At 47.3% G+C, this 68,308-nt stretch overlaps 9 protein-coding genes and 2 long non-coding RNA genes across 23 annotated transcripts; 5 read left to right on the forward strand and 6 right to left on the reverse strand.

The window, feature by feature from the left end:
* The first annotated feature begins 13,708 nt into the window (after window positions 1–13,708).
* LOC101773021 (protein DMR6-LIKE OXYGENASE 1) lies at window positions 13,709–16,509 on the forward strand. Its single transcript, XM_004956186.4, has 3 exons — window positions 13,709–14,710; window positions 15,213–15,543; window positions 15,938–16,509. Exons 1-3 carry the CDS (start codon window positions 14,049–14,051, stop codon window positions 16,190–16,192), a joined length of 1,248 nt encoding a protein of 415 aa, XP_004956243.1. The 5' UTR covers window positions 13,709–14,048; the 3' UTR covers window positions 16,193–16,509.
* Window positions 16,510–20,261: 3,752 nt separating this feature from the next.
* On the reverse strand, window positions 20,262–21,442 carry LOC101778477 (histone H2B.9). The gene has a single exon (XM_022824696.1). The coding sequence runs from the start codon at window positions 21,379–21,381 to the stop codon at window positions 20,485–20,487; it is 897 nt and encodes a 298-aa protein (XP_022680431.1). The 5' UTR covers window positions 21,382–21,442; the 3' UTR covers window positions 20,262–20,484.
* A 2,658-nt stretch (window positions 21,443–24,100) lies between these two features.
* Window positions 24,101–27,127, reverse strand: LOC101773426 (ACT domain-containing protein ACR10). Its single transcript, XM_004956187.4, has 5 exons — window positions 26,271–27,127; window positions 25,695–25,800; window positions 25,076–25,412; window positions 24,696–24,980; window positions 24,101–24,565 (listed from the first exon to the last, which is right to left on the reverse strand). Exons 1-5 carry the CDS (start codon window positions 26,671–26,673, stop codon window positions 24,425–24,427), a joined length of 1,272 nt encoding a protein of 423 aa, XP_004956244.1. The 5' UTR covers window positions 26,674–27,127; the 3' UTR covers window positions 24,101–24,424.
* A 1,322-nt stretch (window positions 27,128–28,449) lies between these two features.
* Window positions 28,450–29,805, reverse strand: LOC105913898. Its single transcript, XR_002676237.1, has 3 exons — window positions 29,664–29,805; window positions 29,233–29,579; window positions 28,450–28,968 (listed from the first exon to the last, which is right to left on the reverse strand). It is a non-coding gene; the product is annotated as an uncharacterized LOC105913898 (long non-coding RNA).
* An 89-nt stretch (window positions 29,806–29,894) lies between these two features.
* On the forward strand, window positions 29,895–32,737 carry LOC101773847 (cell wall protein RBR3). Of its 2 annotated transcripts, XM_022823835.1 has the most exons (5): window positions 29,895–30,172; window positions 30,262–30,410; window positions 30,550–31,579; window positions 31,869–32,159; window positions 32,257–32,737. In XM_022823835.1, the coding sequence occupies exons 1-5, from the start codon at window positions 29,919–29,921 to the stop codon at window positions 32,333–32,335; spliced, it is 1,803 nt and encodes a 600-aa protein (XP_022679570.1). In that variant the 5' UTR covers window positions 29,895–29,918; the 3' UTR covers window positions 32,336–32,737. The 2 variants fall into 2 exon arrangements, with proteins under 2 accessions (XP_022679570.1, XP_022679571.1); XM_022823836.1 differs by lacking the exon at window positions 32,257–32,737 and having other exon boundaries at window positions 31,814–32,011.
* A 1,676-nt stretch (window positions 32,738–34,413) lies between these two features.
* On the reverse strand, window positions 34,414–36,202 carry LOC101775329. The gene has a single exon (XM_004956192.3). The coding sequence runs from the start codon at window positions 36,104–36,106 to the stop codon at window positions 34,733–34,735; it is 1,374 nt and encodes a 457-aa protein (XP_004956249.1). The 5' UTR covers window positions 36,107–36,202; the 3' UTR covers window positions 34,414–34,732.
* Window positions 36,203–41,074: 4,872 nt separating this feature from the next.
* Window positions 41,075–45,163, forward strand: LOC101775740 (malate dehydrogenase [NADP] 1, chloroplastic). Its single transcript, XM_004956193.4, has 14 exons — window positions 41,075–41,438; window positions 41,537–41,633; window positions 41,741–41,827; window positions 41,984–42,068; window positions 42,163–42,344; window positions 43,094–43,164; window positions 43,271–43,361; window positions 43,500–43,574; window positions 43,645–43,746; window positions 43,865–43,987; window positions 44,084–44,152; window positions 44,416–44,484; window positions 44,597–44,650; window positions 44,790–45,163. Exons 1-14 carry the CDS (start codon window positions 41,239–41,241, stop codon window positions 44,841–44,843), a joined length of 1,359 nt encoding a protein of 452 aa, XP_004956250.1. The 5' UTR covers window positions 41,075–41,238; the 3' UTR covers window positions 44,844–45,163.
* A 1,232-nt stretch (window positions 45,164–46,395) lies between these two features.
* LOC101778715 (probable pectinesterase 15) lies at window positions 46,396–48,700 on the forward strand. The gene has a single exon (XM_004956203.3). The coding sequence runs from the start codon at window positions 47,363–47,365 to the stop codon at window positions 48,593–48,595; it is 1,233 nt and encodes a 410-aa protein (XP_004956260.1). The 5' UTR covers window positions 46,396–47,362; the 3' UTR covers window positions 48,596–48,700.
* Window positions 48,591–53,693, reverse strand: LOC101776138 (uncharacterized protein At1g76660). 12 transcript variants are annotated; one of them, XM_022824197.1, is made up of 4 exons: window positions 52,123–53,693; window positions 50,211–51,680; window positions 49,683–49,830; window positions 48,591–49,544 (listed from the first exon to the last, which is right to left on the reverse strand). In XM_022824197.1, exons 3-4 carry the CDS (start codon window positions 49,809–49,811, stop codon window positions 48,651–48,653), a joined length of 1,023 nt encoding a protein of 340 aa, XP_022679932.1. In that variant the 5' UTR covers window positions 49,812–49,830; window positions 50,211–51,680; window positions 52,123–53,693; the 3' UTR covers window positions 48,591–48,650. The 12 variants fall into 12 exon arrangements, with proteins under 12 accessions (XP_022679932.1, XP_022679931.1, XP_022679941.1 ...); XM_022824196.1 differs by having other exon boundaries at window positions 50,020–51,680; XM_022824206.1 differs by having other exon boundaries at window positions 49,683–51,680; window positions 52,123–52,308; window positions 53,081–53,690.
* A 2,202-nt stretch (window positions 53,694–55,895) lies between these two features.
* LOC101779132 (protein SRC2 homolog) lies at window positions 55,896–57,200 on the reverse strand. Its single transcript, XM_004956204.4, has one exon. The coding sequence runs from the start codon at window positions 57,093–57,095 to the stop codon at window positions 56,115–56,117; it is 981 nt and encodes a 326-aa protein (XP_004956261.1). The 5' UTR covers window positions 57,096–57,200; the 3' UTR covers window positions 55,896–56,114.
* Window positions 57,201–62,376: 5,176 nt separating this feature from the next.
* LOC111256488 lies at window positions 62,377–65,611 on the forward strand. Its single transcript, XR_002676596.1, has 5 exons — window positions 62,377–62,514; window positions 62,634–62,687; window positions 63,065–63,159; window positions 63,304–63,423; window positions 65,109–65,611. It is a non-coding gene; the product is annotated as an uncharacterized LOC111256488 (long non-coding RNA).
* The last annotated feature ends 2,697 nt before the right edge of the window (window positions 65,612–68,308 follow it).

Here is a 68,308-nt window from a genome sequence, read left to right on the forward strand (position 1 = left end):
CAAGGTTGTTGGTGAACGGAATTTTAAAAGAGTAAATATCTCTTTTCATGTATGTTGGTATAATTAACGATTATGAATAAATCTGCAAGCACGCGGATATCGTTGTAGCTTTCACCTCAAAGTATTCCAAGGGTATCGAATCCAAGGGAATGTGTGTGTACTAATTCTTAGTTTAGTCGGTCCAAGGACACACCAAGAAAGGTGGCGAGGGTAGAGAGGATTCCTAAGGATAACACTATAGGTGACTTAAAGGTCGATCTCTCAGGTCAGAATACTCACTTCAGGCACTAGCTTACCTTGAATGAGTTAGGCACCTCCGGCCAACGGCTCTATGCTATATTTGAACGTGGAGGATTAAAAAGGACCAATAGCTCTATCACCACCTACGGCCTATCTCTAGGCTCGTGGGATATAAGGCAAACGAAGGATAATCCTTAGCCTAGACAGCACATCTACGCTACTAATTACTACTGCAGTCAAACTACGTCTGACACCCCATAGCAAACTATAGATCTCTGTATAAATACAGAGCAATGAACCTGCGAGTAAGAGAACTAATCTCACTCAGATATAGATACTACTAGTGTATACTGTATCATGGTCTAGAGACATACATGAGAGCATACAAGCCTATACTATCATAGCAAGGGTATTTGACTAGCATACGAGCATATAAGCCAAGCATATAAATATAGCAAGGATATAAGACTACTCATGCACATAAGAACCAAGTATAACTCTATAAGAAGGAATCATGAATACGAACTTACTTTACTCAAAGGAAGCCAGCATCCGTAGAGCTACAAGCTGAGAGGAGAGTGCCAACACCTCAGCACTCCTTCCAAACTACCCCTCACTCTCTCCCTATTCTAAGCACAAGCTAGGCAAGGCTCTGCCTTTGCAATGAAGCTCAAACTCTCTCTTGGATGGTGTGCTCTCAAGTGAGGCCCCCCTCTACTATTTATATAGTGGAGGTTCCTTAGGAGAGTGGAGATGCTCCAAGCATCTCAAGGGAATATTCTCCTCCAACTTCTCTCCTTGTGCCATCTAGCAGGATCCGAGGCTTTGAGGCGATAACTCGTAACTCCTGGCGAAACGGTCATAACCGCCTTTAGGAAGTCACCTGGAGCCACCACGTGGAAGCTGAGAACGACAGGGGTCACGGCCAGTTCGGGGTTCGGCCAAACCCTAGGCCCTACCTCTCGCGCCGCCTTTCATCTAGGACGCTGCCCGGTGGGCCCTCAAGTCGGTCCTGGGTGCACGTGCCAAGTTAAGGCGGTTTAGTCCCTGATGTGGGCCTATGGATCTATGTGCTCTCTCCTGATGGGCTGGAGTTGTGTTTCTTTGCCTCTTGGGTGTGTTTCCTCCTCCTTTCTAAGGATAAGTGACCTGCACTTGTGGAATTGGTTACTAATAAATCCCTACCACTAGGTTGATGTTCATGTTTTCGGTATTTATGCAGGAGTTGATAGTCAAGAATTGGTACTCAAGAGCCGTCAACAACAAGCTCGCACTTAGCCTTTGCTCGTCCTTGAGTGAAGGGCAAAGTCTAAGATGGAACATAACTTCTTATGGTAAGGAGCAAAACATGTAAGATATTCAAAGCCATACCTGTACTTGTGAACTTTTGGAGTGTCTATCATGTCACCTTGGGTGGTTGATGGTTGGAACGGTCTTGATTCAAATCCCCTCCACTCTCTCTATCTCAATAACTTGGGTTTTTGACAATGTTTTTTAAAAGAAAACCTTACCTAGCTCCTCAAATGATTCTCTCAAATCGCTCAATGTGTATAATCTTCACCAAGGCATTAACCTCCCTTTCTTCACCCTACTTCTAATAAGGCTTAAGTAGAGCTCAAGGTAGGGATAAAGATGAGGCCTACCTGCATCACATATGTTGCAAAGCCAAAGACTGGATACAAGTAGAATACAAGTCATACAATCTAATCAAGATGTGCAAGTGTGTGGATGGAATATGGTGGAAAGGTGTATGGACTCCTTTTGTATGATTCCATCTCTCTCCTTTTTCTCTTTCTTTTGGACATGGGCTATCTTTTTCTCTTTCTCTTTTTTTCTTTTTCTTCTTTTTTTCCATCACGCTTTGAGCATGGCTTTTATTTCTTTTTGCATAGCCCATGTCTCTTTTGCAAGGATACTTTTGGAGAGAGAGGTCACAACACATGTGGAGCTTTATTTGGTGGATGGATAGATTGGATGTTACTAGCTTCAATTGTAGAAGTATAGTATATGAAGGTGGAGTGTACGTGATCTTGATCATGAAAGTATGAAGAATATTCCACAAGAGTCACAACAATTTGGCAAAGCTCAATATGATAGCAAGCAACATATGTGTATAGGTTTTTCAATAAGATCAACATATGGCTTTGGTAGGATGGAGGCATATCATTGAGGAGCTAGCTAGGTCATTGCTTTTTAAGATAAATTTCCCAAGTACTTTGGACAGAAAAGAGCAAGGTTCATTTTATCATGCCATATCTCAAACATCAACAACCTAGGTAGCATGCTTTTCTAAAGATACAGGTTCACAAGCAAGAAGGTACAAGCGAGGAATATAGAACATGTATGCCAACCATAAGGAGCATATTTTCAGCCAAGGTTCATTTTAATTCTGAGTTTAATTTTTAATGATCAGAGATGAGATTCATTTAAACTCATGAACTAGGGAGTAGACAGGTGGAATGCGCATACCATCGTTCTTGAAGAAGATGGGGATCGAGGAGAACTAGTGGTGGTTCAGCCAAACCACGGGGGCGGCTGACTAATTCTGGTGCCCTCGCCTTGTCCCTTGTCATGCTTGCGTAGTCGATGTGCGACACCCTTGTGGGAGATCTCGAGTGTGTATGTTGATGATGAGTTTAAGAGATCTCCCCCACACTTGTGCTTGTACCTAGTGCTTTATTCAAACAAAAAGGTGGAAACGATCCGCGAGTTGCAACAGGCGAGGGCGTGGGAGGCACGGCAGATGTATTTCGCCAAAAGGTGTAAACCCTAGGGCGCCCCCACCCCTCTATTTATAGAGGTTCCTAACGGGCCTCTGGGTCCGAGGCCCATTAGTACTTCTAAACCTAATCCAACTCGGATCAGATCCGAATTGGGCTTCCAGCCCCTTAAGTGTGTGACCCTATGGGTTCGGATACGTATAGACATGGCCCGAGTACTCCTACTCGGCCCAATAGTCGGTAGCGGCCTCTAGCAAGACGTGCCAACTCCTATACGCACACGAAGATCATATCAGACGAACCATCACAACATAATATACATGCTATTCCCTTTGCCTCACGATATTTGGTCTAGCTTCAAGCCGACCGCTCTTTCTCGATCCTGTGATTCGGAATCCCTTTGTAGGTTAACTCTTAACCGTACGTAGCATGGCCATGCATTTTCGGATCCGATCACTCGAGGGGCCCAGAGATATCACTCTCAATCAGAGAGGGGCAAATCCCATCTTGATTGACCATGTCTCATAGCATGCTTCTTGACAAACCCGAAAGCTACCTTTATAACTACCTTGTTACGGCGTAGCATTTGATAGCCCCTAAGTAGGTCAATCCACATCTAGAATACATGCGACAATCTCAGGTCTAAGGACAAAGCGTATATGTTGTTTAAAGAGAGAACTACTTCTCGTGTTGGGTCAGTCCTAGCACATGTCTCCACATGTGTCCACATTATTAGTTCAACATCTCCATGTCCATGACTTGTGAAACATAGTCATCAACTAATACATGTGCTAGTCTAATATTCATGTGTGTCCTCACATGAACTCCGACTAGGGACAACTTTAGAATAACCATACAAGTAAAGAGTTTCACATACAATTCACATAATTGCAAATCAATTCAAGTAGCCTTTAATGGATATTCAATGAACACAATATACAAATCATGGAAACAAATGGAATATCATCATCTCTATTATTGCCTCTAGGGCATACCTCCAACATCGAGAACCAAGAAGCCTTACTTTATTCGAACTCAAATATTTTTGGAATTTTTTTATTTTCACCATGAGACCTAACTCAAAACAAGGCTTAATTAAAATTGCATCAATATAAGAAAACGAGGATATATTTACGGTGGACCCTTGAAGGGTGATAGGTACCTCCATTGTATGTTGTGCAACATGAATCCGATGCCTTGGTTTATCGTCCCATTTGAATCAAGCTTTACCCGTTCGGATTTGAAGATTTCCTGCAGGGTTTAGTCCACATGTACAACCAAGATGTATGAAAGTTTTAACTCCAAGGTTCATTAACCAAACTTTACACCATGTCTCATTTGGTTAAAGGAGACTTTTTAATCTAAGCACCGTGCTTAATTCAAAACAGCCTATGAACGTACGTCGATGAAACATACATTCAAACCAGAGCATAAGAGCATAGATAAATGAAGCATGAAAGCATGATCAAACTATTTTCAAAGGGAGATAAACATGAGTACAATGCTGATGAACCTCGGGCTACCTCCCTGAATGGCTTTGTTTAAAGTCAAAAGCAGGACATATCTGAAGGTACTTACCATGGCATTTGGGTGATGAAGATTTCTAAATCGTCACCATGGTAACTCTTTTTTTTAGTGGGGCAAGATGCATAGACCAACACCATCTTCAAACCAAGATAAGATTTGGCACGAAAGGAACTTACTCGGGATACTCGCATACCTCCCCCACACTTGGAGTTTGCATTGCTGGGCAACGCAACTCAAGTGTGTGGAGTTTAAGATTTCTTTCATAAATGTTCCCTTACCAAGACTTACTAAGGTGTTGTAGTCGGTGTAGCTCCCATGTTGTTAGTTGTCACCTATCCATCATTCTTTTTAATCTCCACCTGAAATGGTTAGCGACAAAAAATACCCGAAGGACAACTTCATCCTAGAAACATGCTCTTGCTTTTTATTCAAAGGGAAAAGTCTATGATAATCGGGCTATCTCTCGGTACTGCTTTGTTTATGGTCACAAGCTTGACCATGGGAACTTCCTCTTGCAGCTATCATTGGTGATGTCGTTCCCCTCTCACCACCAATTGTTGATGTGTTATTGAAGCTTTAGCTGCAAGGTCAGCACCATAGTGCATCCATGAAATTTGCAATGTTTATGATAAACATATGCATCTATAACCAACCTTCTAAACTTTTTGCAAGAGAGGACCTTAAGGTGGTTGTAGTCCTCGTGTGTGCGCATGGCACAAAGCGTGGCTGACTCTGTAAAGGCATTAAACGAGAATGGTTCTTGTGGTATTTCAAGAATGAAGCTCCTATGCTCATCTAAGGAATCCTTTCCTTCAGGCTCCAGAGTCGACGTCTCACAAAATTCCATGGCCCATGGATTCTCCATCTCAAGAGATTCATCGGGGAAGATATATCAATGTTGATTCTTCATCGTGGTTGAAAACAACATGATACGGGCCAACAGGAAGAGGTTCAAACTCGATTGAGGGTGATGGTGATCGTTCGTCTTCACAAAGGTGAAGAGTTTCATTCAAGTCGCACTCTTTGAGGGCGGCATATTCTATGAACTCAAAGAGAACGGGCTCGGATGAGACCAATAGAGATGCATGCATCACCGTCTTGAGCGAGTTTTGCTCAGGAAGAGGCTTTGCCATAGGATTTTCTAAACAAGAGGTAGTCGTGGTGGAAGCAGTTTCCCTAAGCTTTCCATCAAGGATCCATTGAGATGCACCATCTAGGTGGGGGTTTTCTAATGGGTAGCCTATGAGAAGATCAAAATCGAGGATATCAAAGATGTGGAAATCTAGGTTGACCTCGATTTTGTCTATTGTGAGCGGCACGGCACTTGCGACCCCCGACATTCAAGGATGCGTCCCAAGGACAACTTTTGAGGAGCTTGTCGGATGGTCTTAGCAGAATGTTGCCCAAAAGGGTGTACGCTATGTGCCATGGCATGATATTGGCCTCCATGATGGGGTTAAGATGGGTTTCTACGGTAATTCCCCTTATAGAACAAGGAATGATCATGGAGGGTGAACTAATCCAAATTGCTTCGGAAAAGTGTCTTGCTCCATCCGATCATTCCTCCTTCATGTCCTCCTCGAGAAAGGCTTCATTGGGAGGATTGGGAGGATTGGGAGGAGAATGGAGGTACCGTAGGCTTAGGGGAAGGTTATGTCAAGGGATTTTTTAATTGAGAGATATGGACAGAAGAAGGTTCCTTCCCTAATTGGACATCGAAGAAATTGTTGAAGCAAAATCTGGACTTCAGGCTTCTGCGTTGAACAACACGGAGGACTTGGGAGATCTACTTAACTCCAGTGCAGGCTCCAAATCAGCTCGCGAGTGGTGCAACGCGTGCCAATCAATTTGACCTTAAATGTAATCATGTGGTGTAAATAAATAAAGCATTAATGGCATGTGCCATCGACTATATGAGCCAACGGGCCAAGATAAAGCATTATAAAACAACGGCTATAAAAGGAGTCCTTCCTAACCATGCGCACACCAAATAGACTAACAGATCTAGTCAATATCTTGATAAGTGTAATTGAACTTAGATAAGGTAACACGAATGAGAGGGCATTGACATCAATCTATTAACCTAAGAGATTAGAACATAGTAGCAAGGACCTCTTACCTACCGCTTACGAGCTAATTAAGCTAATGGAATCCTAATCAATGTCATGACTATGTAATTGGACTTAGACAAGGTAACATGGTGAGAGGGTATTAACTTTGGCCCACTAACTTAATCAGACAAGCTCACGGCAGCAAGGCCTCGTACATGCCGCTATCGGTTCAATGACATCATCATGCTTCCATGAGATATGGATGATACCTAGCCGAAGCATCGGCTCTCAACAGTAGTGTGCTGACATAAAAGGCCTAACGGTTAGCAACACAAGGTGCAAGGGTAAAAATCTACCTGATCTAGCATATACAAAGTAGTAAAAGCATGCAAGATCTAACCAGTCAATACAATCTGATAACTATGAATGTTTAAACAAGGCAAGGGAGCCAATAAAGACAACCTAACAAGATCTAAGCCGTTCGATAACCGTGAGCAACCGTCGAAGACAAGCAAAATATTGGACAAAGTCTAGAAAGTTCTACTTGCAATCTAAGATAACTCGATAACTAGCCACACAACTGAATATCAGAATATAAGACTTAACTTAGAAAGTTCTGATAGAGGCCGTCGTAATGACCAAGTGACGGTACTTACAAGCTCGCCTGAGATCGAAGCCGATGCAGCCGTGCGCGTAGGAAGGAACTCGTCGAAACTACTCTACTCCTACTCCTAAGGTTTTGGCGGTGTGGTGCTGAAAGTTTGTATTGATTGATGATTATTCATTACAAATCTCATGGGCTTATATTTATACCCTGGAGCAGGTTAAAATCCTAGTTGATTACGACATGACTATTACAGCTATTTCTAAAAACTACCTAAGATAAGTCTCCACGCTTTACCTTATTTGGTGGAGTCGATTTCACTTCAGATCGGGCTTTCTCCAGTCTTCTATCAGCTTCTAGAACCCTGGTCTCCCACAGCTGATCTTGGTCAACATGAAGTCACCAACGATCTCTTTCTCTCTCCTTCATCCGCTATCAGAACCTTATCCACAGTGCGTGACTCTGGCCAAAAATCGGTGCCAATAGAAATTTGAGGTGTTTCTATGGTGTCTATATGGATCTTCCTCGAATTGGAGAGGGAACTTCGGAGGTTGAATCTCTTCTCCCTCCAATGTTCTTGGTTCGGGTGAGGGTTCTATGGCTGAATCTGATGATGTGGAAGGTGAAGGATCGGATTCGGTTCCTAGAAGATTCTCATGGCTTGACTTACGCTCTTCTCGTAGGGGTATGGACTCGACTATGAATGAGGTGTTCTCAGTGAAATGATCTAGGATTTTCCTACCTTCAGCCAGAGTCTTATGGAGAAATGACCCTCCGGCGATAATGTTGATATAATAGTCGGAATCCCTATCGAGACCCATATATAAGTTTTGAAGCAACGTGTGGTCAGGTATCAATAGGGCAGGGCATGATTTCACTAAGAGCAAAAATCTAGCCCAAGTCGCGCCTATGGATTCCTTCTCATTCTGCTGAAAGCAGAGGATATCCACTCGTAGAGAGGCGAGATGGGACAAGGGGAAGAATGCGATAGAGAATTTTTCTCTAAGGTCGTCCCAGTTGCTGTTCGCACTTCCTACGGTATACGTGTACCATTGCTTAGCCTTCCCTATAAGAGACAAGGGAAACAACTTCCACTTGAGGATATATTGTGTCATTCCTGCAATGGTGAAGTATGAACACAGATGCTCGAACTCACGCAGATGGTGGTATGGGTTCTTGCTATCCAACCCAGAGAAGGAAAGGTTCCGAACCTTAGCAATTATGTTAGGGTAGAGTTCATAGCCAGATGTAAGTTTTGGTTGCACAGAGGGTGGTGGCTCTAAGAACTCTCCCTTTGGGGTAGAGAGGTTTTGAAAGGATGGCTTCTCCATGGGTAGCGGGGGCAAAGGTAGAAGGAAAGAAAGCTAAAAAGATACAAGGACGACTAGGTACTAAAAAGATACAGCAACCATTCCCCAGCAACAGCGCCAGAAAGCTTGTTGGTATAATTAATGACTATGAATAAATCCACAAGTGCACGGATACCGTTGTAGCTTTCACCTCAGAGTATTCCAAGGGTATCAAACCTAAGGGAACGTGTGTGTACTAACTCCTAGTTTAATCGGTCCAAGGACACACCAAGATAGGTGACGAAGGTAGAGAAGATTCCTAAGGATAACACTATACGTGAGTTAAAGATCGATCTCTCGGGTTAGAATACTCGCTTCGGGCACCAGCTTACCCTGAATGAGTCAGGTGCCTCCTCCTAACAGCTCCACCATATATTCAAACGTGGAGGATTACAAAGGACCAATAAGGCTATCACCACCTACGGCCTACATTGCGACCCGTGGGATATAAGGTAAATGAAGGATAACCCTTAGTCTAGACACCATGTCTACGCTACTATTTACTACTGCAGTCTAACTACGTCTGGCACCCCGTAGAAGGCTACAGCACTCTATATAAATATAGAGAAACAAACCCGTGAGTAAGAGAACTGATCTCACTCAGATATAGATACTACTAATGTATAATGTATAAAGGTCTAGAGACATACATGAGAGCATACAAGCCTATACTATCATAGTAAGGGTATATGACTAGCATACGAGCATATAAGCCAAGCATATCACCATAGCAAGGATATAAGACTACTCATGCACATAAGAACCAAGTATAACACTATAAGAAGTTATCACGAATACGAACTTACTTCACTCAAAGGAAGCCAACATCCATAGAGGTACAAGCTGAGAGGAGAGTGCCGACACCTCAGCACTCCTCCCAAACTACCCCTCACTCTCTCCCTATTCTAACCACAAGCTAGGCAAGGCTCCGCCTTTGCAATGAGGCTCTAATTCTCTCTTGGATGGTGTGCTCTCAAGTGAGGCCCCCCTCTACTATTTATAGAGTGGATGTGCCTTGGGAGAGTGGAGATGCTCCAAGCATCTCAAGGGAATATTCTCCTCAAACTCCTCTCCTTGTGCCACCTAGCAGGATTCGAGGCTTTGAGGCGGTAACTCTTGGTGAAACGGTCATAACCGCCTTTAGGAAGTCAGCAAGAGCCACCACGTGGAAGCTGAGCATAAGAGGGGTCAGGGACAGTTTGGCCGAACCTCGGGCATCGCCTCTCGCGCTACCTTTCACCTGGGACGCTGCCTGGTGGGCCCTCAAGTCGGTCTAGGGTGCACGCGCCAAGTTAAGGCGGTTTGCCCCCTAATGTGGGCCCATGGATCCGTGTGCTCTCTCCTGATTGGCTGGAGTTCTGTTTCTTTGCCTTTTTGGTGTGTTTCCTCCTCTTTTCTAAGGATAAGTGACCTTCATACAAATATTCACCAACACTTATGAAATTGATTAGTAATAAACCCCTACCACTAGGTTGATGATCATCTTTCCGGTATTTATGCAGGAGTTGACAACCTAGAATTGGTACTTAAGAGCCGTCAGCAATGTACCTGTTCAAGAAATATAGTTCAACTGGATGGCACCAAGACAGGCCATCCCAATGGTTTCAATTGCCGCATGGGTTCAAGTAGCACCAAATAGGGTAACTTTTGAAAGGACCGTCGTGGAGGCCTTCCTACAACAGCTTAAGGATCATGGGTAATTTGTGCAAGACTTCTCATATTTTTAAATAAACGCGCTCGAGGAGGGAGAAAGCAATGTTTATGACTATTGAGAGGCTTTGTTGGCTGAATCAACATGACATGGAATGGAACATTTTTTTATCAATCTAATCATTCTTTTGTCTTTATTAGTTATGTTACATCTTTTAACTTTCATCACGTTATTCTCATCTTTTAGGATCTCTTTGTAATACCATTGCGTCAATAAGCTTTTATGTGATTTTGGCTCAAGTCTTGGATGTGTTGAATTATAGTTACCAAGATAGAAATCCGATATGCACTAGAGATTTCAAGCTCCAGACCCATTTCACTTTTTACATGCCATATCAATTTACCCTCTCCATTGTTCGAGATTTATAGTAGTGTATGCATGTGACCGTCCATGTGAAGCGATAGAGAGTGCACTAATTCATGCTCTAGCTTATATTGATGAAATTCTAGGCTTTATGATTGGAGACTTAAACTATATTGCATATCTAAAAAAGCGAAGCGGAGTATGAAATATGTAACATGCATGGATGTATTCTTATGGATTTTGAACTTGTTCTCTCTAAGACCTTAAGTATTGATGTACGAACTTTCATTGTGAGACAAGTTATATATATTTTATTGCATATACATGTTCTTTAAGTGTTGGATCTGAATGGGCTGATACATGGGAGAACCATATTTTAAAATTTTGACGTAAAAATAGTACAAAATTTTAGCAGAAATGACATTTCCAGGAGCGGGGAACGCCATCACCCGCCTCTGGAAAACAGTTTGCAGAAGCGGGTCATGGCGTCACCCGCCCCTGAAGATACCATTTCCAGAGGTGGGTGATAACGTCACCTGCCCTTGGAAACGGCTTTATAGGGGTGGGCCTGTTATCCGCTCCCGCAAACAGCTATTTGTAGCTACGAAAATTAGGAGTGGGTAGCGCGTCTGCCACTACAAATGCCGTTTCAACCACCACTAGAAACCGTTTTTTATAGAGGTATCCTTTTCAAGGAAAAAGCTATATTGATACGTCTAACACATAGTAATGCCTGTTCGCTTCAGCTTATCAGCGGCTTATTAGACACCGAATAATATTTTTCTCTCACAACAAATCAGCCGTTTCAGCTTTTCAGCCGGCTCCATCCGAACGACATGCATCTGCACAGGCGGCAAATATAAAAGCTAGCTGCTGCGTCAAAGATAGATATCCAGTCGAACACGCATGCACTTGGGAGACACAAACGACCGATGATGGATCGATTGATGCGACCAATATACTCCAATCCTGAGTGGAATACACATGCATAGTACACACACGATGGACCGGAGCTGTACGTCGGAGCAAAAATGGAGCAACACGAAACGTCGAAACCAGCATGTAGCGTTGCGAATCCCCTGATGGATCGACGAAAGGAGAAAAAAAGATCAACACTAAATCAAATGCAAATCTAAGCCCAACATCACTCAGGGTCATCAGGAGAATATTCCGTACTGCTTCATTGCGCCGCCCAGTTATGGATGGATGACGTGTCATGCATCCTGCCTCACATTTACCAGACCAAATCCAAGAGAGAATATCGTCTATCGCGGCTAGCCCGCATATATTATATAATAATAATGTAACCCAGCAGTTTTTCTTTGTTCGAGCTGATCCCCATGGAACAAGAGATAGATATATATGTGTGTTACTTCAGTGCTTAGCATGAAACAAACCGAGGTTTATTGGAGGCATTATCTGACAGAAACAACCATCAAAATTGATGTGCCTTTTGGATAGATTTGTAGTTCTTCTACCAGTACAACAAGTGATCGTCCAATTTTACTTAGCTTTTGTGCCTTGTAGATATATGAACAGGATAAATGTTGAGCGCGCAGTATTTATTATTTCCGTCAATGACAAGTATTTGTCTTAACTCCACAGTTTCAAATTTTAGTTACAAATCAGTTTTTATCTGTTAAATTTGACAATGTGAAAATGGCACGAGTAAATTCATCCCGAAATGTAGTCTCACAATAGTATACTTTTTTTATGTTTCATAAATGCTTCAAAAATAAGTAGTAAAATTTGTACTTACAGCATCTCCATCGACTCTCAATAATCCTTGGGGGAGTTGATTTTGCAGTCTCCCAATAAAACCTTCCGAATAACCAATTCTCCGGATCTTGCTGGAGGGGAGCGGGTAGGCGGCGACCAGGGGTGGAGGCGGGCACGTGAAAGAACGTGGGGGAGGAGAACCTTAAGGGGAAAAAGATGGGCGCGAACAGAACCGGTCGTTTTCATGAGGACCAATTTTTCCCTCTATTTGAGGAGAGTTGAGAGCAATTATTGGGATGAGCAAAAAAAATATCAGGAAAAGAGAGGTGTATTGGGATACTGCTGGAGCAAGTTTATTCCGGAAGTTTTTTTGGAAAAAGGAAGACTACTGGAGATGCTCTTAGAAAGTTGTATCTATGCCCAAAATATCTCTTATCTGTGATTGGTGGTAGTATTCTACGTTAATTATAGGACCATGAGTGTCCATTAATACTAATACTAGTACATACATCTTCAATTACAAAATATAGATCATTTTAGTTTTCTCCTAATTCAAATTCCTTAAAATTTACCAAGTTTATAAAAAATATATTAACCTTTGCAATATCAAATTCGCTAAGACATATTTTATGGTGGATCTAGTGCAACTAATTTGATGTTATAGTTTTTGGTGCATTTTTGTATAAACTTAGCTAAAGATCAAAAAATTTAGTTTAGGACAAGACTAAAACGAACTACACTACACTTTGAAATAGCTGGAGCAGATCCATTTCATATGAAAACTGAGTATAGCTTAGTAGTTAGAACCTACCCATCTTCGTTAGAATCCTCGACATGGCATAGGTGGTCGTATTTTTCTTAAATTTATTCTATGATTTAATAGTCTATGCTCTCAGTAGTAGTCTCGTGACCGTCGACAACTAGATGCCTATTATAACTTTGTCAATCTCAAGATCTGCCGGCTCAATCTCTCGGAGGTGTTTATAGAGGTAGAGTTTGCATATACATGTTCGTGTGTATATGAGTATCTCTATGAATGTACGTATTAAAAGAAAATGCTATAAGAAATTAGTAGAAAATAAATATTTTTCGATTTGCTGGAGGAAGAGATAAAAAATAAATAAAAGCATAAAGAAAAGTCAACTGTAGGTGTGGCTTGTCTAATGGAGGACGGGGACTTTGCTAGGACTGATTCCAACAGTATCGGACAGTGAGAGGGAGAAGATGAGAGAGAAGAGAACCAACAAATGGGCTCTCGAGCTGGTGGGTTCGGTCAACGCACGGACGATATACAAATGCAATGCGTTTTTATTGCATCGTACATCGATACATGCATACACCCGATGCCAAAAATACATACTCTAATTTATACTCCCTCCGTTATAAATTGTAAGTTATTTTAATTTTTTTAGATTTATAGATATTATTACCTAACCAGATATACAATCTAGAAAAACTAAAGAAGTGAGTACTTTATTAATTTCCTACCGCGCGCTGGAGCTGATAAATAACAGAAAAATCAGCGATTGCCTCGTCCTCGTAGCGATCTCCTTCCCGTCGTCCCTTCTCCGTCGCCTCCTCGCCTCCCATCAATCCCTGATGAGCGCAGTCCCCTCCCTATAAATACAAGCTCCATTCCTCCTCCTCCTCCTCCATTGCTTCGTTCTCATCACTGCACAAGCTCGGCGCGCCATAGCCAATCTCTATCCGATCCTAGAGCTAAGCTAGCTTGTTGCGTGACTCGATTCATCCGATCCCACTGTGAACTTGAGCAGGGCAGACACCACTTATCTCGTCGATCGGATTCACGTATAGTAGTAATACATGGCAATCCTCGACCTCAACCAGGCCATGAATAACAATAATACCACCGCTCCTCCTTGCCATGCCCATGCGGCTCCAGCTTCCGATCAGCGCCTCCGTCAAGCAGAGTGGAAGGCCGGCGACGACGCCGACAACCCCAACCCCCGCCACCAGGCCGACGCAGAGGAGGAGGAAGAAGAAGAGGAGCTGCTCCTCAAGGGCGTGCGGCACCTGTGCGAGCGCGGCGGCATTACGAGGCTGCCGGCCCGCTACGTCCTCCCGCCGTCCGACCGCCCAGCGCCGCCGGACCACCACCAGCGCACCAGCGGCCTGACGATCCCCGTCATCGACCTCGCCCGCCTCCGCTCGCCCGGCGCGGGGCGCGCGGCGGCGCTGGTGGAGCTGGACGCGGCGTGCCGGGACTACGGCTTCTTCCAGGTCGTCGGCCACGGCGTCGGCGTCGGCGGCGGGGCGATGCTGGACGTGGCGCGGCGGTTCTTCGAGCTGCCCTTCGGCGAGCGCGCGCGCCACATGTCCCCCGACATCCGCGCCCCCGTGCGGTACGGCACCAGCTTCAACCAGCTCAACGACGGCGTCCTCTGCTGGCGGGACTTCCTCAAGCTCGTCTGCGACGACCTCGACGGCGTCGTCCCGTCCTGGCCGGACGCGCCCGCCGACCTCAGGTGCGCTGATTCTTCGATCCGATGCAATTTCTTTCCGGTGGTTTCTCTTTTGGTTTTACCCGTTTGCTAGTTCATCTCGTTCATGCCTGCGCATATATGTGGGTCCCTTTCTGATAACATCTCAAGCCAGGAAGGAAACAAAGTGAAAGTAGCATACATGCAGTGGAAGGAATCAGATAATCCTTCAGAGAGCGAAGGGGGACTCATCTAGAGTTGTACGTTGAAGTGGACATGTATATGTGCATCCCCCGCGGAGCAGAGCACAGGACAAAGCTCTTGCTGATGCGACTGCATGCCCCCAAATGTTAGAGGCCCACAAGCGCTGCCGCAAAATAAAATAGGGAAAAAAAGGAATAAATCTGCGCTGCCCTTTTTGCCCGCATCAAATACGCATAGTCGCATACGCATGCATCCACGAATCCGACGTGTCCACCTAGCTACTTGTCGAATGTCGACTACACTGGCTCATATACATGTATATATGCGTATATGGCCACCGCAGGGAGGTGGTGTCGGCGTACGCGCGGTCGTGCCGGCGGCTGTTCAGGGAGCTGATGGAGGCGGCGCTGGAGGCGATCGGGATCGGCGGCCCCGGCGCCGGCGAGGTGCTGGCGGGCTGCGACGCCGGGTCGCAGATGCTGATGGTGAACTGCTTCCCGGCGTGCCCGGAGCCGGACCTCACGCTGGGGATGCCGCCGCACTCCGACTACGGATTCCTCACCGTCCTCCTGCAGGACCAGGTGAACGGCCTCGAGGTCCGCCACGCCGACTCGTGGGTCCTCGTCGACCCGATCCCCGGATCGCTCGTCGTCAACGTCGGAGACCACTTCGAGGTATATTGTATACTTGTGCCAATAACGCAACTCTTCTGGTATTTAAAAAAGACGCGCACGTACGTACACAGAGTTGCGTCTTGTTGCGTGGATTGGAAACCAACAATAATAATCATGCATGTTTCTTTTTTGTCTCCTGTTTTATTTTATATTATACAGAAACAAATGAATGCTATATATAATATATATGATTGAGCTAGCGGTCAAATCTCCTAGCAAATGGTGGTCCGATACCGACGAACATATCGATCGGTACGCCAATCTGGCTGGCATATTTAGTTAAGATTGCGAGATAGTACACTATTTAACTAACAGTTCCAAGATGCTGGCTTTATGGAACTATACAGATCGATGCGATGAGAAGCTAATAAGCTAGTGTATATGCACGATGCAGATGTACAGCAACGGGCGTTACAAGAGCGTGCTGCACCGGGTCCGCGTGAACTCGGCGCGGTCGCGCATCTCTGTGGCGTCGCTGCACAGCCTGCCGCCGGCGAGGGTCATCGGGCCGGCGCCGGAGCTGGTGGACGACGACAAGAACCCGAGGAGGTACATGGACACGGACCTCGCCACCTTTCTCGACTACCTCAGCTCGGCCGAGGGCAAGCACAAGTCCTTCCTCCAGACCAGGAGGCTCCTCACCAGCTGACCATATATGCACGGGCGGGCCCATAGGCAGCCACCCGCTTGAACCACCTGGATTGGATCCGTCCTAACTGTTAAGCGTATGATTACGTACGACGTGGGTCCCACCAGTCCGTGTCTGTCGTTTTGGTCAGCAGCAGGAGAAAAGTCAGCACGTATAGTACCTGCGGTTGTGGACCAAGTTGACCGGTCAAACCCGTAGCCCGACTGGTCCCATCTACTGCTGCTGCATGCTGTCTACCCTAGCTAGCTAAGCTATGCTACTTTATTTTCAGCTAAAAGAAAAAAATATTATCAGGATCGAGAAGCTTTATTTGTCTATATGCTGTGTCAAAGCAAAAGGCACAGGATCCATACGGTATAGGATACCCGTGCATGGAGATCCGTGCTGCATATGTAATCAGGAGCGGGCAGGGACCAAAAGCTAGGAAGCTTCGTCACCTGAACTGGAACCAGACTGAGCATCAAGCATTGACGGCTAATAAGGATCGAGGAGGGTCAACCAAACTACATTGCGAACGTGTATAAAAAAAAAAAATTCATCCTCCACTACTATAATAGATCATCTCGAGTCTGCCGGATTCTAACTAACCCTTATCGATACGGTAACGTAGACGACAATAATCTAATGACCCGCAAATGTGCCGACTGTGTTGGATACTGAAAACGTCATTATCAGCAGTATCGGTGCTTCTCAACTACTGCACGGATAATATAGTATCCCTGCCGGTTGAGTCTTTGTGTTGGTCTGGATACCACTTGGAGACGACGAACAAAAGTGCAATTCACCGGCTTATCTAGCTAGTTATCGGTAGCAAACTCAATTCCAATACTTGTTCGAAGGGTGTGTTGGGTTCTGAGACGAGGTGGGATGGAACGATTCCACTCCGGTTTTGTGAGATGAGGCGGTTCCGTTTAGTATTCGATTGAAGTGGGATAGGTTCATATTCATTTCTTGTTTGTTAGGTGTTGAGATTGGTGGGATTGATGGTGTCTTTGACACCGTTAGCAACAGTGTCTAGTGGACTACATCTATTATTTAAGGTCCCAAATGTCATCCTCTATATTTCTTTTTCTTTTTGTCTTTTCATTTTTCCTTTTATCTTCTTCTATCAGCATCCATGGTTGCCCCGGCATCCTCCTCCACCCCAGCGTCCTCTTCCCCCGTCGGTTGCCTCCTTGCACGCTTCCTATGCCCCTGACCCCGTCGACCTCCCTTCCCATTAGTTCCCTCCACCCCAGCCACACCCCACGTCCAACTGTGCTGACAGCCCGTTGGAGTAGGCACGCACATCGATAACACACTGAAGCCAGCTTGACGCGCCACCCCATTGGAGCTGGCTCAACCACCGCTTGCAGCGCCGTAGCACCTCCTGCTTGCCTTTGATAGGGCCGCCGCTCACTCATCATCGGCTAGTCTCCTCCGTGCCACCCTACATCGCTAGGCCTTTCCCTCGCACACAGATGGAGAAGACGGAGCTGAGACGGGGCAAAGTGGGACGGCCCCTGTCCACTCGTTTCAAGTGGATGGTCCCATCCTGCAACTGGAGAGAATATTCCCCTCCAGGAATGGATCCATCTTACCTGTCCTTCAACCCAACACTACACGAAACAGGGTGGACCCGTCCAGTCCCTCAACATCCGCCGAACCAAATACACCCTAAATGAATAACATAAAACATATCATATTCATCTACATAAAGATAGTTTATGTAGTTCTTTTCACGTGCAAATTTATCTATACCCCTCACAGTCCCACTTTTACCGGACAAGGGATGATAGATTGCCTTACTACGCTACCATGTAAAATTATATGTTCTAAATGTTTCCTCCACTTTGGAGCACCTCCACCAATTATAGGAAGGAACTTCAGCAGCCTTGTCCTAATTTATTTTTTTGGGCGGCCTTTGTAAATACATTACCTATATGGAGTTTTCAAAACTCGAACATACTCTGGATAGAGTTTAATGTTTAGTTTTTGAAATTTTAACCAACAAATGCGATTGTTGATTGAGAGATCATCTTTAACTAATGAAAACCACAAGTTGAAATTGTAATATTCATATGATAACTATTTGGAGATGTTTGAAAGCAGATGCGTGTACAAATGAAGAAATTGCTACTAAATGCAAGCATGAATTAAAATACATATCATGGTGAAAAATTGTATTTAACCAAATATAATGTTTTTAGTAAATAAAACTAGAACGAATAAGTTTTTAATCTAAAAGGGAAATTAACATTAGTAAGTTACAAATAGTTGAATAACAATTTGAGAGCTCCAAAGTGGAATTACAAGATGAACTTCTATTAATTAAATTGATTTGTATAAAAACAATCTAGTGTTTCATATGAGTTACCATACATTGCTCATATGTTATAATTATTTTCATATCAAGTGCAATTTATGAAGTGGTTTAGCTGAATTCTAAAGTAATAGTAATAAAAAGGATTTAAACATGGCAACCTAAAAATTATGTTAAATGTGTGTTAGCATGGTCATTAACATTAAAATTGAGTGCATAAATGAATTAATAATTTTTCTAGCATCTTTACACATGTGACATGACTTTATCTTTTAATACATATTTTAGTAATGGCTTATGCTATCTTTATAATTAAATAAAATAAAAGGTATAAATACGAAAAATATGAACCATATGCTCAAAAAAAATTTACAATTTCAAATGAATAAATTTTGAATCATGAACATGTTTTGTTGTTTAAACAAACTCAAATTTGACATTTAAACACATGTTGCTGGAAAAGCCCCAAGTGTTGATGTACTTTAATTTAGCCATCTTTAGCAACTAATTCAAGTAACTTTTTACTAAACACAGAACTTTTGACCAACATGAAACTATATACTTTCATCTAGATATGTTGTGGATGTGTGAAAACTTTGTTTTGCTCAAAAATTTAATCAAACCTTGATCAAACCCCTGTTTTTACAAATTCTGAAAATTTCCAAGTCCTTCCTTGGATTGCCCTAGCCTTGCTCTTTACATGCAGGCCAAGTGTGAAATTTTTAGAGTCATCAACATTCATTGGATTACCCTAATCCAACCATAGCAAAGTCGTAAATAAATATGTGACCTAATTCCGGGCAGGATTTGAAAATTTTTGGACTGTTTATAGTTGAGTTATGAATTTTTGAATCTTGTTATCAGAAATTTCCATTTCTGCACCTAGCTGTTCCTCATATCGATTCATGGGCTAATACCTTTTCTTGCAAAATCACAGAGGATATATTTATTTCTGGACCGGACCGTCTCATTTAACTGTGTTTGTAATATTTTCTTTTAAAATTTTATAAAGTTTGTTCAGTTATTTTACATGTTTGATATTCCATCTTTGTAATTGAAGCTTCTCTCTTGTTCTTTGGTTTTTCCTTTTTTCTTTTCTTTTTTTTTTTTTGCGAACCGAGCTTGGAGCTTCCTTAGCCATGCCAAATTTTGAAGGTCAGCGAACAATATCCCGTTCTTCCGTGTTGTATTTGGTGATGATCAAGAAAACAGAAATGTGACTAAAGATCTAACCGTAACACTTTTTACATCGATATAAATTTGTTTTTAGGTATTTCCCAAGATGATAAGCACACTCATACATTAGTCAAACATTTTTTGCTCTGTACGAGGAATAATTCTCTTTGGACCTGAGGCTGAAAAGCAGATCCCTTGTGCTTGGATTGTTTGCAGGAAATAAAGGTACGATTTGCAAACATGCAATGTGTCGGCGATATACTGAGGTGTGAAACGAAACACTCTGCATGGGGATTCTACGACACTATCCTGTTATGTGCATAGATTTTATTCAATACTGAAATTTGCTTTTCTGGTACTTCCACTTCTCTGGCAGCACTATACGAACTTTATGAAATGTAGCACTCCCTAGGCTAATTAGTTCATTTTTATATATAGTAAACTCAAGTGGTCAATCATCCTGGGCAAAACTTCGGCCCATCGAACAAGTTTTGCTGCTTGCAGAGTGGGCCTTGCCAATGAGCCGGGGGCCAAATTCCAGCAAAGCAGCATGCAAGAGTCATGCAGGATCAAGAGAACAGAGAACTGAGATTAATTAAAACAACAAGACATACAGTACTGATACAAACCGACTACCTGTAGCTAGGTCCTGGTACGTACAGACACCTACGTACATAGGAGTATTACGCTTCCAACTAAGCACTTGAGACTACGTGCAACTCGACTGCTAGGTACGACGCGGCGCCGGCGACGGCGCGGTGCACGGTGGGCATCCATGACTAGCTAAAACATGCATGTCAGCTACTAGCTAGGCCTAGGCGTCGTCGTAGGACATGTACTTTGAGATGGCCTTGGTGCCCTCGGACATGGCGTGCCTGCCGAGCTCCCCTGGGAGCACGAGCCTGACGGCGCTCTGCACCTCGCGGGAGCTGAGCGTGGCCCTCCCCGCGGCCTTGGACAGCCGCGCCGCCTCGTCCGCCAGGCGCTCGAACATGTCCGCCATCATCATGTCCAGCACCCGCATCGCGTGCCCGGACACGCCCAGCTCCGGGTGCACCTGCTTCAGCACCCGCCACACGTACCGCTTGTACCCGCCCATGCCGCCCATGCCGGCGTCGCCGCCCGGGCTCGCCTCGCCCAGCCGCCTCCGCCGCCCGGTCTTCGCCTTGCCGCCGCCGCCGCCTCCACCGCCCCGCTTCTTCTGCTTCTGCGGCGTCGTCTTCGTTCCTGCTGTTTTCCTCTCCGACGCCACCCGCGGGGTCTCCGGCTCCTCCTCATCTCGCCGCCGCTGCTGCGGCGGCGGCTTCCTCCTCTTCTTGCTGACGTCCACGTCCTCCTCCTCCTCCTCCTCGTTGGGCTCCTGGGTCTCCAGACTCTGCGGTGGTGGTTCTTGTGCGGCTTCTTCAGCAGGAGCCGGCGGCTTCTCCTCCTCGCGCCGGCCACCACGGCCTCTCTTGGCGGTGGGCTGCTGCTTCGCACTGGAGCGGCCGGTGGTGTTGTCGCTGTCCGGAGTAGTGATCTCGACGTGCACCACCTTGGAGCGCGAGACCTCCCCGGTGCGGGGTGCCAGGGCCAGAGCCCCTGGAGCCAGCTGCTGCTCCGGCTCACCATCGGCGACAATGGCGGTGGTGACCTCCACGGTCTCCTGCACCACCTTGGTCTTCACCACGGAGCCGACCACCTTGCCACTACTACGCCGCTTGGGAGCCATGAAGCCAACCAAATCTGCTACGCAGAGCAGAGGGTACTAACACTAACAGAGAATGCTAACACTAACAGTGGCGACGATGACAGACATGCAGCTCGGTGGGGAAGAGGCTCCTTTATGCAGAGCACGGCAGGGACACGTCACAGCCTCACACCAGGCCGGGGGTGGACACGCGGCTGCCTGGAAGGGCGAGAGGGCGACGTGGTAACTTCTGCCGCCTGGGGCTCCGGGAACAGGAAGACAGACACAGTTGCACTGCACGCTCGTGTCGCCGTGGTGACAGGTCCTCTCGTTGAGACAGGTCGATAAGATAAGCATGCAGGGCGAATGGAGGGAGAGGGAGGGATCGAGAAGGGCAGCAGCAGGGTTCAAATTAATCCAGAGGACTCGTTGATCCACGCGCGCGCGGGCTCTCTCTCTCTTTGAACGGACAGCAAGACCTTTGCTAAATTTTTATTAGATGGAAAAGCAGAAAGAAAAAGAAAATACAACTAGCAGGGCCAACCGCCTCCCACTAGGTAAGGAATAACTAATACTCAACTAAAATAGAGAGCAAAAGAACAACGAGTAAAAAGGAAGAGGCTCGCAACTCAGGAAAATTGCATAGGTTTCGACCTGCACTCCATTTGGATAACTTTAGTTGCTGGTGGTATTCCTTTATAAGATAAGCTACCTCCTCCACGATCGATGATTAAATGTCCTACGATTTCTTTCCTTCCATATGTTTCATAAAAAATATATGACCAATCCATCAAAAAATGATAGGTTCTGTGTTGATATGAGTTTCCGACCTTTTTCTACCATCTGTGAATCGAAGATGGTCCGTTTGTGACTGGTAGATGCTGTAGGGTAAACCATGTTGCCAACTTATCCCAAACCGCTGCAGTGTAAGTGCAATTTTTGTATAAATATGTCGGCGTTTCTCTCTCTTGCGGTTCGAATCACGCTGGTCAGAAGTTTTGCGCAGTTCGCCCCACAATTTCGTAGGGACAGTCGTGTTCACTGCCGCGACGAACTACAGTGCATCGAGCTTTCTTAGAATCGTGTCATAATATTTGACATACAGTGATACGAAGGTAGTATATCATACTACACCCACTTAATTAAAGTTAAATTTTTAGAAAAAATTATTGACTTGCCCGTAGCCCTTCTAGGCCATTTCTCAATGGTAGTTTTATGGCTGCCACGTAGTCAATTGTGGTAACATGGGCACACTGTTTATGAGGTGAGAGAAGAAACTAGTTTCTTGAAGATGAAACCATATATACACTATTTTCAAAATATTTATGTCTTGCATGTAGTCTTGGAAACAACAAAATATGAAACAATGCATTGTATGATTTATTTTATCCTTGAATTAGATACAATCTTGTTTATGTGGTATGCTTGAAACATTGCATTAAGAATGGTCTTACGTCTCTGTATGAGTTATACATTCATTTTTTTTCATTATTACCGATTCTGGCGTTTTTGGCTGATAAGTTAATGCCAACAAATAGCAACATAAATGTTGGGGGAAAAAAGGCATAAACTCAGAAGGTAGTAACCATGTGCAACGCCTCACATCTATTATTGTTGTGTCCAACATGCAGGACACCCACTTAATTATTGCCCGCTCTTTTAACTATGATCGAAAGGAGATCCAATATGTACCTCCGCAGATGATCTGTATGTATAAGTATAATTTTTTCTTGTAAAGGGAACGATATGAATTCTACGCATTTAAATAGACCAACATACCAAGATCCTGTTTGTTTGAGCTTTTTAACAGCTTCTCAGCGTGAAAAGCCAGAAGTTCAAACAAACAACGATTTTCTCGTGTAGCTTCCGAAAAGCTGGAAGTTCAGAAAAGCTGAGTTTATATGGAAAGCTGAAAAGCTCAGTTTTATAAACTTTTCGCAGCTTTTTGAGCTTAGAAAACTAAACACATCTTTTAGAAGCTAGTGTTAACTTTTCAGAAGCAGAAAAAAGCTAGCAACAACTTTTCAGAAAAGATCAAAAGCTACAAATCAAACAAACATGCCTGGACTCATCCTGAGCCCAAATTTTGTTTGAAGACATAACTTCAGTTCTAACTTCTAATCCCCGTAACCAATTCCCAAGCTACACTATGCGGCAGCTATAATCCAAAAGCAACTTAAATTATTCTCTAAATAAATCTTGAAACGTGACAATTAAAAATAAGTGTAAGTGTAGGACAGTTTCCTTATTATCAAAAACAAAATAATTTTCACTATCTTTCTAATTTCACTTGATTAGATTCTCTGGTAAAAAATACTCCCTCCATCCAAAAAATAAGTCATTCTAGGTTAAAAATACCTAGAGCCCCTTGATGCTCACTACCTTCCCAAAAAAAATGACCTATAGCAGTTTAACTCTTTAAGATACATTTTTGTACTTTAAAGAAAGACATTATATACATGGCAAGGATGCGCTCAGCACATAATTTATCAGTACTAGGCGACTACCACAAGACAGAAGTATACCTTTCCAACTGCTTTTAGCCTTTTAAAAACGATCTTCAAAGGATTCCCTATAATTATTTGTGAGCTTTCCATGATTTTTGGGATGCTAATATATCTAAAGAAATAGTGCTCCATATCCACACTGTGAATATTGAACCTCATATATCTTTGCTTCACTCCTTTAAAAATTGATCTTCAATCCAGATAATTGCTCATAACCACATAACATAATAGTGTATGAGAAGAAGATGAAGGTATGGTTAACACAGAAAGTTATATTTTCACACAGAATACTTGATCCTGGTTCAATGTATGTACACACATTGGTGATGGCCTGATGGCGAGCGAATTGAAGCTTGGTAAGTTGTTGTATGTTTAGGACCCTGTGTCCCAGTCAACAAATAGAGTACACTCAAGTTATCCAGGATTTAATCACTACAGTGTCTCTGGATTTGTTAAAAAAAAGCTACATTTTAGAGTTAAGTAAAGATCAGTTGGTTAATTTTACTTACACCTAAATTAGTTTTTGCAGGATTACTAAAGATAACGTTTCAGAATTCAGAGGCACAACAGCAGTGTCATCAGTCCCTCCCCATCAGCATGTTGGTGACTCCATCCACAATCTTGCTCCGCAGTGAAGATGAGAGATCATGCTCCTCACCAAAGTGCACCCTGTAGACTTCCCACTCCCTATCTTCCACAACGTGCCTGCCAATCTCAGCCTACAAACATCACGATGCTCCATTAGTTGTTACGAGATGCTCCTCATCTCAGTAAAAAATATATTCATCTATGATTGTAATAATTGTTAAAGATGCACAAGGATATACTGTACATTATATAGTACCATACCAAGAAGATTCGTTTCTGAAGATTCTTGAGAGCAAGGGTGATGTCATAGAACACCAACGGCCTACCCTTGCCAGAGACCTCAACGGGGTTTGCTACCAGCAGCTCTGTGTCAGGACCCCGGTCCACCAATGCCACACGCAGTGGTCGGAGGAGTTCCATCCTTAGGCGACAACACAGGGATCCCTGCCTTTGCAGATCAAGGATCTTCTTTCCATCTGATTGCACTACGAACAAATCCACATCACACCTTCGATTTTGGCTAGCATAGAATCGGCCATAGGAGATCTGACACCAAAGAAAATTGAACTTGCTTCTTCATTATTTTCCTTCGTAGGAGGGTGAAATACAACTGAAATTAGGCTTGTATCAATTGTAGTTACCTGAATGTTGCAGTCCTTGACTGTCCTCATGATGTCATATAGGAGGCCCTTACGATCACCACACTGAATCTGAATAAGAGTGTGCACAGAGCTTAGAGAGTTGTCCATTGTCACGGAGATGGTATCACCACCTCTTGTGCTGATTGACTGCTCCTCTATGAGATCCATGTTAAACATCTGTTCCACTACAGCAGGCATCAACGAAGCACAAGCTTGAAGGCAAGACAACATGTCTTCGGTGGCAAGATCTATTTCACGACTTGTCAAGGAGTCCCCTAAGACACTATCGAGTTTGTCGTACGCTTCTTCCCTTCTGCTCTTTGTGTGCAGAAGCTCCCTGAAATCATTCCAGAGTGTTCGTTTACTTTCTAGAGGAGATATGGAGCTCATAGTATTCTAAAAGGTGGAAATTAGTAACCATAAACCACAAACAGGCAGCACCACACTATGATGTTAAAAAAAGAATGGACGATTCCTGATATATCAGCAAAGATGCTTGATGAATAATATAATGTATGATTTCATCATATTATCATGGAGTAATAGTTTCTGGAATCAAGAAACAAAAAAAAAAGATCATTAGAAGGCACTGAAAAGGATGTGTTAGGAGGTAAGAGACCTGGTATCTGTGATGAAGAAAAGGTCCAGCACATTCCCATCAGGCGTGGTAGAGACCTTCACCCTCCGAATCGTGAACTCTAGCTCACACAAGACTCGTGTCACATCTGTATACACAGAATTCCCAATACGAAGATCCAAATTAGACCTTTTCTAGCTGCATATATCTCCAATGAAACATCCCTTTCAGGACTAGCTGTCCTTGGTTACATTAAAAACCAAATCGCTAGATATGAAGCTACCTTACCTTACCTTATCTAGCAGTATTACTGCATAGTTGTACAGTGGGAGAAAAAAAGAATCCCCACAAGGTCCTATGTATTCAGTAATCAAATGGCAAAGAAATGCATGCTATGGGGTAATGAGAGACTGACAATTTTGTCACAAGATGTTTGAGTCTTTGAGAAATGAGATCAGTCAACGTAATTTTCGGTTGTCTGATAAAATGACTGGCGAAGAGGGAAACACTTTCCCCACTAATTTAGGCTAGCACTTTCCATAGAACAGAAAAATCAGGTAGCCTACGGAACTATGCAGGACAAATCATTACTGAATCTATGGTAGCAGGTGGTGTTACCATGCAAGAGGCCCATCCGGTCGAAGCAGTATAGCTTGAGCAAGAAGAGCTGTGGCGGCGCGGGGTTCGCGGCGTCCTGGATGCCAGCGGCCGCGAGGCAGGCGGCGTCGAACCCGAACGGCGCCGCGACAGGGCAGAGCTGAAGCAGCCTATCCTTGAGGAGGTCCCACGGCACGGGCCGCCGCCCCCGGCCCCGCCGCGGCAGCACCCAGAGCACGATGTAGCACCAGCGCCCGTCCGTGCTCAAGTCCCCCTTGACAACGCTGAGGCCGAAGAGGAGGACGACCCGGCAGAGGTCGCAGCCGAGGCCCGTCTTGTCGGGGCAGCTGACGGTGACGACGGCGGGGTCGCCGGCGGCGTCGGCGTGGCGGATTTGCACCACCTCGTCACTGGGTATCCCCATAGTGCCCAGCTCCCGATTGCGGTCGGAAGAAGACAAGAAGTGGCGGCGATCTTGAGTGGGCTGCCGCGGCTGCGGGGACAGGCAGACAGCGGAGGCCGCGGTGGCGGAAACGAGAGAGATGTGGGCGGAATCTCGGCTGATGGATTCCCAAGATCCTTGTTGTTCTTCTTTTCATTTGGGAGAGGGGAGAAAAGGAATCCAAACAAATTTCGGGGGGCAGAAAAAGAAAGTGATTGATGTGTCGTGGACAAGTCAACAAGGCACATGGAAGGCTGAGAATGGTTGGACGGTGAAATTTTTTCCTTTTGTGCACCAACCAGCCGTTTCCACTTTGCTCTGTTCGACTGTTCCAGACTGTTCCGTCACCTAGAGATGCTAGGATCTATGACTAATTTTTACTTCGGATCATATCGACAAATTAGTGATCTAATTATAAAACTAATTGCATAAGTCATGATTAATTCGTGAGACAAATCTATTAAGCCTAATCAATTCATGATTAGCACATATTTACTATAGCATCACACGGTCAAATCATGGACTAATTAGGCTTAATAGATTTGTCTCGCAAATTAGTCTTCATTTATGCAATTAGTTTTGTAATTAACCTATATTTAATACTCCTAATTAGTATCTAAATATCGATGTAATAGGGACTAATTCCTGTAACCAAACGGGGCTTTAGGTGGAACTTGGAAGAATTGCTTGAGGAAAAGTGCTGCCTGAAAGTTGTCCGCAAATTTTTGATAGAATCTGCCTAGCCTGGAAAACTTGAGAAAGTTAATCGATGAATGACTATGTCACGTATATGTAATTTTTTCAGTACATCTAATGTGATTGGTTTGATAATTTATATGACCCTATTATTAAAATATTGATATTAATTAATTTATAAGTCTATAAATTAATAAGTGTATAACAATATCAATAATTTTCAAATGGTGCCCCAAAGTATCTAGTTAAAACTAAAGAAGTTATAAAACAATGATAAATTAGCTGCACAATGTTTGTGCGTTCGGTATTCGTTTAAACGATAACTAGTAGTGAAAAGAAAGAAAAGGACGAAAAGGCAATACAAATAGCATTCTACATGCGTCCTGTAACTATGGTCAATTAACTAATGTAGTCATTACACTAATCACCGTTATTAGCTCAGGCAGCCGCAAACAGCAACCCAAGCAGTCGATTTCGATCGCCTGGTGGAGGAACCAGCTGCCTGCGTCAGGCTGATATCGAGGGCTGCAACCAAACACACTCCAGGCAGGTGTCAGGCAAAATTAGCTCAGGGTTCCATCCAAACATACCATTTGTCCACGTTTTTAACCTAACCTAGGGTAGCTAACCTAACGTAATTTTTAGCCGTAGTTGCCCAAAGATGTACTGACGAAAGCATGTATTTTGTGATATCAAATAAAAATATACTTAAGTTAAAAGTGCCGACTGAGCTTTTAACGAGTCCAAAGTTGATTCGCACCTCCTACTATACAGGCGCCTGAAAAATCTCACGCCAAATCGCAGTCGATGGTGACCGGATTGATTAGGAAACGGGTTTGGGCGTTTGGGAGTTCCGCAAATAACAATGATCCAAAGTTGCTCTTGTGGGCAAGTTGAGACCGGGGTTCCTGTTAGTAAACATGCAAAGTCAAGGGGTCTACATCATCCGTGTCACCAGCGCAACCAACTCACTGAATGAGTCAGTGAATAAGAGTGAAGGGATACATTTCCCGCTCCCCAGCTAGGACAGCAGCAGCCCATACATTTGGGTGGTCGTCCAGATTAGGTCGGCCCACCAAGGCCCAAAAAGGTACTGAATCAGAAGAGAGTAGTAGTGCATGACATTGGCTAAAGAAAAAGAAAAAAAGTGAAGTCTAAGCAAGGCAAGAAAAGCGTACGTACTTACCTAGACCCTAGTAGGTGCACAGTGCGATCGTCGTACATCAAGGGCGAGGCTCTCTCCTCTTTATTCAATTATTCTCACGGACGGATGCAATGCAATTCCCTTTCCACATTTGCAGCACCAGCGTACCTGCACGCTGCAGGCTGCTCCACCGAACCTTACATAGCATATGATGAATGCTGCCAGGTTTGGTTGTTCGGTTCCTGTCTTGCTTGCACGGCATGCATATGCATCACAGATCCACAGCTCATACCTCGTCCGAATCTGACGCCAACCGCCAACGCCTGGACGCAGAGCAGGGGTCGGACAAGGCCATAGCTGCTGCAGCAGCAGCAGCTTCAGATTGCTCTGGCACCAACAGCTCTTCTTCCTTCAACACCGCGGACGCAGCTGCGTGTCTGTCAGTGGCAAAGGAAGAGCAAGTTACTGGTGTCAGCTTGGGAATGCAGGCCAGGCAAGGCGGCAACTTCCTCCTTTATTTTAGGTCAATTCTTCTTAAAAAGAGAGAATAAGATGGCCCCATTGATATTATATACTAAACTGGATCATATATCATGTGAACGAAAAGGTAGGGAAGAAATAAGAAAGTGACTACGCGGGGCACGAGGGAGTGAGATGCAAAGGCAGGTAAGCTCAGCAAAGCAGCCGTCTGTGACTCGCACCATGGATTGGAGGATGCCAGTATGGAGTAAACTACTGTCTAGCATTGAGCCTGCTTTCAACACCCGGTAAGTAAATATAATCTCTGACAGCGCAGCTCAATGCGAATGCAATGTAGCCTCCCAACCAACCCAGCTGTACTGTACTAGCGTACCTTGCTCTGCTTTACTGCTCCTCCTGTTATTACCTTCTCGTGCCTCTGAGGACAGGACAGCAGGCCGTGATGCGAGTGAGATCCATGTGAGTGCTGGTAGCAACCAGCAACACAACAGCTAGCCCGCCCATATACCAAATGAGTACGAGTACCTCCTCCTCTCATACAACTATACAAGCTTAGCCTCTCGTCTTCCTGGACAGGGGGAACAGATCAAAATCAGCTCTACGAGAAGGAAGCAGAAAAACGGCAGGCAGCAACAAGAGAAGATTTGCCAACCTCTGAGTGCTGGTTCTCGTGTTTATATAAGTAGGTATCTGCTCCAGGCTTCCACTCCCTCAGTCTGTCTATCACATCGCTTTCGCTAGCTTCTTCCTCACCACTTGCTTCTTTTAAACAACACAGGCTAAGGGAAGCTTCATTGCCATTCCCTGCAGCTAGCTAGCACTCTTCTGTTGCAGTGACTAAGCACTCGCTTCGACTGCATCGGTCTCATCTGCAGTCTTGTAAATTGCTTGGATCGTCCAAGCTGCCATGTCTTCGGAGGAAGGAGCAAAACTAGAGGGAAGGGCACCTAGGAGGCGTCGTGGCAGCCCAGGCCAAAGTGGTGTGTCCATGACGGTGGTGTACTACCTGTGCCGCAGTGGACGGCACCTGGAGCACCCACACCTGATGGAGATGCGCCTCCCCTCCCCAAACGAAGCACTCTACCTCAGGGATGTGATCTGCCGGCTGGACGCGCTGCGAGGGAAGGGCATGGCTGCCATGTATTCCTGGTCCTGCAAAAGGTAACTGACCATCCAGAAGTCCAGATCGTTTGCTTCCTTGCTCGCTTGCTTCTGGCAACTGACATATGTAATGCACTGCAATATTGAAGAAGGTACAAAACCGGATTCGTATGGCATGATGTGCTGGAGGATGATATGTTGCTCCCCACACAGGGCAGCGAGTATGTCCTCAAGGGCTCCCTCTTGCTCCCCCACCACTCATCACCACCTGCGCTTGTAGCTGCACCACCACCTGCAGGTATATTATAAGTCATGCATGGCAGCCAATTGCGGCCTCTCATTTTTTGCATATTTGGCCCAAGTTGCTCTTCTTCAACCACTACTTACTGGATTAATTTACCTATTGCATGTTCCCATCCTGTAATTTGTTGTTTCAGATCATGACCACACGAATGTCGGCACAACCATTATCCAAAAGGTCCAATGCGTCAAGCCAACTCCTGATGAAGAGGCACCAACTCATTCCAGGGAAGGCTGGACTACTAATTCATCATTGTCATCTCCTCCCACGATCGAGGTTGATGTTGAGGTTGAAGCACCACCTCCACCTCTGCACCAAGAGCCACAGCCAGAGCTGTCGTCAATATCACCATCATCTTCTTGCACCACTGGGGATAGGGATGAGGAGGCAGCATCAGCACGTTCAAGCTCTTCAGGCAGCCCCGCCTCTCCTACTAAGCCAACAAGAGGATCAGCAGGAAGCGCACCTTCTACTTCAGGTAGCACAAGTTCTCCGACTCCTCCACCTAGCCTCATGCTTTACAACAAGCAGCAAGTGTCCATAATCACAGCACAAGGCGAAGCAACACAAACCCAAGGAACATCAACAGGGAGAGACCTTCACAAGAAGGATACTGGTTGTAGTACCGGTAGCATACTGATCAAGGCAACTGTGCCTGCCGATGATAAGCAAGCAGGACGGACAAGATCTTTCTCCTCCAGCACCAGCAGGAGTGGGACCTTGGAGTCCCTCATAAGGGCCGAGGCTCTTGGCAGAAGAGGTGCCACTGCTAAGAGGATCCTGGAAGAGGATGATGATGATGACAAAGAAGCAGTGCAGTCACAAGGCACAAAGCTGAACCCTGCCAACCTGCTGATGCGGCTCATGGCTTGTGGGTCGACGATGTCTGCAAGGCAGCATCTCCCTGCCTGTGGCCTCATGCGATCAACGCACAAGCCCCAGTACTTGAGCCAACATGTTGAGCTGCTGCCATCATCTCCAGTGTTGTCTCCCCTTGGCGCGCTCATCATGCATCCTGTAACTGCTGCTGGAGTTGGAGTAATTTCAGACTCAGGAGACTGCAGCAACTGCAGTGGGAGCATGCTCCAAACTGCAGTCAAGGGATGCGAGTCAGGCAAAGTGATGTCAACAAATATTAAGCACTCCTCATCTTATGACCAATACTGGTATGTAACCTGATTCCTTTTCTTGTTCTTCACTACCCTTTCCGATGAACAACTAGCTGATATTCTGATGCAAGCAAGAAACTTATGCCCACTCTTCCCCTTCACTAGCTGATATCCAGGCTTGAGGTTTAGCACATTAGCACAATGTTAGTCTTATAAACAAAAGCATTCCCTCATGCCCATCACTGTTTCAATGACTGTCTCCTTGACCATGATCTCTCTGTACGCAATTAGCTTTTTGCATACAGTTCTCTGCATAGATTGTGACCACAGAAAGAATACGTTGCAGTGTTTCTGAGAAAGAAGCCTCCGTAGGGAATTTGGATAATTTGGAGGGCAGAAGCAAAATTATCTCACAAACAATCAAAATGGCACCATGTCAGCAACCCAAAAGTGGGACATTGGTAACCATAACCACAGATGTCAGACATAACAATGGTGAACAAGGATGTAGCAATGAAGCTTCATCCAAGACTTTGTCAAGAAGTGCGAGCAAAAGAATGACCGATCCATCACCACGATCTACAAGAGTAGTAACATTTCATGATGAAAAAGAGAAAGCGGTTAAGATTGAAGAAAGGTCAGTAATACTCTCAATCTTTGCAGTTTGTCCAGTAAGGCAGTGTACGATTTTCTTTGTTTTTTATGAGGAATGAACCTTGCTTCCACCATTGCAGGCTTGCTTCTGGAGCTCGTGTCATAATCCAGTGTACGCCCTTACTCAAAGAAACTTATGCCAGTGCTAAAGCAATGTAACAGAGGCCGTTTCCATCTTGTTTGCCCCCTCTACCCTTTTTCTTTCTTGATAGTTCAATGTTATTGGCAGCAGCTGAAAGTGTGCGGTTCTATCAGATTTCTCATCAGGGTAATAATTAGCAGATGGGTTTCTGTACCTTTCAGGGTAGTTACCATTGTAATAAATGTCCATTGTCTGTCACCATAACACTGTACTCTCATTTCGGTAAAGATGTTTACACAGACACCACAGTTAGCATTCTTTCAGTTTTCTCTTATTTATCCTTCTGCTTCTGTAAGATTTCCCTCGTAGAGTCCCTTCTCCAAAGCAGTTGTTGGTGGCTGCTAGGAGTTTGACAGGGAAAAGGGTGAAATAAACAGCACATCGCTGAGTAAATTCATGCCCTGGACATGATTACTGCCTCCTTTTTCGTCAGAAACAGGATTGAGCACTTCTCTGAAACCAATACAGGCCCTGCAGGGAAGCAAATTCCTTTTGCCTGCACTGTGCGTTACTGTATCAAAGGCAGAAATCAGAGTCGACTTGTCCACACAATAGGTTGACTCGTGGATCACCTACTATCATACAGACTAAAGTCAGGTGATACTATAGTACAGCCAGTAGTAATGCCTGCGTGTGCTGCAATCCATCCCATCGTTGTGGTACTTGTAGATGCAAGTGCTTTCAATCTCCAGCCTGCTGAGCTTTACTTGTACCTGCTCTGCTGGTACCTGTTTGTTTCTAGATCTGCTGCGCGTTGCTTGCTCTCAAGTCTCAAGTAGCAAACACCAGCATGTGCTCCATTCATGTGTTGTTCCATTTTGCTTGCAACATCATTATCTCAATGGGATCTCTTTCATCAGGTGACTGACTGTTTTTGCAGTCAATGTTGCTATTGTAACTGATTTCTGATTGGTTCGCCATTCATGGATAAACTGCAAATGCATGGCCACATAAATTCAGCTAGCAGCATGACATTCCTTTGCATGACCAAGTACTAGAGAGTGCCTTGTAGTGTGAGGCTCCCTTCCTGAATCCCCCATCCCACATCTGCCTGGCGCAAAAGGCCAGACAAGTAGCCCCGATAGGAAAAGGTCCAGGGCTCACCAAATGAAAATATGAAATCAAGTGTTTTGCTCGATTACCAAACTCCTTGAAGCAGATCAAGCTCAACATACTCCACAGAAACCCATTTCTGCAACAGTAAAAGTTATTTCATATTGAGTCAGTTTAGTATAAGCTCAACTTTCAAGCAACACTGTCACAGAGAACAAAAGTATATACATAAAAAAGTAGGGTTCGCTATCATATGTTTAGCAGTGTCATACAGCAACGATGGCCTATTGATTATGAAGAACCAATATCTGTAACCCTATATCAAAACAAACAAGCATAAACTCTGGAATATATATGCTCTAATGCAATTGCCTATTCCCTACCTTATCTACTCTTATCAGAACAAATTAGCTTGCCCCAAACATCATATATGTAAAAACAGATGGAGTAGGTAACTAGTAGTGATAAACTGAGATATGATGCAACATACTTTATACCTGGAAAGGTATTCTTGGTAAGAGAATTTCCATAGATTTAAACACATGCAGATAGTTGTAGCATTGAGCTATTTTGACCAGGATGTAGCATTGAACTATTGTAGAAGATTGCTCTGCTTCTCGGCTTATAAGCATCGGCCTGCAGGTAAATCAAACAGCAAAATCCCTGCATGAACTAAGATACCTCTTCACAAGCAAATAAAATCCACAGATTGTCCCAATGAAATATTTCAATTTCCTCATCACTTAGGTATTATAAGGGAGCATATAATTTTTAGCAAACATTTCGCACCTGCTTTTATAGAAAGTACATAAAGAAGGGCGCATATATAACTTTATCTAGCAAGCAAATGCTCCCAAGGACTTCCATATTCTGTATATGTAGCAAGATGTATGTTCTCAGAAAGAGGATTCACAGCTGTACTTATGCATGTGCATCACTCAAACTCAAAGAACAGATACCCACAAAGCCAAAACACAGATGCAAATGAATCAATCATGATAATCACTTGTTTAAGTGCACTGTGGGAAAAAAACATAGTATATAGGTTATGAAATGAACTAAATAGTAAAAAATAATGTATAACAAATCCTTGTTACAGAATTTAGTTAAGGAACTGATCAGTTGGGTGGAACCAGTGCTGCCGGAAGTACAAAACTATATACATTGATGGTTGCCAAAATTTCCACGGAAGTGATAATGGCTAGCTAAATACAAACATCTACGGACAAGTCTGAGTACTAAATTGAGACAAAATGACATTTACAAGGCTTGCTTGACAAAAGCACGCCTTGTGATATCCAACAACTTATCTAGGACGTATCAACAAACAACAACTTATCTATTAGGGAGAAAAAAACAAATCACCGGAGCACCTCCGCCTTCTTCTTCCCCCTGAGGAAGACCTCCCTATCAACAACCTCGCGCATGTACCCATCAAACTCCACAGGAACCCCACCATTGAGCCTCCTCATCTCCAAGAACCACTTGCTGTCTGTCCCCCACAGGTCCTCAAACTCATCCAGGTGATGCACAGCGTGCTTTGCCTTGAGCGTCTCCACCAGCACACTGGTGACCCCCTCCCCTGCGACATACACCTGCCGCCCCGCATCAAGACCTTCCTCAACCCTCCGTCTAAGGTCCTCACCATTGGCATCAATATGGACTGAATCAAAGTCTGGTTGCATCCTTGAAACAATATCATCAACAATGTGCATCAAGCTCGGTGCCCAGCGTGTCGCCCACCGCATTGGGTGGAGCACGCCCTTGGCCTCACCGTCGCAGACATTGTACCAGTAGTTCCCTGGCTCCACGTCCCCGAATTTCCTGATGATGAGGGTGTCCCTAACCTTGGACAACTTGACAGGTACGAGCCTCGTGTCCTCAACGAGGCGCGCCCGGAGCTGGCCCTGCACTCCCCACCTGTCCCAGTCCGCCCAGAACTGGCTCTGCTCAATGATGGGGACCTGGGAGTGGAGGTGGTCGACGTCGACATAGAAGGCAAGGCGCTTGCCCTCCTCGGGCATTCCTCCCGTGCCCGCTGCGGCGTAGGAGGCAGCGAGGCAGAGGGTGAGATCAAGGACGAGGGTGCGATTGAGGTAGCGGGCCTCAGCGAGGGCGCAAAGGAGGCTGCGCAGGTAGTGCGGCATGGGCTTGCAGCGGTCGCCGCCGCCGAGGTAGGCGAGGTAGGAGCCCTGGGCGAACTGGGAGCGGGAGAGCGCGGGCGGGGGCGGAGGGGCGATTGTGGCGTTGGTGGCGGCGCGGCGAGGCTTGCGGGCGTTGGGGCCGGAGTGGTACTCGCCGATGGAGAGGACGGAGTAGGCGCACGTGTGGGGATCCCGGGCGATGGCGAAGCGGCGATAGTCCTTGGTGGTGGCCTTGGAGGGGGAGTCGGAGTCGGAGCGGGCGCGCCAGGCCATGTCGCAGGAGGCGGACGGGGGGTCGCCGGGGACGGGGCGGCCGAAGCGGGCGAAGTGGACGGCCGGGAAGGCGTCGATGGCGCTGCGCATCATGAGGTGGAAGAGGCGCGGGTCGGCGCAGTCGAGCGGGGAGGCAGGGTTGCAGGCCTGCTCCTGGGGCCTCTGGTCGGTGAGGGCGGGGGCGGCGCGCGGGGAGATGGAGATGGGGAGGCGGAGGAGCGTGGCGAGGAGGACGAGCAGGAGAAGGAGCGCGGTGGCGGCGTGGACGGAGGAGGAGAGGAAGGAGCCGCGCCCCAGCAGCGGGCGGCTCGGGTCCATCGCGGCCACACACGCACCGCGACGGCGACGAGATTTCTCTCTCTTTTCCCCCGCCCGGAAAGGCAACGACGGCGACGAGATCTGGTTGCTCAATGCTCTCACGCGCTGCCCTCTAACGAACATCAAGTGGGCCGCAACCAAACAAAGACCATGTGGCCCAGCCCACAAATACCGGCAGCCCGAGCGGGCAAAAAAGCTCGGAAGAAAGTAAAAGTACTTATCAGTCTTAAGAAAAGGTAAAAGTACTTATCAGTCTAAAAAAAGGTTAAAGTACTTATCAGTCTAAGAAAAAAGGTTACTAGTACTTATTCTAAAGGGGTGTTTGGGAGCACTCCACTCCAAATTTTTGAGCTCCACTCCACCAACTCCACCACATTGCAGCTCCACTCCACCAACTCTAGAAAAATACCAGAGCTGTCCACATGTTTGGCAAAGTGCACAGATCCAGCTCCGGAAACAGAAGATCTTGCTGTGTAAAGTCCATTATACCCATGTGAATGGATCCCACTTGTCAGTCTCTTTAGTTCTCCCTCTGTTCTCCCTCTCTTCTCCTTTGCTGCTAGGGAATGGAAGGCCAGCGCGCAGTGCGAGCAGAGGCGGGCGGCACAGCAGGGGCGGCCGGCGGCGGGCGGCGCGGGGTGCGGCGGCTGAGGAGCGGTGGCGGGCGGCGCGGCGAGCGGCGGGCGGCGGCGCCGGGCGGCGCAGCGGGCGGGAGCGGCGCGGCAGGCAGGCCGGCCGGCGCGACGGGAGCGTCTCCTTTTTTTATTTCGCGAACCGTTACGTTGTGTAACGAGTGGCAGTGGTGGGTAAATACCCACCAACTCCACGAGGAGGTATGTAAAGAGGATTTTTGGAGCACCTCTTGAGGTACTCCACCAAAAACGTGGATCTACCCCCTGCTCCACCTTTTTTCCTGGAGCTGGAGTTGCTGGAGCCGAACGCGTTTGGCTGCGATTTTTTTGGAGTTGGTGGAGTGGAGTGATTTTTGGTGAAGTGAAGGGCTCCCAAACACCCCTAAAAAAAGAGGTAAAAGTACTCTTGCGCGAGGGACACGTAAAGGGAGAAGTACGCTTCCATGGTCATGAGCGCAGGCCATGGATCGTGCTAATTTGGCTTCGTATGCCTAGGGCCGGCCCTGGGGGGGCAGGGGGGCGGCTGCCCTGGGCCCCCAAATCCCAGGGGCCCCACCCCAAGTGCAGGCCTGCCCAGGCAGGTGTACGTCACGTACACGTACAGGACTACCGGCCGGGCGACTTAATTAACCTGTGGGCAGCAGATCGCATCGCACGCAGCAGCAGATCGCACGCGAGCCTCGCAGCGCCGCCGCCGCACGCGGCACGCCGCACCCGCACTACCGCAGCGCCGGCCAGGGACCGAGGGACGCCACCGCACGCGTGCTGTGCGCCTGCGCCCGCGCTCCCAGCGCATGCACGCGCGATCCTCGTCGTGACTCGTGCCGTCGTGCGCGTGTTGTTCCTGTTCGACTGCGTCAGCACACAGGTACGCTGCTCGATTACCAATTCCACAATTCTCCATATCATTAATTATTAATTCACAAGTTATTTAATTTCAACTGATTTATAACTATTGTATATTTATAATAATTTCAGCACCGTGGGAATTGGGATATCATGTCGTCTAGAAAATATGAATCAGGCTGCGAGAAAAGGAAAAAGAAAAGACGTGTGGATGAGTTGATAGATTTACAGAGAGGAGCTATGGATAATTTTTGCAAGAGTTATCATAGCTCTAAGAGTAATACGGGCGCCTCGACGAACCCAGATGAGTTGGCAATAGTTGTTGCGGATGAACCAACTAATGGGAATCAAGAAGAAAATGTTAACATCAACGTCGATGATAACAATGTAAGTGACTCTCAGACCACAGTAAATGCATCAGGTGCACATGCACAGTCTGCTAATGTTGATGAGGAACCAATTTACACTTCAGATATTTATGATCCAAGAAATTGGGATAATCTTGATAATAAAGCAAGAGACATATTAGTCGAGAAAGGGCCTATAAGAGAAGAAAATATCAAATTTCCTCTAGATGCTGCCTCAAGACATTTTTCATATGCTCATTATTCTAGAAAATTAAGTAATGGAGAGGTACATGATAGAAAATGGTTAGTTTATTCAAAGCATGTTGACAAAGTTTTTTGTTTCTGCTGTAAGATCTTCAAGTCTAGCACTAGCAAGAGTCCTAGTTCCTTAGCAGGTGATGGGTTAAGAAATTGGAAGCATACCAGTGAGAAGCTTAAAGAACATGAAAATAGTGTTGAGCATATTAGTAACATGAATAGTTGGAATGAATTAAGAGCTAGACTGCGAAAAAAGGAAACAATTGACAAAGAATTGCAGCAGCAAATCACAAAGGAGAAAGAACGGTTGAGGCAAGTTTTGTTAAGAATAATAGCCATTGTGAAATTTCTTGGTAAACGCAATTTGGCTTTCAGAGGAAGCAGTGAGCAGCTTTATGATGATAGTAATGGTAATTTCTTAGCTTGTGTTGAGATGATTGCAGAATTTGACTTGGTAATGCAAGACCATCTTAGACGTATTCAGAACAAAGAAATTCATTATCATTATCTTAGTCACAAAATTCAGAATGAGTTGATCTCTCTTTTGGCTTCTGATATCACAAGTTATATCATAAAGGTTGTTAAAGAGGCAAGTATTTCTCTGTTATCCTAGATTGTACCCCTGATGTCAGTCATCAAGAACAAATGACTTTATTAGTTCGATGTGTTAATTTGTCTGATGGCAAGATAAAAATTGAGGAGTACTTTTTGGGGTTCTTGAAGGTTGATGACACATCTGGTATGGGGCTTTTTAATGTATTGCTTGAATCTATGGAGTCCTTTGGCCTAAATATTAGTGACATAAGGGGTCAAGGATATGACAATGGTTCTAATATGAAAGGAAAATACAAAGGGGTAAAAACACGGTTACTTGATATCAATCCAAGAGCATTGTATATGCCATGTGCGTGCCATAGTCTAAATCTTACTCTTTGTGATATGGCAAAATCTAGTGGGAAAGCTGTTTCATTTTTTGGAATTGTTCAACGCATATACGTGTTATTTGCTGGTTCTACGAAAAGATGGAATGTTTTGCTTAAACATGTTCCTAGTCTAACTGTGAAATCATTATCCAATACTCGTTGGGAGAGTCGAATCAAAAGTGTTACAGCAATAAGATATCAAGCTACTGAGTTAAGATCTGCTTTGTCTGAGTTACATCATGATTCTGATGTTGAACCTAAGGATAGAAGTGATGCAAAAAATTTATTTGATGCACTTGGCAGCTTTGAGTTTCTAATTGGTATGGTTATCTGGCATGATATTTTATTTGCTGTAAATAAAGTGAGCAAGAAGTTGCAATCACCAGCCATGTGCATTGACTCTACTTTGAAGCAAATACAAGGTATAATGCAATACTTTGAGAATTACAGAAATGAGGGGTTTTCTTCTAGTCTGATCATCGCCAAAGGTATTGCAACAGACATGGGTGTAGAGGCATCATTTCCTGAAAAACGTCGTGCTACGAGGAAGAAACAATTTGATGAAAGTAATTGCCAAGAAGAAATTCTTGAAGCTGAGAAGACTTTTGAAGTTGAATATTTTTTTGTTTTGGTTGATATGGCAATCGCTTCTTTGAAGAACAGATTTGAAGAACTCATGATGTTTAAAGATATATTTGGATTTTTGATGAGCTCAAGCACTTTGAAGTCATTAAATGATAATGAACTTGAAGAATGTTGCATTAAATTTGCAGAAACATTTTCTTTTGATGGTTCATCTGATGTTGAGGTATATGATCTTATTTCTGAATTGAAGATTATGAAATTCACTTTGCCAGATGACGTAATGTCTGCTATGGAGATTTTTGAGCATGTTAGAGATGTGGATTGTTATCCTAATGTCTCAATTGCTTACCGACTCTTATTTACTGTGCCTGTGACTGTCGCATCGGCTGAAAGAAGCTTTTCAAAGTTGAAGTTATTGAGGAACTATTTGAGGTCAACAATGACTCAGGAGAGGTTAAATGGTTTGGCAACATTATGCATCGAGAAGAAATTATTGGATGAGATTGACATAAACTCTATCATAAGTGACTTTGCATCGAGGAATGTTAGAAGAAACTTTTAAGGTAATACGTATAAATAATTTGATATGAATATTGCTTTTAGATACATTTAATTATGTATTAGTAATATTTTATATATATTTATATAATATTTATATTAAAAGGCCCCAAATTTTACTTTCGCCCCGGGCCTCCCAAATCTTAGGACCGGCCCTGCGTATGCAAACAGGATTTTCCAACTTGACCTGACTTTGCGTGGTGGCGGATGCCTGCAAAGAGAGGATGGGGGGAGGGATGCAGATGACGATAGATCTCGCGCTCTAGGAGAGGAGGCCGCAGCGGAGAGAGGGAGCTAGCATTTTCGCCAGGTGTTTCTTTCTCTCAAAAGAGATTGTGAAAAGAAAGACAAGAAGGAAAAACGAAAGGAAGGAGCTTTATGTAATCGGAGGCCCGCACAAGTGGACTGATAGCTAGGAATTGAAGCTAGAGGGGCGCGTGTCGCCATATCGGAGTCGTGCGCGCAACCCATGCACGCAGTAGGATTTCTAATAAGTAAGGTAGAAAAATGCACATAAAACATTTTTTGCCGAACGGTCCTGACATATAAAACATATGAAAGCCGCAAACACGCGCGCGGAACACCATCCAAGGCCGCGTCTGTAAAATAAGATATTTTTGTTCTTGGATCTAGTGAGTTTGCGACGTTGCTGCAAAATTCATATGTCGCGAGGCGGACTCGGTGCCAGGACCGCAAAAAATATATATATGTATGCTTCACGTGAAGAAATCAGAAACAGTTAGGCCAAAATCTTGGGAGGAGAGGGAGCGGAATCCATCCGATTTGGATGGGAATGGCCGAATGGGAGAGGGCGGGAAGATAACCAGGTGGCGGGTGGAGCTTTGCTGTCGTGCGTCAGCGGCAGCCTCATAAACCTTTAGCAGCTCGATCTCCTCCCTCTGGTCTCTGCTTCTCCTTGCTTCCGAGCAAGCCGTCCTGTATCCATCATCTTCATCTTGCTAGCTGCTTCCGAGTTCAGTCCAATGGCATTCATGGCGGCTGCAGCTGCTGTTCCTTCCTCCTCCTCCGCCTCAACCATCTTGCCGAGCCGACCCCAAACAAGTCCCTTCCAATTCCATGAGCACGCCGCCGCACGCCGCTCATCGCCGGCGCTGCAACGCCGCCGCCTGAGGTCGAGGTCGCGCCGCAACCAGCTGGTCTGCTGCTCCCTCGACGCCACCAAGTGCGGAACTGACAGCGGCCGGCCGGCCATTTCTTCTCTACTTTATTTCTCCTTTGCAGCTGACCATGCTCATGCATGTACGTGTGGCACGGACGCAGGCAGGTTGTGCAGGAGGAGCGGCCGGCGGCGGTGAAGGACGCGGCGGGGCGCACGGACTGCTTCGGGGTGTTCTGCACCACCTACGATCTCAGGGCGGTCGGTGTGCGACGACGCTCTTCATCTGAATTGTGGATTCTGCCTTTCAAAACTACTGACAGATTGAGATTGTTGTGTTCTTCCCTTCCAAATTAAATGAAATGTAGGACGAGGAGACAAAAACCTGGAAGAAAGTAGTAAACATTGCTGTGTCAGGTGCAGCCGGAACGATATCCAACCATCTCCTCTTCAAAGTAAGCATATCCAATCGACATGCTCTTCAAAGCGTGCAACACAATTTGAATTCTGCAGCATCACTTCTCTATTTCTATGTATTATTCACTTAAATCTGAAGTGCCGCTACATACATACTCACTTCGACGTACTCCGATTTCTGATCTGATCTGCAGCTTGCGTCCGGCGAGGTGTTCGGGCAAGATCAACCAATAGCGCTCAAGTTACTGGGCTCCCAAAAATCGTTCCAAGCGTTGGAAGGTGACTGGTCATAAAAGATGGCTGTTGCGTTCAGTTGTTGCTTCTGTCTGAAAAGTGAAAATTGATTAAATCCCAAGCGCCTGCGTACTTGCAGGCGTAGCAATGGAACTGGAGGATTCCCTGTATCCCCTCCTGAGGGAAGTCAGCATCGGCATAGATCCTTACGAGGTTTTCCAGGATGTCGAATGGGCTCTTCTGATCGGCGCCAAGCCCCGAGGCCCGGGAATGGAGCGAGCTGACTTGCTCAATCTCAATGGCCAGATTTTTGCGGAACAGGTATCAGCTAAAACTCCAAAATTATATGCCTGAATAGGCCACTAATGGTCCGAAAACCGTCCAAAACCAAATCGAACCTCCAACAAATTTCAGTCAAATTCACTAAAATTTTAAAGTGTAAATGTAGGATCTGACTTTTGACTAGGTCGCACATATAGTCATACTAGTTTTCTTATTATTGAATATTTTGAATTAATCAAACTAATTCCAACCAGCCCAAACCGTTACATTTGATAAACCAAACCAAACCCGACCATTATATATCTCACCCCATTGTCCACTAAACCAAGCTAGGCCAAGAAAACCAAACTACTAGAACCGGTTTGAGATCGAACCATTCCCAGCTTTACTGATTTTAGTGCATGCTAAAACTATACTCGCTCCGGTTATATACCTGATTTTTTTTTAAAAAAAAAGTCTATTCAGTTAAGCCTGTGTTCTCAATAACTTCAAAAATTGGGGCAGTTTTGTGCTCCAAAATACAAAAAAGAAGCGTAACTCCGCCACACATAGCTTAAGAAATATGGAAACACAAAAAACACATTTGCAGATTATTTGAATAGTTAGCTTCCATAATATTTTAAATTTATTAGATATTATCAATATATCCTAATTTCCGATATAAAATGTTTTTAACCACGTGGGGTACTTCAGACAGCAACCTATATTTATATATTTATTTGTTTCAATTATTCACTTATCCTATGACCCTAATGTGGTTTTCACTTCTTATTTGGTATTCTGGAAAGGGGAAGGCGCTTAATGCTGTAGCATCTAAGAATGTGAAAGTTCTTGTGGTTGGCAACCCATGCAACACCAAGTATGTACATGGATCCCATCCGTTTGGTTGCCGGAATAACAATATCCATTCACCATTGCTGCTTTGTGCTTAACACCATGTTTCTTAATTTGCTACTTAATCACAGTGCCTTGATTTGCTTGAAGAACGCCCCTGACATACCCCCGAAGAATTTCCATGCTCTGACAAGGTTGGATGAGAACAGAGCCAAGTGCCAGGTGCTTTGATTAAACTGTATTTCAAGTCTTGCTACAATCTTAATCTGTATGGCATGTAGTGGTCTTCTGTTTTCAAGGAAGGCTAACAGATAGAACTAACCCTCCATGGACGTACATATTCTTGCCTTTCTTCTGTAGCTCGCGCTGAAAGCTGGTGTGTTCTACGACAAGATATCAAACATGACCATCTGGGGGAACCATTCAACCACTCAGGTGATACATCTTATTTAAGCATCTCTTCCGATTTTACTGGTGATTTGACTGTATTGTATTCGCTGATTAGGTTCCAGATTTCTTAAACGCAAGAATTGACGGCAAGCCAGCGAAACAAGTTATTGGGGACACCAAATGGTTAGAAGAAGAATTCACCAAAATAATTCAGAAGGTACATTTGCAGTTGCAGATAGTCCATCTCTATCTGTATATGCTAATATACACAGAGCACATACATGTAGTGAGAAAAAAAAGATGATTTAATGTTGGGCAATTAAATTCACAAACAGCGTGGAGGTGTGCTCATCCAGAAATGGGGAAGATCTTCGGCTGCATCTACTGCCGTCTCTATAGTCGATGCCATGCGGTCACTCGTAACCCCAACCCCAGAAGGCGATTGGTTCTCTTCAGGGGTACTCGTACTTGGGCTTACACATGAATAATGCTGCTTCTCATGCAACATGGTATTAACATTTCGCTATGAAACTGTTTCTCTGAAAAATTTGAAGGTATACACGAACGGAAATCCTTACGGCATAGCAGAGGACATCGTGTTCAGCATGCCATGTAGATCAAAGGTAGTGATACTATGCCAAACCTGAATTGCCGTCATTACAATAGTAGGAGGTATCTTTAGGTACGTTTGTTTTGAGCTGCATTTTCTGAGCTTTTCTGAAAAGTTGGTGCTGGTTTTTTTTCCTGAAAAGTGAATTCTAACTTTTCAGAAGATGTGTTTAATTTTTTGAGCTTAGAAAGCTACCAAAACTCATAAAATTGAGTTTTTCATATAAACTCAATTTTTTTTGGGCTTCTTGCAATTAACAAGTGAATTGTCATTCAGGGCGATGGCGACTACGAACTAGCTACGGATGTCATGATTGACGATTTTCTCTGGGAACGGATAAAAAAGGTTGTTGGAGTTAATTTGTTAGAAACCACTTATATCTGGTAAAAAGGAAAAAAAAGATTGTGCACTAGTATAAATTTAACTCGATTTGGTTGCGCGCGTTCTTCGCTTGCAGAGTGAAGGCGAACTGCTTGCTGAAAAGGGATGTGTTGGACATCTTATAGGACAGGTAAATAAATGGCACTCCAACTACTACACTCGAGGGGAAAATATGTTGTGATGTTTCTTGATCATAATCAGAATATGTAAAGCCCTAACGTCTTCTTTTGTTGTTTTTGATTTGCTTATGTGGTGTTGCATGCATGCAGGATGACGAATTGTGTGAAGTTACAGAGGATACGATGCTTCCAGGAGACAAGTAGAAAGGGAAATGTCACATTACATCAGGGGCATTACATAACACTCAAATTACACGGATTGATGTAGGTGAAGGAAAGGGAAAGTTAGTTATAGAAGAAGGCAAACGATGTTCCTACCTTTTTTTTTAGAAACACAGAAATGCTGTTACTTATACTATATGTACCTATATTGTTTTATATTTATCGCAAGATACCTATAGGGTGATAAAAGGCCCTCTAATTTAGCCTAGAAAATTTAAGGAACGGGCTCAATAAGAGCTGGACTGAAATACTATATGATTTTGAGCTAAATAAATATAGGGGCTGAGTTGGATTGTGAAGGAGATATGATGGCCGTGATCCGTTACCATCCCTAGATACATATGATGCCATGTATAGAGACGGACTGAGATTGGTGGTACCTAGGTGATTGGAATTCAGAAGAAAATTCCATGCAACACAGCTGTAAACTTAGGGCCTGTTTGGAGTGGGGTGCTAAAATTTAGCACCCCACTTTTAGCCCCATTTTAGCACCTAGGTTCCCAAACAGGGGTGCTAAAGGGACGGTGCTAAAAGGTGCAAAAGATGCTAAAAGTGGTACCCCTGTCCACAATTTCCCACCGTTGCCCCCCCCTCCCTCCCTGCACTCCCTCTCTCTTCTCCCCACCACACCCCCGTCGCCCTCCGCCGGCCACGCCGCCACGTCGCGCAACTCTCTTCCTCCCCAGCCTCCCGCGCCTCCCACCTCGCTCCTCCGCCGCTGCCGCATCCCACTCTCAACGAGGAAGCCACAGGCGAGCCCCTTCTGCGCCGCCTGCGCATCCAGGAAGGGATGGGGCAACCTGGGCCGGCCGCCACCCATCCATCCTTCCCGCACTGCCGCATCCCACTCCCGGCGAGGCCTCTGCGGGCAAGCCTCTCCTGCGCCGTGTGCGGCATGAGCGCCTCGTCCTCGCCGGAGCCGATGGATTCGATGGATCTCAGCTCGCCGGACGCCGCCACTGCCATGGCTGCCTGGGGCGCTGATTCCACCGGGCTGCAGTGGGCGTAGGGGAAGGCAGGTGAGGCCCACAGCGCCGGTCGAGGAAGTGCCTGCGCGGGGCAGCGAGCTCGGCCGCGGCGGGCGCGGCGCGGGGCAAAAGCAGTGCTCGGAATAGGCCCGGCCATGCCTGGAGCGCGCGCTGTGCTAGGCCTCTGCCACAGCCGGCCCTCGAATTCGCCGGATTGGAGGCCTTGGTTGCCGAATTGGAGGCGAAGAGCTCGGAGCTGCAAGCGAAGATGGCCGAATTGGAGAAGCAATTGGAGGTGGCGAGGGCGGCGGTGAGGTTTGTAATGGCAAGAAGGATCTTGAGATTGGGATACCGAAGGAAGAAGTTGAGGAGGGGTAAAAGAGAGGAGGGAAACAAGGGGTGAATAAGTCTTTTGTCAACACAAGTGCTAAAGTTTAGCCTAGTTCCCAAACAGTCCAAGGGACTAAACTTTAGCCCTCCATTTGAGAGGGCTAAACTTTAGCCATGAGCTAAACTTTAGCACTGATTCCAAACAGGACCTTAGTTTCATATATATGAATGCCACGTGTCTTGTGCTATCCAGTTACAAGCCAAGCCGGTCTTATTAAATCATTCTCCTACAAATGCAAAACCACCCCCTGGTTTGCATGAGCTTCGATATACAACATGAATAAAACTCCATGTTGCCACAAACAAGTAATAGTGTGAATCACATGCTTCCCCATTAAACTATCCTGCAGTCTTGCAACATCGGCAAAAACAGAGGATGCCATAAATAATGTCTTTCTTGAATCAACTTATAATGTGATGTGATGTGGTTTGAGCAAGCAAGTGAAGGGGTGATGGTTGTTGTACTAACCTATTCCTAAAGGTCTATTTGGATCCCATAGCTAATGGGTGAAAATGCTAAATTGTAGCACATTTATGTATTAGCCTATCCAAATGGGAGTTAGCCCACCTCCAAAAAGTGCAAAAGCATTAGCCGGTAGAGAGGAGCTAATGGATGCTAAAGACTTGTGAAAAAGAAAAAAAAGGAGAGAGAAAGGAAGGAGGTGAGTAGATAAAAGTGACTTTTCATGAGTTTTAGATCTATCCATTAGCCATGTCTCCAAACATGAGTGCTAATGAGTGAAAGTGCTGAACTTTAGCCCTGCTAAACTTTAGCAATAACACATCAAACCCACCTAAGTAATTTTTATCCACCATGCAATGCCGACCGTCCTCCCCTCCCCCCATCATGCGCTGTATGTCTGCACAGAGCACTCGATCATCACAATCTGTTTTTGCTTTGCGCACACATTACGTTACGCATGGCTCATCATCATCACATTCATGTTCAAGCAAGGAGTGAAATCTAATCCAATGATCGTAACGATGGTAATGTCACACCATGCAGTTCAGTGTGCACCTCTCCTCCCCTTCTATCTTGTACCTTCTTCGTCATCGTGCCGTCGTCGTGGCGGTCGAGAAGAACACAAACTCTAGTCGTCAGCACTCAGCAGCTCACTGATCAGCAACGGATCGGAAAGGAAGATGAAGCTTGGGTGGCGCCGTACAAGAATTCCAGCCAGGGCTGCTGCTAAGCCGCTGGTGTTATGGGCAGCGTCGGCCATCTGCTCTGCCCTGGTCGCCGTGCTGCTCGCCTCCAGATCATTCTACATCCAACAGCAACCTGACACCTCCACCGGGGCGGCGGAAGAGGGCCGGCACCACCACCGGCGCCGAGCCTGCGAGGAGCATGCCAGATGGGTGGCCAGGATGGCGTCCCTGCACAACGCCTCCCTGGTCCTCACCGTCGACCGCAGGGGCTGCGCCAACTTTACCAGCGTGCAGCAGGCCGTCGACGCCGTGCCCGACCACGCGGCGGCGGCGGCGGCGCGCACGCTGATCGCCGTCGACGCGGGAGTCTACGCGGAGAAGGTGGTGGTTTGGGGCAACAAGACGGGAGTCACGCTCCAGGGCCGCGGCAACCTCGAGACCGCCGTGGCGTGGAACGCCACCGCCAACTCCAGCGGCGGCAGCACCTCCGCCAGCGCCACCTTCGCCGTCCTCGCCGCCGGCTTCGTTGCCTACAACCTCAGCGTCCAGAACACCGCCCGCCCCGCCGCCCCGGGGGACGCCGGCGGCCAGGCGGTGGCGCTCCGCGTCGCTGCCGACCAGGCGGCCTTCTACTGGTGCGGCTTCTACGGGTCGCAGGACACGCTGCTGGACGAGCGCGGCCGCCACCTGTTCCGGGAGTGCTACGTCGAGGGTTCCATCGACTTCATCTTCGGCAACGCGCGGTCCCTCTACCTCGGCTGCACCATCAGCTCCGTCGCCGACGCCGGCGCCGGCGGCGTCACGGGGAGCGTCACGGCGCAGGGCCGCGCCTCGCCGGACGAGAGGACTGGGTTTGCGTTCGTGCTCTGCAGCGTCGTGGGCACGGGGCGGGTGTGGCTGGGCAGGCCGTGGGGCGCCTACGCCACCGTCGTCTTCGCCAGGACGTACCTCGCCGACGTCGTCGCGCCCGGGGGATGGGACGACTGGAACGACCCCGCCAGGCGGCAGTCGGTGTTCTTCGGCGAGTACGACTGCACGGGCCCCGGCGCAGCCGCGCAGAGGGTGGCGTACGCGAGGCAGCTGGACGAACGGCAGGCCGCGCCGTTCATGGACGCCTCCTACATCGACGGCGGCCAGTGGGCGGTGCCCCCTCTGCTTCCGCCGGTGCAAGGCGACGACGTCATATCTGCTGAATACGCCAACACCATGGCCGCCGGCAGCATGTAAATGTACTGTACTATACTAGTACTACCCAAATTCAGTCTGCAGCTGCGATACAGAGTCAACCATGAGCAAGGTGAAAAGGCCACTGCTCGGTCGCGTGTCCCAAGGCCAAGGATCCGCCGCCGCCAACCTCACCGCCAGCCGCCGCATCGGCATTGTTTCCGAACACAAACTCGCCCCCGCTCTTGGCCACTTCATCGTCTCGTGTGTCGTCGTTCCTGCTCGCGCCGCCGCTGCCACAGCCACCGCCTTCCTCCGTGATGGGGATGCGCCCACCGTCAAGAAGCGACAGGCCATCATTGCGCGCTCGCACCGGGCGCCGCACCGTCCAGGACGGCGGCGACGAGGAGGTCGATCCCGTTCCCGGCGAGACGAGGATGGGGCTCCCCGGCTGCAGCTGGTACGCGTTGAGGAGGAGGCCCTCCGCGCCGCCGCCCGAGCAGTGCTGCTGCTGCCTGTCTGCTGCCGCGACCGGGGGGCAGAGGAAGCGGGCTAAGGGGACTTCCGGCGAGGACGGCGTGGTGGTGGCCAGCAGGTGCGGGCTGCAGCCGGGCTCCGGCGGTGGCGTGAGCGGCGCGGTGGACGGCTCGGTGTGCCCCGCGGAGAAGGCCGGCGGCGACACCAGCTGCTGCGGCGACCGGGCGTACGGGCCGACGGCGAAGATGGAGGCCGTGGGTGAGCTGTAGCAGCTGCTGATGCCGGCGTTCAGTAGGAGCACCGTGGGCGACGGCGACCCCGAGGTGAGCGCGGACGACGCGGGCGACGGCGGTGGCGCCACGAACGCCACCACAGGCTGCGGCGCGTGGCGGGCGTAGTGGTGTAAGCTGCTGGAGCCGGGCGCCGCCTGCTCGGCGCCCGTCTCCGGCGACGCGTCGAAGATGCGTTGCGGGTGGCCGTGGGGCCGGAAGCACGCGAGCTTCGCCTTGAGGCGCGACCACCATCGCGTCTTCTTCTGCATGCCATCATTCCAAAGTTCAGGCCCAGAGCAAACAGACAACTCAAATGATCAGAATTCAGAAGGATGTAGCTGGAAGGAATCCTTCCGTAATCAAACAAGTAAGACGACAGATAGCACAACAACGTCACGTACGGTGGCGTGGTCGTCGTCGTCGTCAAGCTGGTGGCGGAGGTGCTGGTGGCCCGTGCTGGTTGTTCTCGCGGCGGCGGCGAGGACGATGGCCGCGGCGTTCGCCGTGTCATCATCCTGCTGCCGCTGCATCCTTTTCCCAATTCCCTTTCTGCTCAATAAATCAATCGATGTCGATGGATCAGCCTTTTGCTTAATTGTACGTACGTATGTATCACGAACAAACGAAGCTCGCTAGGTTGATGATCTGATGGACGACCATGGATGGAGAAGCTCCCTAGGCTCAAGCTAAGGAAGAAAGACGACAGGACTAAAATACATGGCCGGACAGGACGAAGACCTGAGAATGAGAAGACGAAAGGAACTATGGCCCGGGACGCGTCACGCCATGGCGTGGTGGGAAGGCAGCCGAGATGATCTTTCCTAGCTCCTCCGTCCGACGGAATCCAACCCAATCCAACAATCCAATCCAATCTTTTGACTCCATTGTTGACCACGGAGCTAGCGAGAGTCAGTCAAGAACGCACTTACCGATCGTCCAATTAGCGACGAGAACGGGAGGACACTATGGACTTGTTCATCCATTTGTCCCTGTCAATCCAGGATTCCAAGTCCTCGGACGGCTCCTCGTGGGCTCGTGCGGCTTGGGCGCCCCCGCCACGTGAAAGCAGAAGCGTGTCATCGTCATGGACGACACCTCCGCGCACGGGACAAACGTTAGACTCGGGCAAATAAGGGTCCCGATCGATTGGATGTCCGAACCCAATCAACCTCCAAGGCTCCAATCAATAATATCTGTGCTCGGCTCGCACGGTCCGTCACGGCACGCGGACGTCCATGTCCGTGTCGCAGCTCTAGCATGACCTCACTACTCGTGCAGCCTCCTGTGATAGCATTTTTCTTTTCTTTTCATTTTTTTAAAACTAGAATCGTGCCCGTGCATTGCTATAGCAATAAAAAATCTAATTCATTCATAAATAAAAAATCTAAATCATTCATACGGAAGTGCACAACATGTCAAAATGAAATAAAATTAACTCAGGCAATATGCATAACACTAATGATCAATGTTTGGGTCAGTCAATATATCAACTCTACATCTAAACAGGCTAGCTTCCAAATGCTGAAAACTAAATGTTTTATTTAGGTGTGGATATAACAGTACCAAGCATCCATGTGTAGATGTTATAGTCGTTATGGTTGTATGGTTGGTACGAATATGGCCTGTGCAGCCAATCGCTTAGTGTCATCCGGTCTCATGCTATCCAAGAATGCTGTGGAGTCTCCGTCTTCAAAATTGTTTCTCAAGAATTAGACTTATAACCAACGAAACAATGTCAGTTCTAGAATGGTGCACTAAAAACAACAATAAGAATTCTTCCAGGATATTTCACCATGGATTTGAAGCCATTTGAAAAATACACAAGCCATGCGTGAATTCTTTTGACATTTACTTTTGAAACGTCTGTTCTTGGATCATAAAAAACCATGAAATTTAACACCATGTTTCAATTGAATTTTGCACATTAATTGTCTCCTCGGTGGAATAACCATATGATATTTACTCGTAAGAATTACACTGTACATTATATTCCTAGGGAGATTCGAGAAAAGTAATAGGAAAACCAACTGCTTGTGTTCTTCTGTACCAGTGAAGCATTGCAATATAACGTGCATAAGTATTTAGATTCATGTAATTATGGTGCAAACAATATTAAATGTCATTGCAATTGCTTATTATTTTGGTGTCAGGTGACAGAAAGGGCAAGCATCCTTTTTGCACTCGCTGGAGCCATGGGATATCAATTAATATCTTTCGATGCATAGACATGTAAGATCCTTAGTTACATAGTAGAAAATAGGTACAATTATAACTATACCACGAGTACTCACACCCTGCGGTGGCTGACCCTCCACAGCACGGGAGCTCAGTGTTTGTACATAGGAGTAGAAAATACCTTCGTCCTCAAAATTCATAAACAAGTAAATCTACAATGTAACCTGAAATCCATGAAAGTAGCAATACATCAGGGGAAATAAAAAGAAACTGCAATTTCTTTCACCTGTCAAGTGTGCTGTGGTAGGGGTTTAAACAATGAAATTTCTGGTACATACTTTCAGTACTAATGCAGCTACATTTTTATTTGGTTCATTTTTATTCAGTACTCATGCTTGCTTTTACAAAGTTAAGGAAGAGATCAGAGCATGGCAAATATTAGCAGATCACATATGTGAAGTTAAAAATGGTCTTCGTAGCAAAAGAAAAAGTAAAGATTAAAACACACCATTTGATTGACTAAGAATTCTAGCATTCTATAAGACTCTAGCTCAAACGGCAACCACAAACTAAACTGCTATGAATCAAAATAATTCAGAACACACAGTCTAAAAGGGTGAGTTGAAGAGTGCCAGCAAGAATCCGACGCCCTCAAGCAGTATGCACCTTCTCAACTTTGTCGCCGAAGAACAACTCTGCTTTAGCTTGTTCCCACCGGCCCTTCCTGCTCTGACTGAGACTGTCCATTCCTCATCCCTTCTTGTTACCACCGCTCCCTTCTGTCGCTCAATGTTTGACAGTGCAAATTGCTTGTGCCAGGTTCATCATTATTCAGTTCTTTTGGGCCCTTACCTACCAGAAACAATATTGACAAGAAAAGAATCGTGTTTACATAAGAAATCAAGCAAAAGCATGGGAGAATGTCACAAGCATATAGATGAAATGAGGCCTATAATTAGACAAAACTACCATGAACGACAATTCTTTCAAGTTCTGAGGAGTTTCAGAGCATTTGGAAGATTAGCAAAGTATATTGATCCAAACATATATTATCATTATCAGTCATTAGGCAATCAAAATTAGCCACTGCTGTGCATAGTACCAAGTCTTAGTTAAGCAATAAGAAATGTGCAAGCATAGTAACCACAGCTCTTCATTTCCTGATCAAGAGAACGAAATCAAAGCATAAGATAGAATATGGTAACGAAGGCAATCAACATCATAGACTGAAAGAATGATTTATAAGCTTGAAGTGGCATTTCATCAAACACTTAAGTACAAGCATTAGAAGGATAGACCGTCAAGCACAGCATATCACCTTGGGTGTCTCGAGAATGACCTGATTGACATGGAGCAGTAAGCACAGCAAAATCACCTCGACGTGGCGAGCTTGGCTATTTTGGTGGACGGCAAGCACAGAGCAGCAAACAAGGGCGACGGCGTCCTTCTGCCTTGCTGGCACTGATGCCTTAGCGAGCTCCATGGTGGTGTGGCGGATGTACGTCCTCAGGCATGGCTAGCGTGGCCAGGTCAACGCGAGGCAGACGCCCGTCGGTGCCTGTGAGGACCTTCTATCGATGGCTTCGCTGGAGATGGCAGAGAGGGAGGGGGCAGTGGGGCTTACATGAAGATGACCCATCCGCCGAGCAGGCTGTCGGCGTGGCAGGCGGTGAGGCGGAGGCGCGGGCTTGGCGAAGGAGAGGAAAGAGGGGCGGCGGCGGGCTTGTCGCAGGGGAGGGCGGCGCGCGGCGGCGGCCATGGCCCATGGGGTGGGATTTGGGGCAGCGACCGCAGTGTCGCCCTTGGATGCGGAGGCGGCGGCGGGCTTGGCGGCGGAGGAGGTCGCGGGCATGGGAGCGACGGCGGCGGCGGGGATGGCCGGCTTGGGGGCGGAGGAGGCGGCCTGCTTGGTCGTCTCTAGGAGGCGCTTCCACATGGGTGCCAAGGCGACGGTCGGAGAAGCCGCCGCCGCCGGTGCGTGATGCGGCAGCAGCTTCCGGCGGGCGCGCTTCGTTGGACGCGGGGGCCGGGGTGGGGTCGCTGGCGTGGCGCGGGTGGGCGAGGAGGTGCGCGTGCGGGAATGGCGGCGGCGGCAGCGTGGGGAGGAAGATGCGGACGAAGACGGGGAGGGTGGAGGGGGAAACAGGAGGCGGAACGGGACTGACCGTAAAAACGTCCCCCTCTGATTTTTTTAGCTGTACAGAAGAGAAAGACACTCAAAGGTATATCATTTCTGATGTATACTCCCTCTATTCCAAGTTAAACTTCAGATGGTTTGATTTGGAACAAAGTTTGACAAGTCTATGTAAAAAGTGGTAACACACAAATAACAGTATCGTATTTCCAATCCTCTAGTTGTGAGGCTACCAACAAGAGTTCAAACCCTGGATCTCACATAAAAATAGACTCCTTGCTGTTATATTGTGCCTTCAGAGTCCGAGACGAAGTTAGGATTGAAGTATAGAGGGAGCCAATATAGTAGTGAACATGCCTTAGGATCCGAACATCGGATTAACTTTTAGGGCCTGTTTGTTTGAGTTGCTTATGCATAAGCAACTTAAAATAAGCAAATAAGTTGCTTATGAAACCAATCACTTTTGCTTATAGGGTTGCTTATGAGGTTGCTTATGGGGTTGCTTATTATAAGTAAATAAGCAACTCTTGGGTTGTTTATGGGGAGTAAAAGGTGCACTTTACATCTCCTGCCCTCATTCAATGCACCCTACCCTCCTCTCTCTCCCCCTCTCCCGTCACCGAGCACCACTCCCCTGCCTCCGCGCCGCCGGCCTCCGCGCCACCCGCCGCCCCCGGCTGCTGTGCCACCCGCCGCCGCTCCCGCCCGCTGCCGCCTCCGCGCCGCCCGCCTACCTCCCGGCCTCCGTGCCACCCGCCGCCGCTCCCGCCCGCTGCCGCCTCCGCGCCGCCCGCCTACCTCCCGGCCTCCGCGCCACCCGCCGCCGCTCCCGCCCGCTGCCGCCTCCGCGCCGCCCGCCTACCTCCCGGCCTCCGCGCCACCCGCCGCCGCTCCCGCCCGCTGCCGCCTCCGCGCCGCCCGCCTACCTCCCGGCCTCCGCGCCACCCGCCGCCGCTCCCGCCCGCTGCCGCCTCCGCGCCGCCCGCCTACCTCCCGGCCTCCGCGCCACCCGCCGCCGCTCCCGCCCGCTGCCGCCTCCGCGCCGCCCGCCTACCTCCCGGCCTCCGCGCCACCCGCCGCCGCTCCCGCCCGCTGCCGCCTCCGCGCCGCCCGCCTACCTCCCGGCCTCCGCGCCACCCGCCGCCGCTCCCGCCCGCTGCCGCCTCCGCGCCGCCCGCCTACCTCCCGGCCTCCGCGCCACCCGCCGCCGCTCCCGCCCGCTGCCGCCTCCGCGCCGCCCGCCTACCTCCCAGCCTCCGCGCCACCCGCCGCCGCTCCCGCCCGCCGCCCACCTCCACGCCATCCGCCGCCGTGCTGATCCACCCTGGTTCTGGGGCTTGGAGGCCGGGATCGGGTAGTGCAGGAAGAAGAAGGGTGGGGAGGCAAATTGGAGGGTAGCAACACAAGAGGCAAATATGACAATGTCCATCTCATAAAGCAAGGGTATCCAAACAGCTTAGACTAAAAATAAGCAACTCCAAATAAACACCTTTGCATCTTACCTTTCATCCAAAGAGGGCCTGAGAGCAACTCAAACCAACCAGGCCCTTTTTCATGAGCTCCAAAAGGGCCTGAGAGCTGTCAGTAGTGTCGGGGCCAGCTGTCACATGATAGCATTTCCATTGCAAATAGTGTTTCATACGTGGTGGTGAGTCAGGCCTTGTTTAGTTGGCCAAATTGGGAGGTGCCAAATTACTGTGCTGGCACTGTAGCACACTGTAGCGTTTCGTTTGTATTTGTGAATTATTGTCCAAACATTAACTAATTAGGCTCAAAAGATTCGTCTCGCAAAGTACAACAAAACTGTGCAATTAGTTTTTAATTTCATCTACATTTAGTACTCCATGCATATACCGCAAGTTTGATATAATGGAGAATCTTCTTTTTGTATAGTGCCAATCGTTGGGAGTTGGGGGTGAAGCGTAAAAGTGGCATCAGTACTTTGCATCCTACCTTTCATCCTGTTTACCCAACGTCTGAAGACGAAAAGGTAATGGGCACGGGGCCACACATCTCCTTCTCGTCTCTCTAACCAAGCAAGGGATCGGGGTACGGGACCCACCCCACCCCCACCATAAAGAAAAAGAGGACAGGTCCTCTCACTCCCACTGGGGCGTAGAATCATCGTCCTTGATCCGTCAGAGCGTCTCCGGCAGGCATTAAAGAATTGGGAGGGAGAGCGGTCGTCAACGCCGGCGCCGGTGGAGCAAATATCTTATTGCCGTCGTTGCTGATCAACACAGATACTACTCACGAAGCTGCTGTACCAGGAGGCATCCATGCAGATACTATGCGGGCCAGGATATCATGTGGGCAGATTGATTTATATTTTGCAGTGCTCAGATCCTCGGAGAACGATCTCAGGTCTCAAATAACAACATTCTTAAACACGACGCAGGAAAGAACTTGAAGAACAGGATTTGGTTTGCCGATTCAGACACACATAGGAAACCATGGCTATCATGCGCGGCGGATCGATTAGCACAGCAGCCGGCGAAATGACTGGATCCGCGTCCGGATCCGATCAGTAGTCGTCGTCGTAGCCGCCGCCGTAATCGTCGTAGCCGCCCCCGTAGCCGCCGCCGCCGCCGTACGAGTCCTCCCTCTCCAGCTTCTCCTCCACCCTCTCCGAGACGCGCTCCTCCAACTTGTTCTCCAGCAAGCTCGCCCCGCCGGCCAGCGCCAGGCCCCCGAGCACGCCCGCCGCCGCGCCGACGGCCAACCCCGTCCCCATCCCCATCTTGTTGCTCTTCTTGCCGTCGGCGCCGGCGACGGGAGCAGCAGCGCCGTACGCGGGCGCGGCGCCGCTGTACGCAGCGGGTGCCGCGGCGCCGTACGCCGCGGTGGCAGCGGGAGGAGCACCGTACGCCGGCTGCGGCGGAAGCGGCGCGGAGCCGTAGGCCGAAGGGTACCCTGCCGGGGGCGCCGCGGCGTAAGGCTGCGCGGCGCCGTAGCCACCCGATCCGTATGCGCCGCCGCCATAGCCGCCGCCGGAGCCGTAGTAGCCGCCACTGCCGGAGCCGTAGGGGTCACGGGTGCCGTGCTGCGCGTACCCCGCCGGCGCCGGGTACGGGTTGGGGTCGTAGTACCTGGCCGGCTCCTTGATGGCGACGCGAACGTCGAGGCGGCCGTGTGGCCTCCCCGATGGCCGCTTGAGGCGGAGGTTGCGGGAGGCCTTCCCCCCGATCCCCGCGTCGTCGAGGACGTCGCGGAGCGGGAGGCGCGCTGAGCCGACGAGCGGCTTGACCCCCTCGGCGGCGTTGGCGTGGACGACGTCGAGGTAGAGGACGGCGTCGTCGAGGCGGGAGGAGGGCGGGAGCGGGACGAGGAGCTTCTCGTCCCAGGAGGGGCTCTCGCCGTTGTCGAGGTCGACGCGGGTGGAGCACTTGGCGCCGGAGTCGACCCAGACGACGGCGTACGGCTTGAGGTCGCCGTTGCGCCAGTTGACGTTCTTGAGGTCCCGGGCCGAACCGACGGTCACCTCCACCTCGTAGCGGGACCCCATCGCCTCTCCGGCCGGCGGTGGCAGGAAGGGCAGACGGAGGGGAAGCTTGTGCCTTTTGCTTTGCTAGATTAGCGACTGGATGGAGGAACGGGGAGGACAGCGACCTGTATAAATAGGGACGGGACGTCTCGGGTTGGGGTTTGGGTTGGGTTCCACGGCACCGCGGGGAACTGCACGCGGGGGGACGGGAAAGGGGCTGCGGCGTCACCCCGTCATCCTCTGGCCGTGGTTTGACTGGGGGAGTGGCCGAGTGGGCCAGTGGGGACAGTGGGAAGGGCTGCAAGAGATAGGGATCGCGGCCACGCGGTTGGCATGGCCTGGTGTGCGCGGCCACTTGGCGTGGGAAGGTCCCGCGTTGGACCCGACTGGCTGCGGCGAGGGGCCTGCGCGGCTGCACCAATTGTTGAGCAGATCAAACTGGGCCCACCTGGCCCCACACCACGGCGACCCAACCACCCCCGGCGCCCACACGCCCCGTTCCACGTTCCACTCACGGCGTCGTCGCTAACGGAAACGGCAGCCACGGTCGTCGTCCCTCCCCTGTCCCCTCCCTCAGCGCTCTTCTGTCGTCTTCCTTCAGATTGCTTGCAAGTCTTCTCTGGCCTGCGGTGCCTTGGATTTCTTCTTTGCTTAGCTATTAAGGGATGACGTCATTAATAACCTCGTTAGGTGCCAGCAGGCTCCGTCCCCTACGTATTATGACTGTATATGTATATGGTCTCCGTTGGAAAATATTTTAGCTGGCTGTACTGATCAGACCAGTCACCGCACAGTCGCACAGAGCAACTTGCTGCCGAAATTTTAGATCCTAATTTGAACTTCGGACCTGATCGACCAAATTCGCCAAGAAAGCAACTACTCCTATTACATTGCACTATGTCATGGTTTGTAGATACTAGTAATAATACAAAATGGGACTAGCCATGCAACTAAGGGGCTGTTTGGTTCCCTTGCTTATTTTTAGCACGTGCCATATCGAATGTTTATATACTAATTAGGAGTATTAAACGTAAACTATTTACAAAACTCATTACATAAGTGGAGGTTAAACGGCGAGACGAATCTATTAAGCCTAATTAATCCATCATTAGCAAATGTTTACTGTAGTAACACATTGTCAAATCATGGACTAATTAGGCTTAATAGATTTATCTCGCCGTTTAGCCTCCACTTATGCAATAGGTTTTGTAAATAGTTTACGTTTAATACTCCTGATTAGTATCTAAACATTCGATGTGACACGTGCTAAAAATAAGCAACCGGAACCAAACCAGGCCTAAAACATGAAGTGGGATGAAGACGAATAATAGGAAATAAATATATTTATGGATATGCCGCAGTGGCTGGGCGCGGTTATATATTTTGCTGAAGTGATAAATAAGGACTCCCAAAAGTTTGCAATCCTTAGCACGTTTCGATCTCGTTGATGTAAAATCTGGACTTCAGACTTTAGGCTTCTGCATTGAATAACACGGAGCACCTGGGAGATCTGTGCAGGCCCCAAATCGGCTCACGAAGGTGCAAGGCGTGCTAGTCAATTTGACCTAAAATTGACAAGGGAAACGTTAAATTCTTGAGTCGATAGGCAGCTAAGTCTTCGAGCTCATAAACATGCGTTACTTGGAATAACACCATACCAGTTAGATTTTCAATGTAATCATACAGTGTAAATAAACAGAAGCATTAATGGTATGTGCCATCGGCTATATGAGCTGATGGGTTAGAATAGATGCAATATAAAACAATAGTCATAAAATGAGCCCTTGCTACCTGTTGACGGCAGTTAGCACGCCAAGTTGTGAATCGCAAGTGCACGGATCATCGTAACTTTTCCCTTATGGCCTGTTTGGATCTATGGAAATAGACTGAATTGGAATCCTTTTCCTTCCTGGGCCGGCCTGTTTGGCTGCACATGGAATTGGAAATTGTCTTTCCAGTACTTTCTACCGGCCGATTTGCTTGCCTACGACATATTCTGCGGCTAAAAACAAGAAATCGATTCCATCCGCAGCTCATCTCCCCTCCCAACTCGCCTCCGATTCGTCCCCGACGTCGCGCCACCTCCCCTCCTGACTCGCCTCCATCCACGATGTCGTCTTTTCATGTCGAAGAGCTGCCTCCCCTCCCGACTCACCTCCATCCCTAACGCCGTGCCGCCTCCCCTCTCGAATCGCCTCCATCTCCGAGCGCCGCCCCGCCACCTCTGTGCCATGGCCTCTTCCTTGAAGCGTCCCCACATCAGTGGAGACTAAATGTGATACAAATCCTAGGAGGCTGATAGCACATTTATTCAACAGATGGTTCAAAAACCTACAACTCTCAAGGGAGTGGGTGCGGAAGCCATGCCGAAACGATAATTAAATAAACAACAACAGTGAGCCAAGCTACTGTCAAGAGACATCACTCAGGACTACACGACAGCGGAAGCATTCTACAAATGCCAACACCACAGGCAGCGTTGGGTGCGGAAGCGACCTTCTACTCGAAATCCTCGGTGACGAAGTCCGGGTCTTCCTCTGAAGCAACAAAATAAGGGCTCGATAAGTCCAACCCCATCCACGGAGGGGGATACAATCAAGAATATGCACAGGATATGTCAAGGATAAGGCTAAGGTTTATTTGCATCAAAGCTAGATTTTTCAACACACGCAAGGGTTCATTTAAAAAAGGATTTTCACAAAGCATTTTCTTTAATAACCGAAGCATTAAGTGGGGTTGATCCTACACAAAGGATCCGAGTTTTAATGCTACCGGACTCCCCGTCTGCGGTAGCTCACGGCACAACTGCCAGACACTTTCAAAATCCAACTCACACCATGAAAACCATCCATCACCCAAACACTAGTTATGTGTCCAAGCCGTAACTCGTCCCATGCCGTGGACACGGCTACTTGGATAGGTTTTAACTCTGCAGAGGTTGTAAACTTTACCCACAAGTAGGGTACCGCAGCACGATCACCTTAGTGTCGGTGCAGATCCTATCAAAGCCATTACCCACCTTAGCTAAGACTGACTAGCCAACGCAGAAGCAACCAAGGGGTTAACGACCTACCAATGAGGTTTTAACCGGGATCTAAGTTCACACAGTTTTTAGTCCTTCTCCATGATCTCTCATTGCTTACCAGCTCTCCTGATGGCTAACAGACCAGCTAGTGGGATTTATGCTAAGCCGCCGCCCATACAACGGTCGAGTGGTTGCACGGTAGTTGGGTTAGGCAAGATGGCACATCAACTCGGTCCTTAACTGTGACAAGATGGATATCTCCCAACCTTGCTCAACCATAAAGGTACGAGCCCAACTTATTGGCATTTCACACAAGAAACACCCATCCATCTCATCTAAGCATTTCTTTTCTTTATTTCCGAAAACCCATTTTTCTTATTTGAAAACACTCACACATTTATTCTTTAAATAAACCATTTTAGTCATGATTGAATTGAGTAACAAGGTCTTAAGCATTCTAGCAGTAATTATCATCCAAATAGAGCAAATCATATTTAGAGATAATTATAGGACAATCAAGGAATGTTCATAGCAATTAAGGGGTGGCTATCCAACCGTATTTTCAGTAGTAAAACAATATGCAATTTTGTAAAATAGACCAATGGGTTGTGTTTGAAAAACTAGGATAAATATGCATCAAAAGGTGAGATTGAACTTGCTGTCCTTGTAGCTGGCCAGGAGTTCTTGCTCGCAGTGCTGGTTCTCAGGCTCGGGCTCACGGTATTGGTCGTCAAGCTCCCCTTCGGGCTCCTCCTCGAGCACTCCACGATCTACAGCACACACAATTGAGCACACAATAAATAAAAGAAAAATAAGATTTTACCTGTTGAGCTCGAACAGAGAAAGCAGACAAAAAATAGGAGGAATGAGTATTTTTATGGAATTTGTAGATGACTTGGCGGGAATATAATAGAGGATGATGTGGTCGAATTTGGGATTAATTGGAGAAAGTTTGGCGCATGAAATGATGAGGCGAAGGTGTGTTTAGGGGTTAAACGGTGAATCAGGGGCTTGTTTGCGAGGAACCAGGGACCTATTTGTAAATATTTTTGGGAGGTAGAAGGGCTGATCTGTGAAAAGAGTATGAGAGAGGTGGGAGGGCTGTTTTGCAAAATAGAAAAAGATGGGGGTTAGATCGAAATTAGGGGGAGGATTTTCCCCTTCTTCGGTTCAGGAACAGAGAGGGTGGGGGTGGAGATGGCCGGTGGCGGCCGACCGGCCGTGGCTTTGCCGGTGGTGAGGCCGAGTGGCGGGGAAGGTGGAGGAGGGGGAGGGGATCCTATTTGGGCCCTCACCTTGGGTGGGCGGCACCGGGGAAGGGGGCGCTGGTGATGGTCTGGGCGGCGGTGGTGGCGCTGCGTATGGCGCAGGGAGCGGGCGAGGAGCTTGGGCGGGCGAAGGGCGGGGAGCTTGGGTGCAGAGGAGGTCGGGTGTCGCTCCTTTTATAGCCGACGGGCGGGGATGGCGACGTACGACGTACAGGCGGCGGTAGGGGTCGGTGGCCAGCGAGCTTTGAGTGGCGGCCGGTGGCGAGACGGTAGGGGCCGGTGGCGGTTTAGCTGCAGGGGGGTGGGTGAGAGGTGGGGTACGGCGGTAACAAGCTGGGTGGTGGGGGACGGGGCGCACAGGGGCTGAGCGCCGGGCGCGGCGACGGGGTCGACGCCGGTGTGCGGCAGGGAGCGGGGGGTCGAGCAAGGGCCGAGCGCCGGGATGGCGAGGCGCGCAGGAGGGGGGCCCAACACTAGGTGCCGCAGGTGAGGGGCCTGGGCGTGCAGGCACTGGGGGGAGCAGGCGCTTGGCACCAGGGGAGGGGGCCGACGGTGCAAGCCAGGCAGCAGGCGCAGCCAGGAAGAAGAAAGGAGAAGGAAGGAAGAAGAAAGAAAGGAAGAAGGAGAAAGGAAGGAAGAGAAGGAAGAAAAAGAAAAGAGAAAAAAGGAATAGGGGAAAAGAGAAACAAAAGAAAGGAAGAGTCGGCGGAAAATGGTCGGGTACGTGCGAGATTTTTGTCGGGCACGCGGCGGGGAAAATAAAGGAAGAAAATGATGGCGGGCGGCTCGGATGCCGGGACGACGAAATCGTCGGGAAGATTAGATTTTTCGGGAGCTCAACGGTCGAAAGATTTTGAAAGCGAGTTTACCGAGTGATCTAAGTTAGTAAATTTTACGGATGTTACATCCCTCCACCTCCTAGTTCCACCTCCTCCGTCGCCCCTCCTCCTCTTCCTGTTGCCGGTTCTCTCCCGACTGCATGGAGGCTAGTGTTTCCTAGTGTCTCCCCCACAATCACATACAATCGCATCCATGTGTCGCTCTGCCGCGCTGCTGCCTCCTTGACTCGCTCTGCCGCGCGGCCGTCAGATCTACACTACGGCAAGCCGGTGGCCCTCACCTCCGCCGCAGACCGCACCTTGCTGCGGTGAGCCCCCCTTACACCTTCCTCCCTCTTTACCATGTTCCACTGATTGGTGCTCTGACAGCCTCCTCCCGCGTGCTAGGTGTGCTACTGACGGCTTTCTCTGTGATACCTGTGTGCAGGAAGTGGAGAGCGCCATGCAGGCCCTCGAGGCCCTGGGAGGCGTTCTTGATCCGGTGCGTGTGCCGTTCAATTTCTATGTGCTCTGCTCCACTGTAATCTAGTGTGTTCTAGTCACAGCTAGCTTGCTAGAGGGGGTGCTTGGTGGTTTTGATCAGTAGATTCAGTTGTCAATGATTCAAGCATTATATGCAGATGACTTGAACCTTTCTTACTCAAGTTGAAGCCAAACTGAGAACTTATGCTGGAATTTAAGTTTAAATTAGTAGGTTTCCTGCCTTAAAGAAATAATATGACGGAGATGGGTCTTGATTGCGTAGAGCTTGGTATGCTTTTTTTTTTTTTTTGCAGATTGAATCATTTAATTTCTTGAAACTTATATTGCAAACTGCACAAGCTTAACTGCACGGCACACTATTATTTGTCTTGGTAGAATTTGATTGAGACCAGGGACAAGTTCAAGTTTGATTGAAGGTTGCTGGCAGCTCATCTTCACTACGAGACCGGGGACAACATCCCCCTATTCAGGTTAAGAAAAAAAAATACAATTGCTTCTGTAGAGGGGAAAATAATAGTATTTGATCTACTATTTGCCTCTCTGTTCTTTCAACTTTGGATTGTTCAGTCTCTAGACACATGACTAAAATTATTGTCATTTCGCATTGCCTGCAGATGACTTTTGTTGGAGTTGACTCTTTCAGGATCTTCCAGGAAGTTTACCTCCGGACAGATGATCCAAGGGTGGTTAACGTTGTAAGGTTTTCAGAGTCAGTCGGTGATCTGAAAGTAGAGGTAATTTCTTTGTCAATATCACACAAGTTTTAACTATGCACGGGCTTTATAGATTTCGTTCCATCCTGTGTGATACTGTATCTTTTTGTGATTTCTGCATTACCAAAGCAACTGTAACACCCAAAATTTCCAACCTTGCATTTCACTAAAATTTGCTAGAAACAATTTTTCTTGATTAAGGCATATAAGGTTGTTTTGCATTTTCTAGGCATTTAAGCATTTTCTAAATGAAATAATGAAATATAGGAATTTATTTGCGCATTCATGCTGCTGCATAGATTGCTTGATTTAGAGTTTGTGTTTTGGTTTTCCTTTGCTTGATCCTTTCCTCTTTTCAGTTTTGCTTCAGTAGTTTCAGCAGCTTCTATTCAGTTTCAGGAGTTCAGTTTCTGTCTGAAGTTTCTGGTTGGCGCTGGAGGATTCAGTCTGTTGTTTGAGCGTTCTGGAACAGCAGCTAGCTGCAGGCGCCAGCTCCACCTTTTTTTTCAGTCCGTCGCCGTTTCTTTCAGCCCAGCGCAGCGCCCAGTTTCCTTTCCGATCGGCCTCCGTTTCGTTTCACCCGCGCCGGCCCAGCTGCTCTCTCCCGCATGCAGCACCCCTCCAGTCGCCAACGCGCGGGCCCCGCGTGTCATCCCCCTCCTTCGACCTCTCCTGCACGCGCACAGCTGCCGCGCCGCACCAGGACTCCGCCCGAGCACGAGTCTGACCCGGCCGTGCCCTCGCTCCACGTCCTCCTTTGTTTGGGCCCGCGCGCTAGGGCGTATAAAGCCACTGCCAACCGAGCCGCCAAACCCTAGCCATCTCGCGTCTCCCCGTGCGCCGCCATCCGAGCTCCAGTGCACCGCCCACTGTGCTCGATCTACACCGCCGTCGCCTCTCCGTCACCAACAATGCCGCCCAAAGGACCGCAAGAGGTTGACGAGGCCGCCCGTGGGGTTTTTGTGCTCGCCTGTGCCTTTTCCTGCTCGCCCAAGCTCACCGGAGTGCTGCCGCCTTGCCGCGCTACGCGCCGCCACGAGTTTCCCGCAGGCAACGTCCTAAACGCGCGCGCCGCGATCTCCGCTACCTCCCAGTCAAACCCGCGTCAAAAACCACGCCTGGAGGCTTGTTTCCAAGCCACGCCGGCGACCCGCCACTGTGCGCCGCCGCGCGCCGCCCGTCCCACCGCCGCGCAGCGCCCGCCGCCGCCAGCCATCAGATCGAGATCCAACGGCCCCGATCCGCCCGCAGACCGGTCAACAGCCGCGTGTCGTGCCACTTTTGCAAATGAGCCCCTGCACTTTTCCCTTTTTACGCATGAGTCCTTTCGTAGTTCAAAAGTATTTAAATTTTGGTCCTGTTTCTTCTATTTTAGACCTTGAGTTTCTGCAAAATAGCACCCACAGTCCATAGTTGCTCTTTTACGTGTTAAACCTTTGGTTTATACGCGTAATTGTGTTTAGGCCCTTGGTTTCTTGTAGTTAGGCCTCTGAAAGTTTAGTTTCCTCGCAGTTAGGCACCCGTAGCTTGTTTTAGGCGTATCTTTTGCGTCCTAGCTCCGTTTTTAGCGTTCTTTATGTCCACGCATTCGTTTTGACGCATAGAAGAGTTTTGTAAGCTTGTTTTCTTCTATTTATATTGGTTGGTGTACTTTTTTCTTACTTTATACTTTTGTTTGCTTGTATGTGCTCGTGTGATGCGTGTAGAAGGACAATAGTTCGAGGGGTTCGAGGAGCAAGCTTTTGAAGAGTACGAGCAGCAGGAGCAAGTGCAAGAAGGCAAGTCGTGTCCTTGATCACATCTATGAGTCCCATTACACCTTTACTTTCATATTCAACACAATGTTCTCTTTGCACTTTGTAATATAATCATGATGGGTCCCAATTAAGGTTTTCGTAGATTTCATTCTATACACCTTGATCAACCGGGTTTACTTTTATGCTGGGTAGTTCATGCTTATTGCTTTACTTGGGTTATGGTGGTTTTAATGAACTCAATGATTAAACTTGTTTTATTTATGCTATACCTTTCAATAATACAAGATCACAATGCTTAATTGGAACATGGAGCGACCACCCAGGAAAACAGTGCAACCACAAGGACTATAATGGCTCTGGTCTTGGCTAATTAATTAGGAATTTTGGTTAGTGGTAGCTTTACCTAAAAAGGGCCAGAGGGAGAGACATTAGTTGGTGTATAAACCGGTCCTTTTGGGTAGGGAGCTTGGGTAAGACCCTATGCCACTAGGGAGGTTTATGCATTGCGCTGATCATGAAACCTTAGCGAGCTATCCTAACTGGGGAAACTTTTTAAAGGCCTCGTAGCGTCTCTATACAATCACACCTTGAAAGTGTGGTATGGTGCCTTGCAAACACCGCATGGTTGGGTCCAAAGTTCTTTTGAACTTTTACGCAACTTGTGGGTAAAGATGTGCAACCTCTACAGAGTATAAAATTGATCGATCAGCCATGCTCACGGTTAAGAGCAGCATGGACCCTCACATGATAAGATTATCGAAAGATGGACTTAAATTGCTATCATTTATTTCATGGTTATTTTGTTATACCTTATTTATGTTCCTGCTTAATTGTGGGTGGTATAAACTTACATTTAGTTAAATGCTAATAAAATTTGACCAACTAATTAAAAGTTGATGCTGGTTAAACCTTAGCCATACCTTGGTTAGCCTTACACTACACTGTTCCCCATGACTTGTTGAGTACCAACCATAAGTGTACTCACCCTTGCAAAACCGCTATTCAGACCAAGTAAATTTGGAGGAGTATCTGCAAGACTTCGAGGAGTTCTAGGTGTATGTTTCTTTAGTCAGCTGCTTGTGGAGTCATCGCTACTTTTGGAGTTTCGCTGCATAATAATTAGACTTTGTGGTTTATTTGAGACTTTCGATCCTATAATAATGGTTAATACTCTCTTTATGTCATTATGGTACTGTCTTTGTTATTCACTTATATCGTACATGTGTGTAACTTGGTCCTGATGCACATGTATTCAATGCACTTGGTTTTGTCCTTAAAACCGGGTGTGATAGAAGTGGTACCAGAGCTGTGTTGATTGTAGGACGTTAGCCTAGTTAGAAAATGGTCTTATTTAAGGACTATAATAATCTAGTAGCCACTCCTACCTTTTCTTAATTTAAATCTGCTTGAATAGGCTTAATCTTGAGTTTACCCCATCCTTACTGCTATGCTTTAATTTTGCTGCAGTCATTTCCTTCATTATTTATTTTAATCTTTTATTTTGCTCCTGCCCTTGTTCTAAAGGATCTTTCAAAAAAATGTCTTAAATTAGTTTTATTTTATTTTCTTCTGTTAAATGGCTCGCACCAGAGACATCCCGCAAGAGCACCCGTCCTCCATGTCCTGAGCATCATCCTCAGGTGTCCGACGACGAGCCTGAAGAGCAGCACTACTACTTCCAGCACCCTGGAGATGATACAGATGAGGACGCCGTAGCAGTGGAGGGAGTAGAGCAGGAGCTTGCACCAGCTTCAGCTCCTGTGCTTGTGCCAGCACCTGTTGCAGTCAACGTTGCAGACTCTGATCCAGCTTCAGATCCAGAGGCAGATCCGTCTAAGCCGTCTGATCTAGAGTCTGACCCCAAAGTGGATACACTAGCTCCTGAGCCTGAGAAGTGGACTAAGTGGGTGAAGGAGGACAATGGGGGTGGGAATCACTATGGCTGACAAGTTGAGGACGACCTGGCACCGTTTAGGACATGTCATGAGACCCAACTACAAGTGTGAGCGGTTCACGCACCCCGGGTATCCTATGTATTGGAAGGTGAAAGTGACCCTCTATGAGCTGCACGAGGATGGTTAGGAGTTGGTGTCTGTCCACAAGGATGTTGCACAGAGGATAACTATGAATGCCGGTATCACCGAGGTAGCTAGGAGAACACTTGAGGTTCTCTCTCACAGGGAACATCCACGGCTGCAAAACACCTACCGCCGGTACATACCATTCAGGCCCAGTGGTGAAGCTAGGACTTTCATAGCCCTCAGTGGAAACAACATGGCAACAGACTACCTTCGGAAGTATTTAGCTGCAGCCCTCACTTCTTTGAATGACGCAAAGAACAATATTCATGCGACCCAACAAGAGTTATGTGAAGTCAGGTGGGAGAGGGATGTACTAGTTGCTTCTACAATAGGAGCACCCCCTTCGAAGTCGCCAGAAGAGGTGGAGTTTCCAGTTCAATTGCCATCACCCAAGCGCCCCTGCTACAGCTTCCTCGGCGCCACTAGAGAAGATCTCTAGGTTCTAGGAGTGTTAAGTTAGTTCTTTGTAATCATTAGAACCGCCGTCGTTAGAGTGTGCTTAGCTTAAAGTGTGTTTGGATGCTTGGTCTTGTGATAAACAATTGAGTTGGATCTTTGTAATGATTGCGGTGTGTTGTGGGGTGATTGCCACAATGACATTGGTTTTTGGTAGTAAAGTGCTTGGTTTGGGTTTTTAAGTTCTATTCTAAATCAGCTCTTATCCCTCTTAATCTTGATAATTTATCTATCTATATCTATCTGTCATGTGAGATATGTGTTGCTCAAATATGTTCTCATCATCATGTGACCTGCCAGTACTATTTAATTTATATCTCGAGCTACAGGATTCCAAATGATATGAAATCAGTTGGGTTAGTTCCAGAATTTTGTGGGTTATTTCTGTCAAATTTTCAAAATTTTTGGATATTCTGTATGGGAGATACATACGAATTTGTGAAGTGATCAGAACCTGATTCTGTTACATGATACTGCTAGCTTGTTTAATTCATATCTTGATATATAGACCTCCTATTGATGTGATTCTAGTTGGGTTGGTTTGAAAATTTGGTGAATTATGACCTGATTTTAGTAATTTTGAGTAATCCTACTGAAAGCTACATCTGATTT

This window comes from Setaria italica, chromosome II (genome assembly GCF_000263155.2).
Source record: "Setaria italica strain Yugu1 chromosome II, Setaria_italica_v2.0, whole genome shotgun sequence".
Lineage (NCBI taxonomy): Eukaryota > Viridiplantae > Streptophyta > Magnoliopsida > Poales > Poaceae > Setaria > Setaria italica.

Bases quoted from the DNA above. Each gene is read 5' to 3' on its own strand.
- LOC101779132 (XM_004956204.4), bottom strand. From the start codon at position 57,095: ATGGGGTCCCGCTACGAGGTGGAGGTGACCGTCGGTTCGGCCCGGGAC.
- LOC101775740 (XM_004956193.4), top strand. From the start codon at position 41,239: ATGGCATTCATGGCGGCTGCAGCTGCTGTTCCTTCCTCCTCCTCCGCC. The intron at 41,634-41,740 runs GTCGGTGTGCGA...AATGAAATGTAG, and splicing joins CCACCTACGATCTCAGGGCG to GACGAGGAGACAAAAACCTG. The intron at 41,828-41,983 runs GTAAGCATATCC...TCTGATCTGCAG, and splicing joins CCAACCATCTCCTCTTCAAA to CTTGCGTCCGGCGAGGTGTT.
- LOC101775329 (XM_004956192.3), bottom strand. From the start codon at position 36,106: ATGGACCCGAGCCGCCCGCTGCTGGGGCGCGGCTCCTTCCTCTCCTCC.
- LOC101778715 (XM_004956203.3), top strand. From the start codon at position 47,363: ATGAAGCTTGGGTGGCGCCGTACAAGAATTCCAGCCAGGGCTGCTGCT.
- LOC101773021 (XM_004956186.4), top strand. From the start codon at position 14,049: ATGGCAATCCTCGACCTCAACCAGGCCATGAATAACAATAATACCACC. The intron at 14,711-15,212 runs GTGCGCTGATTC...TGGCCACCGCAG, and splicing joins GACGCGCCCGCCGACCTCAG to GGAGGTGGTGTCGGCGTACG. The intron at 15,544-15,937 runs GTATATTGTATA...TGCACGATGCAG, and splicing joins ACGTCGGAGACCACTTCGAG to ATGTACAGCAACGGGCGTTA.
- LOC101776138 (XM_022824197.1), bottom strand. From the start codon at position 49,811: ATGCAGCGGCAGCAGGATGATGACACGGCGAACGCCGCGGCCATCGTC. The intron at 49,545-49,682 runs GTACGTGACGTT...GATGGCATGCAG, and splicing joins ACGACGACGACCACGCCACC to AAGAAGACGCGATGGTGGTC.
- LOC101773847 (XM_022823835.1), top strand. From the start codon at position 29,919: ATGTCTTCGGAGGAAGGAGCAAAACTAGAGGGAAGGGCACCTAGGAGG. The intron at 30,411-30,549 runs GTATATTATAAG...TTGTTGTTTCAG, and splicing joins AGCTGCACCACCACCTGCAG to ATCATGACCACACGAATGTC. The intron at 32,160-32,256 runs GTCAGTAATACT...CCACCATTGCAG, and splicing joins GCGGTTAAGATTGAAGAAAG to GCTTGCTTCTGGAGCTCGTG.
- LOC101773426 (XM_004956187.4), bottom strand. From the start codon at position 26,673: ATGGGGATACCCAGTGACGAGGTGGTGCAAATCCGCCACGCCGACGCC. The intron at 24,981-25,075 runs GTAACTACAATT...CTTTGGTGTCAG, and splicing joins TCAAGGACTGCAACATTCAG to ATCTCCTATGGCCGATTCTA. The intron at 24,566-24,695 runs GTATGGTACTAT...TGATGTTTGTAG, and splicing joins TTCAGAAACGAATCTTCTTG to GCTGAGATTGGCAGGCACGT.
- LOC101778477 (XM_022824696.1), bottom strand. From the start codon at position 21,381: ATGGCTCCCAAGCGGCGTAGTAGTGGCAAGGTGGTCGGCTCCGTGGTG.